This window comes from Labrus mixtus, chromosome 18 (assembly GCF_963584025.1).
Source record: "Labrus mixtus chromosome 18, fLabMix1.1, whole genome shotgun sequence".
Classification (NCBI taxonomy): Eukaryota; Metazoa; Chordata; class Actinopteri; order Labriformes; family Labridae; genus Labrus; species Labrus mixtus.
The window spans coordinates 1700591-1772679 of NC_083629.1; the positions used below are offsets into that span (position 1 = coordinate 1700591).

General features: G+C 39.2%; 1 long non-coding RNA gene and 1 pseudogene across 1 annotated transcript; one reads left to right on the top strand and one right to left on the bottom strand.

The window, feature by feature from the left end:
• Window positions 1-19745: 19745 nt before the first annotated feature.
• Window positions 19746-41741, bottom strand: LOC132993056 (protein NLRC3-like; annotated as a pseudogene).
• Window positions 41742-48283: 6542 nt separating this feature from the next.
• LOC132993383 (uncharacterized) lies at window positions 48284-48540 on the top strand. The gene is made up of 2 exons (XR_009676461.1): window positions 48284-48315; window positions 48441-48540. It is a non-coding gene; the product is annotated as an uncharacterized LOC132993383 (long non-coding RNA).
• The last annotated feature ends 23549 nt before the right edge of the window (window positions 48541-72089 follow it).

The following is a 72089-nucleotide window of genomic DNA, read 5'->3' on the forward strand; positions in this document are numbered from 1 at the left end:
CTATAATTTTAGCATTTTGTATAGGATCTTATCAAATTTTACGGAATCATATCCCACCAAATCATTTATTATTTGAATGAATCATCAATCAGATCACAATCCTAGGGAATTCATTTGTATTGAATCGTCTTGAAAAACAGAGATTTACACCTCTACTCTTGCAAAATCCCTTACTCCTCATCTGTTATATCTTCCACAGTGGCGCTGAAACTTGGCTTCCCTACAATGTGGTTCACAAGGTCCTTTGAGAGGAAATGTGGTGCTGGTCCCCCGTGTACAATTGACACAGCAATCATCTTTCCAGCTAAAAAATACTCATCTTCCCTGACAGCTGATATGCAGAGTATAGAAGTATCATGGTTAATTAACATCCACATCTGTTTATATTAAACAAAAATAACTTCTCTTTTGAAATATATAGAAAAACAAATATTGCAATAACTACCTTGGGGAAAAAAACCTACCTGTCGAATTGTACACAAGGTAACGGCTTTCTGAAGGGCCACCAAAGATAGGACGATGCTTCAGATGATTCATGAGAAGTGTGAGGAATTCTCGTGTCGGGCCACCTGTATCTAACCCTTCTTCAAAGGAGCTGGCATCATCAGTAAATTTAACAAACATGTCATTGTTTACTGAGTATGTGCCACGACGAAATCCTCTGACAGCTCCATCCCATACATTACATCTCGATACATTGAACCTGCTGACACTTTTGTGGTCAATGGCAAGCGCCAAATTTGCAATAATTTCAGCAGCCTGTACACTTGTATGCCTAGAAAAAAAGTGGAAAAGTCCCTTGTCATTAAAAAAAGAAGAGTAAGTCAAAATGGCGTTTCACATGATATAGTGATTTTTTTGTTTGTTTATAGTGACTACTCAGTCTCTGTACAATTTACCGGTACTTCTACATAGAACTGAGTGCTGGTTATTTTTGTACTAATGCTTATATGACTTACACAGGTTCTTCTGCAGACACATAATTTTTTTCTTCAGGAATGAGAACTTCGTCATCATCATCATCGATGACAATAGGCGCAAATAGGTCTGTGTATGTTCTGCAAAATGAAAGCAATATGTGCATACAATTTAACAAATGTAAACACACATATATGAATATACACGCGGAGGATAAATAAAATAACAAACACCTAATATTTCCCAATTGAATGGCTGCCCAGTCCACATCTGGCATAATCTGTCTTGACTTGTGAGACTCAAGACATATTAAAGAATTCTGCAGTTTTTATAACTGATGCAATTGTAGTTCGGACACTTACTATTTGGCCTCTTTGGAACTCATAAGTAGGCCCATGTTGCTTGGAAAACTAAAATATCGAAGTTCTGGAGCACTAAAATAGCTTGTTGGTAAGGTGCACACTACCATACCCTTCAGCTGTCCTGTCAAATATAGGCGAAAAATGCCAAAAATAATAATAATAATTTTATTAAAATATCTAAGTGCCGATTGTCTCTTGTGGCAATGACCCTAATGACTTACCATTGCAGCTGCAATTGTGATGTAGTCACTTCAAAGAAAACCCCCTTTTCATGTAGTGTTTCCTTTATTTTGTCCATCTCTCTATATATAACTATATATATGATAAGACCAAAAAACGCACCTGTAGCAAGCGCTCTTCATTGCAAGAGATTCTGAGGTACTTGGACCATTGCCCTCTTTATCCAAATGTATAACCTAAAAATACAGAAATACAAAAAAGTATTTCATTAAATTATGAAATAATTATGTCAGTAACTCAATTGATTACCGGTACTTAATAGAGGCCTGATGATTAACTATAGACACTAAATGTGATAATAGTTCATTACCTGTTGTACTTCAGTAGTACCAAGTGATGGCCCCCCACCACGATTCCTGACAGGGCATGAAGCATAAATCAGTGTCCAATCACAATATATTGCCGACATCACACAACCTAACAAGCATTTAGATATCATGGGACCAATGCAAGTATGTACTGTACATGTTCCAATAACCACAAATGAGTAAGCTAAGTGTATACCAAATAATAAAATAAGCATGCAAATGTTTAATAAGATGGTCTGTGGTTCATTCATATATATACTTACACCGCTTCTGGCTCTTTTTGTAAAGGACTGCTTTCATACTGAGGTTCAAATGGCTGTAGTAAAATCACAGATTTGATATCAAAATATAACAGTTATTTGCTTAGTAAAAGAGGGCTGATGTTGGGTATTTTGACATAACCACTAACCAGCAATGACGATGCCTGCACTTACAAGGGTAATGAACATTGCTAAGTCAAAACCTAAAATGTGGCTGGACCTTGAAAGAAATTTGAGTGCTTCTTCTTTGAAATGGATACAGAAAGTGGCAGCTTCCAGTCAACTAATGGTGTAACTTCATCACTCTTTAGCAAATAGAGAGATTATGATTTTTATACGTCAACGTTTTTACAAAGTTTATTCTTGAAAAGCCCATACCGGTTGACTTCTACTTAATACCAAATAAAGTATCACCCCAATTTTTTAAATTGCACACCAATGTGTCAGCTAGATCAAACTCTGTTGATCTTTTTATCACAATCTCAGAGTCCGAGTCAGACATGTCTGACAATTTTCCAACTGCAAAACACACAAAAAAATAAAAAATAAAGCTAGTTTTGAATTATAGCTTGTCTGTAGTCAGTCAATGATAAACATTTTTAAAAAGTTTAAAAAAAAAACAATTTTTTCAGCTGTTGCCATGTTGAATCTTAGGCTCCATTGATGTTGGCTTTTTAACTCAGAGTGAGCCTACTCAGAGTTGATTGAACTAATTATAATGTGCTATGCTGGAACTGAAAATTTAGTGTTCCATTTCAGCAAAATCAACTCACAGAGACCTGTCCTTTATGAAACAGGCCCGAGGTTAAACAAATAAATAAGTGTTATAAGAGCAGCGTATGTCTGTCTGTGAATGGCTCAGTGCGCATGTGTGTGGGGGAGTGAGTGAGGAGGGAGAGAGAGAGAGAGAGAACGAGGCGAGTGTGTGCGAGAGGCAGGTGTGTGTGCGAGAGGCACGTTATGATGCCGGGGACCGGAGCAGAATAAGCGAGAGAAATCAGAGTCATGATGTTAAGTGTATGTACAGTTCAAGCTCTGAGAGCGTAATAAACAGTCAGGTACCCCAAAATAACAAGCCAGACTCTCCGTGTCTGTTTACGCCTTGCTGCACCCCAGTGAAGTGACGAGGGTTAGGGCCCTGGAGCAGATAAATAAGTCTCCCCTGTGCGCCTTGACCACGGTTGGAACGCGAAGCAGGAAGGTTAACATAAGCAACAAACAAACAATAAAAAAACAGATATCTCACTGAACCGACATAAACATATACCAGTATAGTACGTCAAAATGGTGTTGCACTGGATACTGACTTACTCTCTTCAAAGTCCTTCTTTGTACAGATGAAAATGGTGATCCGTTGATATGGCTTTCCTAATTCTGCCTTGTATTCTCCAAGAGTTCTTCCTTGCGTTTTGTGCGATGTTTATATATGTATATATATATATATATATATATATTTATTTTTCTTTAGGTCACTAAGCATACATACTTAGCAAGCTAGCAAGCCGGTTAGCTTCCTGTTCTTTCCAACCCTTTGATTTTTCATTCCCTCCATCTGTTAGTCTGTTCCTCCAATCAGATGATTCATTTCACATTAGTTTACAGTTTGTGATGACATAGAATCCGCTCTGAGTTCGGATAATATGAATGTTATTTCATCCGTATGGACTAATGCGTGAGGGATGTGCGTTAATTCCACACGTGTAAATTAGCAAATCAAATAATCTGGCATGATAGGAACTGTCACCAGGAAGCATCGTGTGCAGAGGGAAGGAAAACCTACTTAATATCTTCTGTCATGTGAGTGGGATTATTACGGGGAGCTGTTAGTTCATGTAAACAGATGAAAGGGAAAATTGCATTGTTGTGCGTGTGTGTTAATCTGAAAACAATAACTGATGAAACTCCTGCCATTTCCTTAATCAGTCAAATAATTGAAACAAATCGTTTTTGAGATAACAGCACAAATATAATTTATAAGAATGATGCGCAAACATCCTTCAGTTCTTCAGATTTCTATTAAGATAATGACGATTTGTGTGAGGCTCAGACACATTTCACATGGAGAACACACAAACACACACACCTCCCCTCCCCCACACACACACTTTCACAAATGAAATACCAACACTTGAATTTAGACAGACACAGTCTATGTATGTTTGCTCACCATTCTCTCAATCAAGAACCAAGAAAGCTTCAATAAATAGTAGTTAATGACTGAAATACTGAGCAAAGGGCCCCTCGTATTTCTTATTTAGTTTACTTACTCCCTTTCCTTTCCACCTCAGGGTCAAAGTTCACCCCTATAGTTCACCCTCTTTTCATCACTCTCACTCTTCATTGCTGTTTTATACCATGTCCGTCTTTTACTTCTTTCCGTCTACTCTGTGTCTTGTTGGTTTGTTTCTAACAGTATCATCTTATTCAGCCTTTTATCATCAAGAACCTTGCAATACTTTTTTAAAATGTATGACCATACAGAGCCGGATACACCACCCATGAAATATTTTTTATACACAGTCTGAGTTTCATGAAAAAGACACATGCACAATTCATACGATGCATCTCCATGGAGAAATCAAAGCCTCGTCTCACCGCAGAACATAAAGCTCTTAACACAGCATATATAATAATAACTTTATTTATATAGCACCTTTTAAAAACACAGGTTTACAAAGTTCTTTGACAAACAGCAAAAACAAGAACAAAGCAAACTAAACCAAACACAGAAGAACATAAACAACAGCAAGAACATAACAAATGCAAAATACTAAAAATAATTAAATACAATTCAACAGAAAAGAACCCATAGTGCATGATACCAACAAACATATATAACCCGACCATCACAAGACCCATCATAAGAACCATCATAAGAACCCAGGAAACACAAGAACCCAACAACACGAGCTGAGACCAAGAGGAGCAAAGATTTTAAAAAATGTAAGAAACTAAAAGAGCTCAAAGCAAATCAAAAGAGAACAGCAATAAGAAGGTAAGAGCAGTAAAAGAAATAGAAACCAGTGAATAAATTATCAACAAAAAAACAACAAGTATATATACATATAAAACATAAATAGACAAAGTAAGATAAAAAATTACCAAATTAAAACATAAGAGGAGTTAAGATAAGAGCAGAAATAAAAGGACAGTAAGAAGTGAAAGAAGATAAAAATAGTAAAACCAGTAAGAAAAGACCTCGAAAACGAAATGGTTCATCTCAAGGGGCAATCCATCAAATAAACAGAATTTCTCACATTAAGAAGACGACATCACATAAAAGCAAGTCTGTAAAAGTACGTTTTAAGAAGGGATTTAAAAGAATTGAGGGAATCTGCGAGTCTTATCTCCTCAGGGAGGTCGTCCCACTACACTATTAAGTAGTGGTGGCATGTAATGGGTTGAAATCATGTAAAACCCAACATGTGACACTTCATCAACAGGTTGCTGTTAGGGTCAGTCTTCTTGTGGGAATCGATGTCGTTACAAAAGCAAGTCGTAACACTTAGGTACTATAAACAGCCAACACACACAGAAGATAATGCAGTTGTAGTTATGTTACCTTTCTGATTACTTTTCTGTGAAGCAGTTTATTTTCCTTTTTGCATCTGTTTGGAGGTAATGGAGTAGCGCTACATAAACCATTAGTCACACACATTCATAATTAATGCCGTCACACTCTGCTGTGTGTATGTGCTTGGACACACATATATATAGGTCAGGTATAAGCTGCCTAAAAGAAGTAAAAATAAGAGAATGGGAGAAGAATGTACAATGAGAGATACAATTATAAAGAGGAATATGAAAAATGTTAGTATAGCATTTAACTTGCTGTTAAGCCACATTCAGCCACAATCTACACATCTGTCAGACCACCAACAAACAAACAAACACGACTTCCTGATTTATTTTTCTAACCATCAAAAGTCGCCTCTGGTCTTACATCGTCAAGCAGCACCAAGATCCATATCCTTTGAAAAATTTTAGCCAAACACATTGCATCCATAAAGTAGAGCCGATTAATCAGCCAGTAGATAATATTGGCCGATATTTGCATATCCAGTGACTATCGGTATTGGCTAATTTTAATGCAAATATTCACCGATATTGCTGGATTTATTTACCAGTCAAATAGCATTTAATTTGAGTATTGTTGGATAACACTAGCAGTTATCTTTCTGGTTGTCACCAGCAGATTGTGCTGTATGGATTACAACAGGCATCATCATTCTCTAGGGTGTCAAGCGGTGATGTACTTACATGCACTGTTACGACAATCTTGTATATCTTTTCCAAAAGTGTTTAATAACTGCATTTGAGGAATTAATGCAAAAAAATGTGAATATCTAAGTCTATCTACACAGATTGAACGTAGATATAAGAAAGATATCGGCCAATGTATCAGATTTTTCTCTTTCCCCAATATCGATATCTGCCCCAAAAACCCCATATCAGTCGGGCTCTACCATAGAGATCTACAGACTGATTCAAACTTTCTCTACTCTGCACTAGTTCACTCTGACCTTTCGACTGATTCTTCGTTTGACCATTTAGGACCTTACGTTCACTTCTCCTTGGCTACTTTCGCCACTGAGAGCCTGAAAAGAAACAGAATGTACTTTCTTTCCTCTCTGTGGCTGCATCACACATGATACAGATGTGTCAGCTGAAAAAAAAATATTACAGGCAGCCTCGTCTCTTCAGAGAGTCAGGAGCAAATGAGGTCAGCTGACATTGGCATTGGCTAAAATGAATTCAAGTAACCTAAATAAAGTTCAGTGAAAACCAAATTTAACAGAAGTGAAATGTTTCATTAATAATTTTTAAATCAACATCAATGTTGAAAAATAATTTAGAAATTAACGTTGTTGGTTAACAACTATATATCTGACTATAGGTTATAGTTTGGAGGTTTATTGTCACATTGCCTAATACCCGATTAGTCGCATAGGCTTGTTTTCTGCACCGGTGTAATCTCATAAACAGCTGGTAAATCTGTGTTGAAATATGAGCCAGCCTTCTTTTAAGATTTAATGTTGTGGTTCTGTTGCCCAAGGCATTAAACACCAGCTGCTGCACCGGAGCTGCTAACTGGTCAGAAGGAGAAAACAGGTTGGACTGCAAACCTCATAGATGTGAGTTTGTGTGAATATAAAGCAGGACGTAGAGGGAAAAAGTTCACTTTCCTTTCCCTCAGGTAAAACTGCAAGTTCTATTTAAGTGCTCTCAATATGAATATAAATGGTCTGTAAGGAGCAGCAAGCAGAGGTACAAGAACCACTGAAGAACACTGAATAGCATTTTTCTATTAAAACCAAAGCTTGTCTGACAGAACTCATATACAAAAGGTAAAATAATGATTATGTTCCATTAGTCTGCCCTCAAACGGCAAAGAAACACTGGACCGTTCTGGAAAACAAGCACAGAAGCTGCCTATTCTACAGCCAACCATTTAAGTATCATGAGACACAAGAAAAAGGGACATTCTGTCCACAGCTAAGCATAAGCTTTGACTGTACATAACTGAAAGTGTCACTAATCTAAGTGTCTCCTCTCTGTACATTTTGTAGCTTACATTCAGCTTTTTTTAAGAATATTTTTTGGGCTTTTTGGGGCCTTTATTGGGGGGGACAAGGTCCGTGGATATGTGGAAATTGAGGCGAGAGAAAGTAGGGAATGACATGCAGGAAAGTAGTCACAGGATTCAAACCAAGGCCGCCCCCTTCAAGCTCTGCAGCTATTTATCTCAACAGAAACAGATCTACTTATTTTTAGTGTTATATTAACTGTTAAGATTTCTTTAAAGAGTGAGATGGTGGGCAATCTAACCATCATAGCCAAGTAAGTTCAAGTTTAGTCCAACCAGCATAATTTAATAAAGGTAGGCAAATATAAAATGACTTATAATGCATAACAACGGCCCAGAGATGTTTTGGGGTTTCTTTATATGGATTCATTGATGTGTTGTTTAGCATTCAATATTTATGCTTATTTTTCTATTGTTTTGAATTTTTGTTTATCTTGAAATTGTCGAAGAATCTTTTTACCCGAAGGGGAAAACTTGACTTCAAGAAATTGCAATTTATTCATTCAACACATTTAAAGTTACAAAGTTTTCACAGGAGAGGAAGAGAATAAAAGTTTCATTTGAAAAGTAATTTTTTTTGTACAAATGGAGAAGAATGAAAGACCAGTTTTATGCATGTAAAATATTGGAGTATAAGTAGAACATAGCACACAGTGAAAAACATTGACACATTTCTGATCTGTTAAACCAACCTTTGCAGGGAACCTTTACCTGCTGTAACTCAGTGTATGCCAACCTTTTTTCCTTGGAGCCCCCACTCCTTCTTTCTAAGAAAAGCTGAGCTACCCCCAACCCTCCCCTCCCAGGACCCACAAAGAAAAAAGGTGACAGTATGAAACGATAGGTCTTTCGGGCAAAAGTGTATTTTTATTTCAGCCGCAGCGGAGCAGAGAAGAGAGGAGTGGGAACTACAGAGACCATCATCTTTGCCGCTCTGCTCGCTGCCTCAGTTGAGCGAAAATGGTGGACACCGGCGTTATTGGAGAGGGAGAACAGCGAGAGAATTAAACAATTCTTTGAAGGGACATTGGGCTTCTGACATACTGTAGGTTATTGGTTCCCAACTACTTTTCCTTGGAGCCTACCCTCCTTATATCTAAGAAAAGCTGAGCCCCCCCCCCCCCCCCCCCACCAGAATAAAAGTGATGCATTAACATGAATTACTATAGTTTTCATTGATATCATCCTTTAAGAATATGCATATATGCGTTTTCTTACCAAAAGACCTTTTGTATATATTACCTTTTTTAACATGATTTTGTGCAAATCAAACATTTTGAAAACCTCCGAGCAGACAGAGCCTCACATCCCCCAGGTTGGTAACCAATGCTGTAACTTGTATTTTCTGCAAAAGATTGGCTGGCTCCTTAAACAAAAAATACATCTTCTTTCTATCATCTGTTTAGCTAGGTGTCCATCAGCACCCTTGATACATATTTCCTCAATGTATTCCAAACAAACAGCCACTTTATTCTGTACAAAAGAGAAAATGTGTGAGTCATCTGCTTTCAGACACTTTGAAGGGTTTTCGAGGAATGCATGATACAGTAGGATGGTAGCCACTTTACTCCAAAGAGCAAAAACAATGTGACTCTAGCATGAATGATACTCAATGTTTTGTCTGTTTTTGAATGTGTACTTTCAGTTGTTGTTGAACAAAAAGGCAGTTTGTCCTGCCCTACTCCTAAAGACCCTTATATAGAGAAATGACAGAAACAGTTGTTTATCATTGCACTACAAAGACAGACAAACAAAACAAGCGAAATTAAGTGTGTGTTTTCTTGTTTCGCTACATTATAATGTTGTTTAAAAAGTTAACAAGACTTGTTTAAGTTTAGTGGAGAGAATGGTTAGGAATGACAGAAGCTGAGTTCTGTATTAAGACAAGTTGCATTCATTGTCTCCTAGTGGTCTGTGCTTTCATATTCAGCCATCCTGATATGACGTCTCTATAAGAGGGGTTTTCAAATAGTGGGAAAGTAAGCATGAAAACATCCCCTGTCCCATCCCCAGCAATAAATCTGTTAGACAAGATCAATATATGTGTCTAAAATATGAACATGTTGGGACGCTGGTGGCGCAGTGGTTGCTGCGCATGCCCCTTGTATGGGGGCTGTGGTCCTCCAAGCGGGCGGCCCGGGTTCAAATCCAGCCCGTGGCTCCTCTCCTGCATGTCATTCCCCACTCTCCCTCCCTGATTTCCATCTCTATCCACTGTCCTATCTCTACAATAAAGGCCCAAAAAAAACAAAAATAAATATATATATATAAACATGTTTTATTAAAGTATCCTCTTTTTTCACATCCTGTTTAAGATTTCAATATTTCAAACATCTTTATTTGGGATGTAAAGGTAACATCACAATATCACCAGATCAAAAGTATCTTGACGGAATGAAACGATAAGGTCATCCAGGCGTGTGTAGTTTGGTTTTTGTCGCAGCGGAGTGAAGTGGGAACTACATAGACCATCATCCTTTGCATCGTTGCCTCCGGTCAGCAAAAATGTCGAACACCGGCGTTAGTGGGGAGGGAGAAAGGATAGATAGTTTTGAAATTGTGGATGCTCCAGCGGCTATTAAATCTGACTTGTGGAAGCATTTGGGTTTCCCTGTGTCAAGAAGTGAGGAAGGAGAAAAGGTGACCGACAAACAAAAAAACATGATACAGACACTGCCAGACTGAAGGTCCTACATACAAGAAGCCTCTTGGCAAATAGTCACCATGAAAAAATATCCAAGATGTGAGGAAAAAAATCAAGCCATGCCTAAAGACTCAAAAATGTAAAAAAACAAAACCTAACATTGTAAGTTCCGAGCCTCCTGGTACACCGACTGAAGGAGTAGATCAAAGGGTCTTAAAGAATTCTGGGACTATTTTTCTTAAATGTTGGAATGGGTTGCTTGAGTCTACCTACTTTTATTTTTCCTTTTATTAAGGGGTCTTTTAGCATGTTGAAGATCAACAGTCTTGAAAGATGAGTTTCTTGATAGCGACTCTGCTGCCACTCAGAACTCGGGTGGCTGAACCTTTTTTTTTCTGTGAATCTGAACTTCACACAACTGCCTGTTGAATGTGATCTCTTCAAATTATTCAACAGCAGATTCATTTCAGGACAAAACCTGCACCTGAACCGCAGCGGTGCTCTGTGCCTGAGTGTGTCGCCAGTAATACAAGCAAAACACATACACACACACACGCACTCAAAAAGGAAGCTTTTGGCAGTTGCAGGCTTCACAGAGCAAACAGTCTGATCCAGAGGCCTGAACACTCATTAAACCCCAGCTCAACCTCCCATACACAAACACACAGCAAGAATAACATATACACACTGAAAACTCCATGTTTACTCACAAAAAGTGGACACTGATTCACAGAAACCCCCTCACACAAACACACACACACACACACACACACACACACACACACACACACACACACACACACACACACACACACACACACACACACACACACACACACACACACACACACAAGCTGCTCAAGCTTAGCCCGGTGGTCTTTGAAGCTAGGAGCTGAAGGGGATATTGATCTGATTTGCCGATGTCTCTCACTCTCCCTCTCTATTTTACCTGTGCTTGCTTTCCCCCTCTTTCTCTCTCTCTCTATCTCTCTCTCTACCTCGTTCCTCATTCTCTCTCCCTCGTTCCTCATTCTCTCTCCCTCGTTCCTCATTCTCTCCCTCTCTCTATCTCTCTCTCTTTCTCTCTCTCTGGTTGTCTCTTTTTTCTTTCCTTCCCTGTCTGTACCTGTCTGCCAAACACATTTTCTACTAACGAGAGCCAAGCCATGAGGTGATACCCTGAAATTCTTTGTTCATTATTCAAGACTTTCCCACTCCTGCATATTTTTGACATTCTCCTTGATTTTCTGATACAAATTCCCATCTCATCCCATTTCTTAAAAACATACTTGTGCGTTGCGTTATGTGGAAATAGGCAGTATAGGGAACAACAGTGCGGGCGGTGTATATTTATACTGGTGAAAATGAGAACAACATAGGCTACAATTCCAGTGTCAACATCAGCGTTGGAGAGGTCCTTCTTAAAGCTCAAGCTGATAAAAAATACATTCAGAAACGTATGCAAGGAAGAAAAGCTTTCTGATCACCTCCTCCACCTCGCTATTGAGAAATACCACAAGGAGGTAAACATCAGGATACAGCCCCTCAGGAGATGCTTCTGCAAGGGTGGAAAGAGACATAAGAAGGATGTACGTCGCTTTGGATAAAAGCGTCTGTTAAGTGAATTGTAACATTGTAAGAAGGAAGGACATGAACAGAATGATAAAGTTCTTAATTAAGGACACAAGGGAAGTAAAGGAAGTAAGCTATTAGCAACTATAAAAAAAAACTAATGACTACTAATAGTTTCTCAACCAAACAAGATCAGCATCTTTTTATAGAATTTGTTACTTTATTAAAAGTCACATATTGTACAAAATACACTTAACCATGTTTTTCTAACACGTATATATGTGTCTGTTTCTAGCCAGTCAACAAACCTCACATCTATGAGACGAGTCCATCCTCTCCATATTTTTTTGCCTGCTCCACTTTTCAGAAAATGTGTGCTCAAACAGGCCGTTAGGGGATTTTTCCCTTTATGACATCACAAAGAGCAGTAACCCTTCCCCCAGGTGGGTGATACTCCAACAGCTAGGTGTTTGTTCTGTCCTCTGAATCTGCTTTACCAAAGTTAACAATAGGGCATGGACCAAGTCACCCAAGCCCTTCCAGAGAGGGGACGTGGTCAAACACAACTCATTTACATATTTAAAGCTACAGAAACAGCCTGTTCTGAGCAGGGCTGAAATAGAGGGGTTTATAGACATGTTAAAATTCAGGATCAGAGTGGATATTTGGCAAGACACTTCACCAACATGTTTTGGGGACTTTTGAGAATTATTTAAGCTGGTTAGAAAAGGAGTAAAATATGTTGTCTTTAATCCATTGTTGGGGCTGTGTAGGCGCGTTCACCTACTACAGTGCCCACCTGATGAGCCGTGGACTCTCGTTTCAGTTAGTTGTGCTGACCTTGTAGACAAATTCTACATACTGTTAAGAAATGGCTCATGTAAGTTCTTTGTTTAATTGTCTTGTGTCACTGTCTGAACAACCCTGAGTCATGGAATTGGCTGTAAATACATACGCTTTAATGTTTCCTCAACGGTGACACAAAAGTAGTCAATCCAGATGTATATTATATTGCCCTTTTTTGGGACCCCTGCCCTTCCATAATCCTCTGCATTTCACTGTTTGCCTCCAGTTTACTAACCCACACACTTGATCATAACTGTCTACTTTATATTTCAGTCAAAGTTTCATTGATTGGTAAACTGCTTCATACCTTTGTCTGCTAATGAAACACAAATACATGTAAAATATTTCCACATGAGAAGACTATACAGATACTACAAAATACTACTTAATTTAGTTTAAAATATTTAGGTAATTATATTTAGTGATTATTTCCGGTAACCTATTTTATGTCATGTGCGGAAAATGAAGACAAAAATAACAAGAATTACTGGCTCTTGGTTAAAATATTCCTACAGGCAATCAACAACAGATGGTCTTGTTCCATCTCTTCTTAAGATTTACTATCCCGACAGCATTCTGTGGAAAACTGTTCCAAAAAGAAATACTAATAATAGTCTTTACCAATTGATAAAAAATGCCTCTTTTTCAAAGTGATAGATTTGGCTACTAAAGGAAACAATGTGTGTTGGCCAGTTTCTCTTGGATGATGAGAAGAATGAGGAATTGGATGGAAACAGCCAATCTCTCTTATATATTATAAGCTTAGTATATTTGTTTCTGCTTTGAAATATGACCAGATTTTCAAATAAATGTGCCAATGTTTGAGAGCAAAAAGAAAGACTAAGAAGATTTAAACACTGAAACAACATTGAGTTCAAGTCCTGTAACCAAATACTGGAAAGTTTAGTTGTTATGGGCTGTGGTATGATGTCTCGCCCCTCTTTCTCTGTTGTTTTTTCGTTGTCTACAGATTGGTGCTACGCCCATCTCACAGGTACAGGTTGGTTAATTGGGCTCACCTGGCTGCAGTGTGGCCAGTGTTTTAGTGGGGGGGCATTTGTGTACCGGACCTTGGTGCACAAGAGGGACATTTTTTCTTCTTTAGTGAAAGGAAGTCAAATTGAGATTTGTTTCTACTAGTTCCCAGCAAGAACCCATCAGCTTCTGTGTTCTTTTAGGTTCGTCAGTAAAGGAAGCTCGTTCTCTGTTAGGCATCATTTTTGTTGTCTTCTGGTTAAGAATTGTAGTCTCCACTTTTCACAACTCAGATTCAGTTAGAAGCTATAACTTCCTGATAAATGAATCGGTGACTTAAAAATATAATAAACCATACTTTTAAGCACCTTCAACACTGAGACTAAATACTTTTAGGTTTGTAAATCTTCTGACGGGCCTTTCACTCAGGATCTCATCTCAAACCCATTTATTGTCTATGTGTTGCAGGCAGCCCAGGTTTGCCCTGTGGCTCTTTTTTCCCGTGTGACGATTTCTGACTCTATCCACTGTCCAATCTTAAAAAAAAGACCCAAAATAATCCTTTACAAAAAGCAGCAGAAATGTGAAGTGCTTGTGAAGTGGTCTTTATAGAGCTGTAACTCCAGGACGAGTCTAAATTCCCCCAGAATCATGTGGTGCCCTGAGGATATCATGAACCCACACCCTCTTCTTCTTTGCTTCCCGTCTCCTCCTCAGAAAAGGGCCAGGGCTTTCTTCTGAATTGTGGACGGACAGACAGAGTAACTACTTTCTCCGTTTTTGGATCGCAGAGAGCACATCTGAAAGCCCCTTAAGACATTTGCTTTAGCAAGTTATTGAGCAAAAAATGGATTCAGAGAAAGGAAGAAACAGGATCAACATCTATTAATCATATTGGCTTTGCTTAGATTGAATTAAGAATAAGCCTGTTTAATCAATTTTATATTATATTTATACAAAATTATTTGTGCTGTCTATCGATTAAACATTTAAAAAAAATACAAATTACAGGCCTTGTGATTAATTAATCCCAATTAATCACATATTTGAATAACATGACACTGAGTGCATGTCAGGTATATGTACTGCATAACCTCTAATTTGTTATTTGTTACTTTTTTATGATAAATTAATCCAAATCAATGTGTTCCTATGACAGCATTAAAATGATTAATCTGAATGAGATGCAGGTGAGTTCACTCATGGATGTTTCGTTTGTTTGTTGATTGAAAAAAAGAAATATTGCAATAAGATAACATTTTATTTGATATTTTTGCCATTAATGAAGACAACCTAAATAAACAGTTTTATCAATAAAAACACAATTAAGATATTTAAGCACTAACTGTGCAAGGATACAGCAAATATTGTACATTTTTATCTTGTAGAAAAAAGAGAAAGATCCACACACTGTCCAGCTCCCAATAAGCAACTTTATTATGAACAGGGCAGCGTTCCAATCCAAAGCATCTTCTTCTCTTAGTCTCACATTTCTTTATTACATCATGTATACCACAGGTGGGATTTAATTGATGAATCATTATCTATTATAAATGGATGAGGTAGCATTGTCTAATTAAAAATCTTTTGGTGAACCAAAGAGGAAACGCTGATATAATCGACCCTGAACCAAACTTCTGAAAGTTGCTGTTGTTTTTGAACTCGTCCTGTTTTTTTGTTTCTCTATGTATGCAGGACTCACACACAGCCAGTCAGCAGAACAACAAAGAGCAACAGAAGGGAAGACAAAGAGAGCAACACTAACACTTTGTCCACTGTTTGTCCACAGTCCAGTCCAAAGCTGCTCTGTATGCTATAAAGTTACTAAAGTATGGCCCTCCATCAAGGTTTCCACTTCATTGTTTGCCAGCTCAGTCCTTGAGTCCAGCTCTGTTTCCACGGCAACACATCCTCAGACTCACCACATTTATAAAAAGCAATAGAGGACATACATCAGAAGCAGAAACCTTTAGGAAATATTTTAATTGGACAGAGGCCCTGAAGTCCAGAAAAGAAAGAAAGAAAAAATCTTGTGCACACAAGTAAATATCTTGACGCATAAGATACAACATATTATTAGGAATGATATGGAACTGTAAGGTTCTTCTTCGTCCTTATCTTTTCGTTTTGTAAATGACTTTGGACTGGTTTTCATGGGGGAAAATAGAATGGGTTTAAGCTGAGGGTGCACAGAGTGTGTGCTGTGTCGCCTTTAAATAATGTAATAAGACTCAGGTAAAGCAGCAGCTGAGAAAGGACCTGTAGACGCCGACTTACTTGATACCAGCCATGTATCTTCTTATGTGATCCAACTACAACAAAAACCTAAACTCCTAGAAGAAGCCTGGACTCTTCACTCATCACAACACCGTCAAGTACAACCAAGGCCACCAGCGGCCCGGCAGACCAGCGTGAGCTACAACAAATTAACATTTTTCCAGCTAATTGTTTGATCACCAAAAACCTGCCAAAATAATGACATCCCTTGAGTGTCATTTTACTTTCTTTAGAGAAAAAAAACATGCTCAAATGCTAGCTAACATGGGGAACATGACACCCGCTAAAGATCCTGGCCCTCTTCTGGTTTCCATTTTGTTTTATTTTATATTAATCTTATGTTAAAGGCAGGGTTGGTAATTTTCGAAAACTAGCATGATTTTGCACGCAAATGTCAGCAGGGAGACAGGGAGGCGCGATTGGTTCATCAAATTGGTACCTCATGGCAGACATCTACAGATGACGGATTTTCTTTATTCCTTTTACAGAGCACATGAATTATTTATTTCTGTCAGGACCTGAAGACAATTTCAACCAAAATCTTAAAAAAGTGCATCAGGAGAAAATGACAAACCCTGCAAATATCGGATGTTGATGGTGCTGGTTTCTTACAGTAGGACAAAATGTTATTTTTGTTACTTTGAACAATGATACATCTGTGAAGTAGTTTTCCAAATTAAGCTATGCATTTTTTGACCTCCAACAACACCTACAGCAGGAAGGCAACAGATGTCCAAACAAAGACTAAACTGGAGCTGTTAGAGCAATTGTCCACTTCAGTTTGCACATTAACGGAGCATAGGTCAGCGTAAATTTGCTTGTTAAAGAAAGTGGGATAATGTGGACCAAATAAGTCACTGCCCTTTAGGGCTGTGCTGATAAAAAATAAGGGCTGGTGAACCAAGAATGCCCCTGTGAGCTCCACTGAGCTCAATAAGGCATGTTTTAAAGGTCAGGGTGCAGCAGTTAATCTGGAGAGTCCTGAATCGGAGCCAGGAGGCGGCAAAGGAAGACCTCTTTCTATCTCTCTGTCTCTCTTCTTTTACTCTCACACGCACACAAATAATCTTGTTTTTTTCCCCCATTCCACCCTAAAGGAGATGCCACGTTGTGGTCAGAGTGTTTGTGGAAAGCAAAGGCCCCGATTCCATCTGTGCAGCAGAAAAAGGGCATTGTCTAATTCACTGGCTCGGCTGCAGATACGGTTTGATTCAGTCTGAGAGGGAAAGATAGAACGAATGGAGGAGGGAAGAGGAGATCAGGACAGAGTGGGATTAGACTGTCACTGACAAGTCTAACTAGACACAATGTGAAATATCCCTGACAATCCACATCAAGCACGATCCCGCCTCGTCTGCACCAGAAAAGAACAGACTGAAATGTGAGATGAGCGTATAGTTCTATGCCCCATCATCTTTTCTGAAGGTCGTACCTTTAGGAAAGTCGCAGCATTTCCAGAGATAAAATGTGTCTTGCTGATCTGTTAGTGTCAATCTTGTGAGTCATAAATAAGAAATGCAGGGTTTAATTTTTCTAGTGTTACTTAAAGCTTGTGCATTTAACCAGTTGCAAATATAGTTGTTGATGTGTACAGAGAACATGATTTTACTCATTACCATACAAGGACACTAACTAGGGTCCCTAGGCACCCAAAGAAAAACCTTCAATAAGAAACATTCATCACAGCAAAATGTACAAGCCCCTGTTAAGAGTTTTTAGCTGGTTATGAAACAGACTGAATTTAACACTGATGTCTATTTAAGAGCTATAAAAGCAAAAAAGACCATCAGCAAAAAGGATTATTTATATGTCGTTATTTTTAATGCCACACCTAGCTCCACTCAGCTAATCATCTTGTCTATAAAAGCCTGGGCCCTTTCTGAATGTCCACAGTTATATCCACACATCCAAATTGAACTATCGTGGTCATTCAGTGGTCATGTTTTGTGTCCACCTCAGTATACTGGAGAAAAAGAGGATTTTCTGGCACAAACTTCACCAACTGACAAGGTGCATGAAGAGTGAAAGGCCTAGAAGAGGTCAAAATGCTCCAGCAACACTAGTAGTAAGAAGATCAACTTTATTAACAATTTAGACCACCTCAGTATACGGAACATTTCAGCATACTAAGTCTTTAGACAAAGAAACAAAACTTTCTGACCCAGAAACGGAGGAGTTTGTGAATGAAGTGAAGGATAAAATGGACATATGGGTAGTTTACTGCAGCAGGAGGATCACAAACTGAAGAAAAATCTGAGAATGACACCCCGTCGCTGCTTCATTCACGCTGTCCTCCTACAGCGCCAAAACATCCAGCGTTCATTACACACGAGTATATCTGCAATGTTTATATGTTTACGGGACCCACACTGACTTCTTCATATAATGATGAGTGCTCACGTCAGTCAGCAGTCTGCCTCACTGTATGATATTAGTAATCAAAGGTTTGATCAACGAACAAAAACGTTTGATTGTTGGTCACATTTTATCGTGGTAAACTCGGTCTGCTCTGTGACTCATTATGAGGATATATAGACTTAATGATCATGTCAGAGATGCCCCGACTTAATGTCCACACTTGAATTATTTACAGAATAAATACGTGCAGTTGATGAAGACATGCTGAGTAACGAGAAGGTGAAATGTGTGAAGCCATCGCCGTGTCTCTGTGCGCTCTGTGCGTCTTGACGCAGGCATCTTTATTAAAACTTAAAAACCACACTTGATGATAAATGCACGATATTGAAATATATTAATGAAAACTGGAGGCTCTATGGTCTTTGTTAGTCTAATGTTTAACTGTAATCAGTGATTACATTAGTGTACAAGTCCGGTCCTCTGAGGTCCGTCTGGGATAATGAAGGCGAGATGGCGCTGATGTTTTTTTCATAGATCACAAACTTTGCGTGGGAAAAGGCGTACGCCAGTTTCAGACCCCGTTTTGTGCGTACACAGCGGTAATAAATGAGACCCCAGAACCTTGAAGACCTGGATGTACCAAGAGCTGAGCCTTGCTGATGGGTCTGGTCTACAAACTCAACCTCAGATACCCAAAAGAAGTGATCAGAACGTTTGAGGTATTTCAACTGGATACGCAGGTCGGGCTGCAACAAAGACGGTCTGACCGACCGGGATATTCATCCTCCTTGAATACTGGTGAGGTGGTTTCTTTTTTTCTGCTGCTTTTTCTTTCTGGTAAACCAGCGATCGATTGACTTTTTCGTTGGTTTACTTCGGTTACTTTTTTCTTGGACGAGCTGAGTTTTTTTAGAGGAATGTCGGTGGATTATTTTTTTTTTGTGGATTAAAAAGAGACTTAGACACAATTTAAACTTTCATGGCTCATAATGTAAGTTTGGTTTGTTTGGGACTTTTAGTTTATTTTGGATTTATAAAGCGGTAAATTAAAGGGATATTTGTGTGCTCTGCGTGAAATAAAAGTTTTAATTACAACAAAAATATCCCTAATATCCCCCCTATATGAATCCAAAATAAACTAAATCAGAAGTGAACCAGAGACCGTTAGAACCGGACTCTTGAAGTGATTTGATGATCCAGGATCAGGTGATCCGGCTCACTTTGATCCTGTTTGGATCACCCTGATCCAGGTACAGATCTTTTTTTGTCACTTATTTTTTATTGTTGAGATCAGAACAAAACAGACATTACAGAATGGGGTCCATTGTTTTTCTATAATGTAGAACATTTAACCCCCCCCCCCCATTACCACTCCCACCCCCCATTACCACGCCGCCAACCATGAAACAGAGCAGCTGGACAGAGTGAACAGAGTCAGCTGATCTTCAGTCAGCAGTGTTTCTCAGACCGACACACCACACAGAGACACTGAAGAACCACGAGACCAGAACCTAAACCCAAACCCAAACCCAGGATAGGGAGGTTCAGTGAATGTGGTGTTGAAGGTGTGGAGGTGGATCAATGTGTTAGAGGAGACTCTGTAGAAGGACAGAGAGCCAGCAGGACAGTCCACATACACTGCTACTCTGTGAGAGACAGAGGAGGAGGAGGAGGAGGAGGAGATGTCAGTTTTTCTTTTATTGTGCCTGACATAGTAACCTCCATCAGAGCAGAACAGACTCCAGGACTGATCATTAAATCCAAACAAACATTCCTCACTGCCTCCTCTCCTTCTGATTCCTCTGTAACTCACTGATACATCAACCCCTCCTCTCCACTCGACCTCCCAGTAACAGCGACCAGTCAGACCAGTCCTACACAGCAGCTGAGGCCAATAGTTAAATCTGTCTGGATGATCAGGATATGACTGAAGCTTCTCCACATGTGTCACCTTCCTGTTCTTGTCAGACAGTTTCAGTTCTCTGCTCACTGTGTTTGTGTCCAGTTCCAGCTCACAGGCGTCTGATGGAGAGAACGAGACACAACACAGCTGCAGGTTATCATCTGTTCATTCATCAACAACTTTACTGACACTTACTGAGAGTCAATCAAATTTACAGTTCATATTCAGCACTGAATGATGTTTGACAGCACTGAAATGTAATAATCCACTTCTAATCAAGTTCAAATGGAGTTACCATGCTGTAAACAAATACTAATTTTAAAGTAAATAACTCGACAGTTTAAAAGTATTTTTCTGTTTTTTTAAATAAACTAAACTGTAAGATGACAGACATTATCTGTAACTTAACAACCCCCCTGTTATTTTATTTTTTTATCAAATAAAGTTTATTTCTCTTTTTTTACAGTCAAATTACTCTACAAATGATACGTTATATATTTTCTGTTTTCTAAGATTACATATTTAATAATCTGTAATTAAATATGTAGCTGGTTAATATAAAGGTGTATGTCCATACCAACAATATGATGTGTTTCTCTCATTTTAAGATCAATCTTATTGGTTTTATGTTCATGTGTACCTGACATTCAAACTCTGTCATTCTGGATATGACTTTGATGATGTAAGACTTTAACCACATTTCAGACTTTCAAGAGCTTTATTTTAGATCTTTAAATAACTACTTAGCCATCATGCTGAAGCACTAACACATGTGACATTCAAGTAGCCGACCACATTCCAGAAATGAAATCAAATGAGTGAATGCATGAATCAATGTCCAACATCAGGTATGGCTAATGGCCAACCACTGTAGTCAACACCTGACCCCAAGCTCGGTCGAACAACAGAGAAGATAGGGCCTTGATGGACTGACTCACTACATGCAGTTCAATCAAAGTTTAAATACTAATGTTGTTTTGTTTTTGCTTTGTTTTACACCCTGATAATGGAAGATAAATAATCACTGTAATATTTCCTCACAGTTTAAAAATGATTTAAACTTTGTAATATTTGCACCTTTCAGATATTTGAAGCATTTCCAGCAGCATTATTTTACTTATTAACTTGCTATAGTTAATGTTCTAAAGGCTTTTATTGTCTAAAGTGATCTTATTGGTTAGCTTATTAAATTAATTATTACACTGCATTATCATTTGTCTCACCTGACGTTAAAATATTGTTTTTTGGGCAGAAGTAGCGGACTCAGTTTTGATGTTAGGGCAACAACAATTCATACAATTGACATTGTATGAATTGACAGTTTACAATGAATCTGTTGATATCACATATGTTACTGTAGCTCGCTAGGAAAGACACATAAAACACAAATATGATCCAAACGATATTCTTGGCTGAATTCCTCTAACAACTGGTTTAATCTGCAGCCTGCCACATCTCTCACTCTTGACTCGACTGACCGCCGACAGTTCAATCCAGTTGAAGGTGAGGGGCGGACTAAACCATTCTGCGCATTCAGAAGGGGGGAGAGGGGACTTTGAGACAGACTCCACATTTTTTCCAGAAAGGAATTCTGAATGTTTGTTTATTTATTCAGACAATTTTAGTGATCTTATTTGAAGTTTAGTTTCTAACCCACCTTAAACTAAAAGAGTGAAAATCTTTAGATGTTTCTATTTTGTATTTCTTTAGTATGTTTTCAGTAGAGGATATTTCACAGTAATCTTAAACATTCATTTTTATCAGATTTGAAAAAACATTTCTACTGTTACAGGGTGTCCTAACAAGCGTCAGCGACATAATCAGCCTGATTCTATAGTTTCCTATTGGAGGGTCCTAACTGCCCGTGTGTGATGCAGGGCGTCATTTTCACCCTGATACCCTGTTTCTATTATCCTCTCTGTCGCTCGCATAGACAGATGAAGAACAAGGGAGGACGGGGCTCTACAGGTGTAGAGAGTGGTGCATTAATAAAATCCACATCAGGATTGAGATGTTGAGCTTGTGTCAACAACACAAATGTTGTTTTTATTCCAGCTCACTGCGAGTCGTTTATTGAAGAACAGCTCACCCACACCCGAACACGTGAACACATCACCCCTGTCCTGCAAAATCTCCACTGGCTCCCTGTCCCTTACCGTATCCAATTCAAAATCCTTCTCCTCACACATAAAGCCCTTAACCACCAGGCCCCCTCCTACCTCACGGCTCTCCTTCACCCTCACACTCCTGCACGCAGCCTCCATTCTTCAAAACCTCCTATCTCCCCCTCTTAGAACCAAGCACCGAACCTGGGGGGACAGAGCCTTCTCCATAGCTGCCCCCTCCCTCTGGATCTCACTCCCTACACACATTCAACACTGCACCGACCCTCCAATCACTGATCAAAACTCACCTCTTCAAACAAGCTTTTACAGTTTTTTCCAATTGCTAAAACACAATTTTGCAAACTAGGCTGGTTTTATCAAAATACTTAACACAATTCACAAAACCACACACCCAAACTGCAAAATGCCTCATATATCCTGCAAAATGAAGCACTGCAACCAAAACTACATATGGCATTATCAAAATCTAACTTTTGCACCAAATGGTACAGACTTCATTCATATTACCAGATGTTTGTCTAACCAACTACACACTGTTGGGCAAAATGAAAAGCACTCTCATCTTTAGTATGCTTTGCCATAATACTAAAATACTTTGAATTGTAGAAAATTCTTCAGATTGTTCACATGCACAGAAATATTTGCAGATACACACACATTGAAACATTTATTTTTTTCACCAAACAAGTCAGTGCAACATATACCAGTACAGTAAAACGGCTCAAGTTGGGCTGCACTCTCTGTCCAGCCTCTCGCATTATCAGTCCATGGTTGATGACATGATCAACTAAGGTTGCTCTGATTTCATTTGAAAGTTGTTTTCTTCTTTGGCCATGAACTCCTCTACCAGCTCTACCCCTACCTCTTCCTCTCTCTGCAACCTCTTCCCTTGTTGTTGTAAAAAAAAAAGGTGCTCACTTGTGGTCTTTTCATAGTGCTTACTTCCTGATTGAAGTGATAACAATTAACCATTGAGGTGTTTGGCCAGGTGGCACATACATTGGCCAATTAGCTCATGTAGTGTCATTTTGAATGGCAGTGTTTTGAGACGGCAAACATGTGACTTCATGTCAGATTGTTGCGTCTTATGCAGAGAACCGTGTTCAGTGCATTTAAAAAGTGCCATTTGAATTGCAAAATGTGTGTAAAGCAGAAAATGTGTTTAGACTTTAGGAGACTTGAGAAGAGGTTTTGCTCTGTGTGTCAGTTTAAATAATTGTGCTATGCATGTCATTTTAGTGTGTTAGCAATTGGAAAAAACTGTAATGTATGATTGTGATGTATTTCCTGTTTTCTGTAGTTTTACCTTTATTGTTGTTATCTTTATGATTTGTGTGTAATGTTGCAATGTCTGTTAGTCTGTCCTTACTGTACTTTTCTTTCTGTTTTTTAACTATTGTACAGTGTCTTTGAGTTTTGAAAAGCACTTATAAATAAATTGTATTATTATTATTATTATTATTATTAATAAATACAAAGCACCACACTTCAATTTGTCCACCTTCAAAATAAAATCAGCACACTTCAGTTTGTCCACCTCAAAATAAAAGCACCACACTTCAGTTTGTCCACCTCAAAATAAAAGCACCACACTTCAGTTTGCGCACTTTCAAAATAAAAGCACCAGATGTCATACTAATGTTTAGAAGGGGAAACTGAAATCACAGAGCAGAGAAATACTTAAATTGATGCAGTGAGGACAGCAAACGTGCGATCATGTGCAATGAGACACGATATCTAACGCTCCATGCTGTTAGGACACGGTGTTAATCAGTACAGTAGTTAACACTACTGTGTATAATACTGAATGTATTACAACTTGTAGTGGTTTCTTCGGTCTTCTTCATAAATCTTATGTTCTTAAACTGAGTTCTTTCTTAACCACTCTATAGTGACGACATTACACTGTTTTACGCGTTGAGTTGGCTTCACACATGTTCCCATGTGTCCACGGTAAAACTACCATGTTGCTCCGCCGTCACTCGTTTATTTTACTTAGACAGCGTAACACATAACAATACACTTTACTTCCTGTCTCCTGATCACATGACTACGGAAGTCTTACAGAATCACAACAAACCTTCAAAATAAAATAGGAATAATCTCAGTAAATATTCCCAAGATAAACACAAACATATCGTCTGCTATGCTCTAGCAAATCATAATCCAAACAATAATAATCAAACTTATTAATGCAAAAATGGCGCTTACACAACTGTAATTCTACAATTACTGAATCTTTAAATATTGCAGTTAGATTGTATTTCTGCAGGTCTTTTAAAGAACTTTACATATTTAAACATTACATCCTATCACAACGCTGCAAGTTACAGATGGTTTGAATCTGTTTTATTCAGTATTTCTTTGAGACTTTTGATTTTGTTATTTTACAGTTTTAAACCTGTGTTAACAAACTGTAGGCCTTTTGTTCCGGTTCCGGTGGCATGGAATGACTGAGTCCGACAAACATTTTGAAATAATTTGCTGAAGTAAGACTTATTTGTTATCTTGTGCATTAGGATTGAACAGCTGTTTGGTATGTGCAAAGATACAATTTACGTGCCCTCGAAAAGCATCACAATCATGCCTGCAAAAGGCACTAAACAAACAACATGCAGCGCTGAGTTGGCAGCTACTCTCCGGGATATCATGCGCGAGGAGACTGCCGAAGCGTTTGAAACAAAGTTGCAACCTGTGAATGAGCTGCTTACAACTTTAAAGGCAAGAGTTGATAAATATGAAGTGACCGTAAGATCTTTTGACTCATGCAAATCTGACAAAAGACTCTACACTGGAAAATGACCACAAGGCGCTTCAGAAAGAGAACGCAGTCTTGCGTCTGAAGCTGGATCAGCTCGAGAATCACTCTCGTAAATGTAATGTTTGGGTGCTGGGACTGGAGAACGGCATCGAAGCGGGTAATCCAACAAAGTTTATTAACAACTTTTTCTGTGACCTCCTTGGGAAGGAGAGTGTCGGCCCTTTTCCACCTGCAGTTATTGCCCATCGCACCGGCCCACCGCACAAGACATCACGCTGCATGATTGTGCATCTGTACAGCTCTGAGATTAAAAAGACAATCATCCGTTTAGCAGCGACCCGTGCGCCGCTGATGTACAGGGGTAAAAGAATCAGCATCTATCCAGACTTGAGTGCTGACACCATGAAACTGAGAGACAAGTTCAAGGAATCTGCGTAAATTGGATATAAGAAGTGGCTTCATCTATCCTGCCAAGTTGATCCTGACGCATCAAGATAAAACACATGTTTTTTCGTCTGCACAAAAGGCCCAGGAATTCTATGAGGAACACCTAAAAACCAGCTTGGATGACGAATATGATGCTCATTCACAAAACGATCAGTGAAGCAAATTACTGCGATGTTCCTTTAAATGATGTATTCCACACACCGGAATATAACGTCATAAATGGACAAGTCCTCGTTGGACTAAACAGAGATGGATGAAGCAGCTGAGTAAGCCATGACTAAAAGTTTTTATTATTTACCATTTTGGTTTATTATTCTGAGATACATACAGCTTCTTTCCCTCCACTAGGTCACAGTATAGTGACTATTATTTGCTTTACATTTAAATACTACCCTTAAAATGTATTTCCTAATACATGTTTGAATAAGTCTAATATTTATGGAGGATGTAGATATGTCAGGAGGGATTACCCACCATGCTACAACCCTGCTGTGTTAGAGTAGGGTGTGGAGGACTGGAGGAGGGTGGGACAGGGGAGGGAGGGAAGGTGGGGTTGAGAGAAAGTGGGTTAGTATTAAGAGGGGTGGAGGGGTGGGCATGGATATTGGGTCTGATCAGTTGTATTATGTGTTGTGCAACAGTAAGTTTGGATGAAATATGTCTGTTTAGGTCCTTCTTTCTACTTTTATTTTCTGTTATCTTCAGTAAAAATATTTTTAATTACATAAGTGCAAAGTGGAAAGAAATCTTATGGCTAGTTTGAAGATTTTTTCTTGTAATGTACAGGGCCTTAACAGTCCCAATAAAAGAGCAGCCTTCTTAGATTTGTTAGCAAGAAATCAAGTGGATATAGCTATGCTTCAGGAAACTCATCTGTTAAGGGAGGATGTAAATAAGTTAGAGAATGATCGCTACAGGGTATCTGCTATCTCCTCTGCTTTAAATAAAACAAAAGGGGTAATAACGTTAACACGTAACACATTCCCGATCTCCATTATTGGTGAAGGAGGAGATGAAGAGGGTAGAGTTGCCGTTGTTAAATGTATATGTCAAGGGCGGAAAGTGTCCTTTATTAACATATATGCACCAAATAATTATGACAACCTTTTTTTTGAGCGGCTAAATAAAGTTCTGGCTGGTTTATCTGAATTTGAACAGATAATTGGATCTGATATGAACACTATACTGGACCCAAAACTGGATAAATCAAGTAAAACACATTCCAATCTTCTTGCTACTAAGATATTAAAACATTTACTTTCAGATTTTAATCTTATTGATGTGTGGAGGGTACACAATCCCACATCTAAAGAATTTACTTTTTACTCAAATAGGCATAAAACCTTTTCAAGGATAGACTTCGTATTCATATCAGCATCCCTTGTTTCTTGGTTTCAAAACATAGAGATAAAGCATATGAGTCTGACAGACCATCAAGCATATAAATGTAAGTTATTAATCTCCTCGTTACCCCAAAGAGCCACTAGGTGGCGATTTAATTTAACTTACAAAATCAAGATTTCTGTGAACAATTTGAATTGGAACTATTCGAATTTTTAAAGGCCAATAGACAATCAGTTAATGATGCTCGGTTCCTCTGGGATGCATTCAAGGGTTTTATTAGAAATAATGCAATTTCATTTGCTTCAAAATTGAATAAGGAGCAGTTAAAGAAGATACATGATTTAGAAACATCACTCTCCATTCAAGAGCATAATCAGCAAGTAAATTACTCTGAAGAAACTGCAAAAACTTTAACAGAGGTAAAGCTAGAGTTAAATTCTTTACTAACACAAAGAGCTGAATTTATCATACATAGATCTAGAGTTAATCATCTTTTTTATGGCAATCGTCCTAGTCGCCTGTTGGCTAATAAATTTAAAACAGGAAATCAATTTACAAATATAGCAGCAATAACATTAGAGAATGGGATCAAATCAAATGACTCTAAGTTGATTAATCAAAGATTTTGTGACTACTACAGGCAGCTGTATACATCAGATCACAACTCTTCATCGTTGGCTAGAGATAATTATCTCAAGACACTTAAGCTGACTTCTCTTTCTTCAGAGGAATCCTGCGTGTTAGATTCTTTGTTGTCTCTGGATGAACTTAAACAATCTTTAGCCAAAATGAATAAGGCTAGATCACCAGGAATTGATGGCATTCATCCTGAGGTATACTTGAAATTCTGGAGTATCTTAGGTCCCCTATTGCTTGAAATGTTTAATACTTCGATCCAGAAAGGATCTTTTGGAAGAGATATAAATGCAGCCCTAGTAACACTACTCTTAAAAAAAGACAAGGATCCCAGTAACTGTGCCAGCTACCGCCCTCTGTCTTTATTAAATGCAGATGTGAAACTATTTTCTAAGGTGCTCTCAACTCGTCTTGAGAAATACTTGCCTAAATTGATACATCCTGACCAAAGCGGATTCGTCAAAAAGCGTCTATCGGCTGACAACATACAGCGTCTATTACATATTCTAGAGCATTCTGATCATCTTTTATCTTCAGCCATATTGTCAGTCGATGCAGAAAAAGTTTTTGACCATCTTGAATGGCCCTTTTTATGGTGTGTACTAAATCATATGGGTTTTGGCTTTAATTTTATCAACATGGTTAAAACAATATATGCAAACCCCTCTGCAAGTGTAGTCACTGGCAATATTTGTTCTTCTCCATTCAAAATAAGTCGAAGCAGTCGTCAAGGTGATCCAGTCTCTTAAATGTTGTTTATTTTGTCACTCGAGCCACTGGCACAGTCTATTAGGATATCACAAAACATCACACCAATAATACTTAAATCTACCAAGCATCATATATCACTCTTTGCTGATGACATCCTTTTATTTTTCTCTGATATAAAGAATTCACTTCCGCATATACTTAGTATCTTCGAACAGTATAGTTGTGTCTCTAGTTTTAAAATAAACTGGACCAAGTCTGCGCTTCTACCTATAAATCAAACAAGTAGAGACGAATGTGCACATTTCAATATACCAGTGGTCTCTCAGTTTAAATACTTAGGAATAAATGTATTTCCATGCCTTAAAACTGTTCATAAGAATTATGCCAGCACTCAGAACATGCTTAAAAATGATATGGAGAGATGGCATAACTTACCTATATTTCTCTCAGGCAGAATCTCAATAATTAAGATGAATGTACTTCCTAGGTTACATTTCTGTAGTTACATGTTACCCCTAACACCTCCTCCAAAGTATTGGGATAAAATACACAGCATCATCACAAGATTTTTATGGAAAGGAAGACGTCCTAAAATAAAACTTGCTAATTTACAAAGAAAGAAGGAGTTAGGAGGACTTTCAGTTCCTAACTTTAAATTGTATTTTCACTCACTCTCCCTTCGTCCCATTATAAATTGGTTTAATGACAATATTTCCATACTATGGATTAAAATTGAGAGGGACCTGGTAGCTCCAGCTGCGTTGAGAGACATTTTGTTTACTCAGCTCTCAATTAGTAAATGCAAAAGTAAGTATGGTGAAATAATAAATAAATAAATAATATAAGTGGAAAACTAAATGGCATGGTCAGCACGCCATTATTCTATAACAGCTCTCTGAGGTCTGGAGGATCACATTTTTTTTCCAAATCAGTGGTCTGAGTCAGGAATACATTGTCTGGGTGACATCATGGGTACATCTGGATTAAGAAGCTTTCAGGATTTAAAAGAAACGTATAAATTGTCAACCAATACTTTCTTTTTGTTTTTACAACTACGTTCTGCCATACGGGCTGCTAATATTCCAGTTGACCAGCCACCTGTTGTTTATCCAGTCATGATACTTATTAAGAAACTTTTACTTCTACCTAAAGGACATGTCTCCCTGATTTATAATACCTTATTGGAAAAAATACAAACTCCCTTAGCAATTGTATCAAAATGGAACAAAGACTGCTCTGAGTCATCTATAAACTGGGCAAATGTTTGGAGAAATATATCGCATTCATCACAAAATCTAAATTATAAATTAACAAACTTGTATTTCATTTATCTAACCTATTTAACACCTATACGGCGTTACAGAATGCATATTGATAGTTCCCCCCACTGCTCCTTATGTGAGTTAAACCAAATAGGGACATTCCTACATATTATGTGGGAGTGTCCACCTGTTCAAAAGTTTTGGGTGCAAATTTTGCCAATTACCTGCTCTCCTGAAATTATGCTTTTGAATGATGACTCCGGGCAGAATTTTAACAAAATTCAAAGACTGCTGTGGCTTTCAGCATGCACTGCTGCCAAAAAGATGCTGGCAGGAAGATGGAAGCCCCCTCACACTCTTTCTATAAATCAGTGGATCAGCTATGAAAACTCCAGGTTTGCAGGGTTGTGTTGTCATCCTCTTCTTTTTAAATTTTTGCATTGTAATTATGACAATGAAATGGATGTATGAATTACTACCTAATGAATTTATTGGATGATATACACCTGTAAAGGCTGTCAAAATAAATAAAAAGTTGGTCAAAAAAACCAAAAAAAACTGTATTGAATGTGTTTGATCGTAGTCATCTGAATGGAATGAGGTTCTTTTACTTTCATTTTGAGCTGCCAGTCATTTGGCCGTTTTTTAGGTTTAATGGAAATGTTTGTAATAATTTAGGAAATAAATGTTTTTTTCTGCAGAACTTTTGGCGTTGTCACTTTATTGAAGGTGTGTTTATGAAAATGAACATCAAATCAAAAATGATTTCTGCTGTTTTTAAAGTTGAAGAGCTCCACAAGCTCGGACAGGACATTAAAACCATAAATGTCAAAGTCACAAAAACTGCATGTTGTAAACGATACATTTCTGTTGGATGAGATGAATGGTGATTTTCTAATCACTGGATTATCACTTTTATTTCAGTTTACATTATTCATTGTCATTTTCAATATTTCCACTCAAACGAGTTTCCATCACCCTCACTTTCATCATCACTTTGTGTTACTTTCAGCCCTCATCCATGTGCTGCTATGTTCTAGGGCTGTCAAAGAATATTCAAAATTCAAATATATAATCAAACTTAAAAATTAAAAGAACATTCTGATGTAGAAATTAATATTTGGGGGAAAATAGAGCACTTGGACAAATGCAATCCTATCCTCATAAGTACACATATTTAATTACAACAGGTACAGGAGATTCTTAAACATTTAAAGTGACCACAGAAGCGCTGTAATACCTTTAAAACACGTTCTGCTCTCTGACAAGCAAACACCAAATGAACCACATACGGTGACAGAGATGAAGAAACATCTCTGATCTGGAGCAGCGGTGTAAAATATATATGGTGCTAAACAAAGCAAGTTATCTGGATCTGTACTTTCATCACCTTGTTCATTTAAAAGAGGGACAACAACGGGAGCTGAAGGTGGCTGTACTGGAGGAGATGATGAAGTAAAGTGTGGCAGTACACAGCGAGTGAGTGACACTGCCCGGTGCTGAACAAGATCAGCAAACTGCTGGAAACACGCTCTAATGGCTATGGGTGGACGGAATATCATAATCACAGGCTATATGAGAGAATTATATGCAGAACAAGTTCAGTTGTTTTTCTTTTTTTATGATCCAGAGAGCATGCGCTCTCAGTTTGAAGACAAAGCACGGAGCAGAGAGAGTATGGTGTTATATTTGTGCCTCATTCCTGAACGATCAATGAGCACTTTGAACACATAAACATATATTTTGCAAAAGGTTTGAATCATATTTTGTATAAAAGTTATATACAAAAGAAAAATCATATAGTTTGAACAAACAAAAATCCATACAGTGTTCATTAAATCAGTTTGAGTGCTTGCAACAATCCATACAAGTGTGCTTTAACAACCTCTCTCACTCAGTTTTCCTCGTGTGCTCTCTCTCAAAGTCTCTCTCTGTGCGCTGGTAGGCCGCCGCCCACTCGCTCACTGTTCTTCTCTCTCTCGACCCTGCTCACTCCGTGTGCGCTCAACTTTGCACGCTGTTACAAATGTGCCACAAAATCAACCAATCAGGAGTCAGGAAACGATAAACTATACACAATACAAGCACAAACTAACATGAAAATACCAACATAAAATGGCAAAGTCAAATTGAAATACTTACAAACATGTGTTTTAATACTATTGAGGATAATGCACTCTTCTGTCAGTAACATGGATAGACACGTTATCAGTCAGTAATCAGTCAAACAATGATTCAGGGATTATGTAAATATTATAGCAGTGACCTAATTGGAGAAGAAGCAGCGATCGAATTGGAGAAGAAGGAGCCAATCAGAATTGAGCTTTCCTGACTCCTGATTGGTTGAGCGCACACGGAGTGAGCAGGTAGAGAGAGAGAGAGAGAGAGAGAGAGATGAAAAGTGAGCGAGTGAGAGTGGCTTACAAGCACACTGAGAGATACTCAGTGACTTTTATTCAAAATATGATTTAAACCTCTCACAAAATATGTTTTTGTGCTCTAAAGTGCCCATTGAGCACTCAGGAATGAGACACAAATCACCATGAGAACCATATGACCATAACACCATCACCATAAGAAAGATTGGTGGTATTTAATTAAGGTTTTATGCTACAATACAGTCTATTCATTTATTTTGTTGTGTAAGTAAAAATAAATGAAATAAATATACCCTTACCTAATTACTTGCGTGGTTTTGTTGCTTTGCTCTCTTGTGCACATAATGTATAAAAATATAAATTCAAACGGTTCAAACTAACGTGTTTTTTTAAGAATGAATATTCAAAAGACCTTTTTGGCCATTTTTGACAGAAACTACTGTGTTCTGATGAATAGAAATGAAAACACACTCACACTTCCTCAGACCAGGATCCAGTCTGTGCAGTCCACCATGGTCCAACCTGGAGAAAGAAACCAGATCAGAATCTACTTTATCTTCATCTAAATCCAGCATCAGACAAGAAGCAGAGTTTATCATTCAGAAACAGTGAGACAGCTTCTGTGTGTGTGTGTCTGTACCTCAGTGTCTCCAGTCTGCAGTGTGGATCCTCCAGTCCAGCAGACAGCAGCTTATCTCCTCGTTCTCCTTGATGATTGTAGCTCAGGTTCAGCTCTCTCAGGGGGGAGGAGCTTAGAGCTGAGGCCAGAGACGCACAACCTTCTTCTGTGATCAGACACAATGACAGACTACACACACACACACACACACACACACACACACACACACACACACACACACACAAACGCAAACACAGACACACACACACACACACACACACACACACACACACACACACACACACAAACACACACACAGGTTAGACAGAGCGTGAGATCAACACACAGACAGCTTTGACATCAGATGTGGAAACAGTTCTGAACTGTTTCATCTGAAGAAAAGCTTCTTCATTACTTGATGTTTAACCATTATCCATGGTTTCTTTATTTCTTCGTTTGTGGGGATTCTTCTCTTCAGCCCACCCTGTTTGAGTCCACATCCTCCTGAAGGACTTTCCTACCACAGTGTTTGTTTGGAAGTCACGTTTCTAACTGTGGACCAACACATCAAACTGGTGACAAGCCTCTGAAACAGCTTCACTTTCAGAGAGGTCCTTTTATAATACAGGATCATAAAAAGACTAAAAAGAACTTAATATTTAACTTCCTTTATTCCAGTCCAGCTTCCTCAGACTAAAAGACTGGGAGTTATAGAACGAGCCAAGAGCTTTACAGCTTTAATGTGGTAACATACAGTAACTAAAACTTTAAACCACCACCAAGGCCCATTTAATAAATGATTCATCAAGAAACATGATCTTAGAGGAATAATCTGGATCCGCTGCACACTAACCTGAGAGTGTCCAGTTTACAGAGTGGACTCTTTAGCCCAGCAGACAGCAGCTTCACTCCTGAATCCTGCAGGTTGTTGTTGCTCAGGTCCAGCTCTCTCAGACTAGAGGACTGGGAGCTGAGGACTGAGGACAGAGCTTCACAGCTTCTCCCTGAGAGGTTACAGACACTCAGCCTGAAGATGATTCAGAAGAACACAAATGAAATCAATTACAAACAATAGTTGTTATTTCTGAATAAAGAGAACGACATTTAACTGTATAGTTATGTTAGCACGTACAGAGCTTTGTTTGAAGCCTCAGAAGAGCCTACTCTGAAGCAGAGTATTTCTTCAGGTCAAACACATCCAGATCTTTTTCTGATGACAGTAAGATGAAGACCAGAGCTGACCACTGAGCAGGAGATAGTTTATCTGTGGAGCGACGTCCTGATCTCAGGGACTGTTGGATCTCCTCCACTAGAGAACGATCATTGAGTTCATTCAGACAGTGGAACAGATTGATGCTTTTCTCTGCAGACAGATCCTCACTGATCTTCTTCTTGATGTACTCGACTCTTTCCTGATGTTTCCTGGTCTGTGAGCCACTTCCTGTCTGTGTCAGCAGACCTCGTATGTGATTCTGATTGGTCTCTAGAGAAAGGCCGAGGAGGAAGCGGAGGAACAAGTCCAGGTGTCCATTAGGACTCTGGAAGGCCTGGTCCACAGCACTCCGATATAAAAGTGTTGGGTCAGGTTTTTCTCTGAATACTTTAGACCTGGATGTTGTTTGTTCTTCTGACATCAGATTGACTCCAGAGTTGATGAAGGTCAGATGGACATGAAGAGCAGCCAGAAACTCCTGAACACTAAGATGGATGAAGCAGAACACCTTGTCCTGGTACAGTCCTCTCTCCTCTTTAAAGATCTGTGTGAACACTCCTGAGTACACTGAGGCTGCTCTGATATCGATGCCACACTCTGTCAGGTCTGAGTCATAGAAGATCAGGTTTCCTTTCTGCAGCTGCTCAAAGTTTTCCCAGAGACTCAATCATCTTCCTGCTCTCTGGACTCCAGTGTGGATCTGTCTCAGCTCCTCCATCATACTTGATGTTCTTCAGTTTGGACTGAACCACCAGGAAGTGGATGTACATCTCAGTCAGGGTCTTGGGCAGCTCTCCTTTCTTGGTGGTCTTCAGCACATCCTCCAGAACTGTAGCAGTGATCCAGCAGAAGACTGGGATGTGGCACATGATGTGGAGGCTTCTGGATGTCTTGATGTGGGAGATGATTCTGTAGGCCTGCTCCTTATCTCTGAAGCTCTTCCTGAAGTACTCCTCCTTCTGTGGGTCAGTGAACCCTCTCACTTCTGTCACCATGTCAACACACTCAGGAGGGATCTGATTGGCTGCTGCAGGTCGTGTGGTTATCCAGAGGCAAGCAGAGGGAAGCAGTTTCCCCCTGATGAGGTTAGTCAGCAGCACATCCACTGAGGTGGACTCTGTGACATCAGTTAGGGTCTCGTTGTTTTTAAAGTCCAGAGAAAGTCGACACTCATCCAGACCGTCAAAGATGAACACAACCTGGAACTCTTCAAACCTGCAGATTCTTGTTTCTTTGGTTTCAGAAAAGAAGTGATGAACAAGTTCCACCAAGCTGAACTTTTTCTCTTTCAGCACATTCAGCTCTCTGAAAGGGAATGGAAATGTGAACTGTATGTCCTAGTTGGCTTTGGCTTCAGCCCAGTCCAGAGTGAACTTCTGTGTTAAGACTGTTTTCCCGATGCCAGCCACTCCCTTTGTCAACACTCTTCTGATTGGTTCATCTCTTCCAGGTGAGGCTTTAAAGATGTCTTCTTGTCTGATGGTTGTTTCTGGTCTGTCTGGTTTCCTGGATGCTGTTTCAATCTGTCTGACCTCGTGTTCATCATTGACCTCTCCAGTCCCTCCCTCTGTGATGTAGAGCTCTGTGTAGATCTGGTTCAGAAGGGTTGGGTTTCCTGCTTTAGCAATCCCCTCAAACACACACTGGAACTTCTCCTTCAGGTGAGATTTGAGTTTTTGTTGGCACTCTGCAGCGACTGTTCCTGAATAAAGAAAGAACTGAAATCAATAAACAGATCTTGATATAGATCACATGACTATCTGAGTTTGGAACTTTAAACGTCTTTGTCCTTTTTCTAAAATACTAAATCTGTTAAAATGTTCTTACTGCTCTGCAGACAGTCAGCCAGCTCCTCCTGCTTCATTCTCCTCAGGAAGTGGAGAGTTATCTTCATAAAATCCTCTTTACAGCTTCTCCCCTGCTCTTCATCCTCACTCTGACTCTCTAAGCATTCTGGGTAATCTGGACTCAGAACCCTCTGGACTCTCTTCAGCTCGTTCTTCACAAAGGTGACAATGTTCTCCTCCAGCAGCTGGAACAGAAGGAGACACTGGATATTTAATATAAACTGGTACAACTCAACATGTGATTCATCTGTCAGTCTGAAGGTCAACAGAACAATAACTTAGCATTTAGTTATTGTAATGGTAGTATATGAAATAACAGTGTGTTGAACACACCATAAAGATGGAGTCCAGGTCTGTTGGATTCTGCTGGTCTGATTGATCTCTGTGAACCTCGGAGCTCTGCTGTTGAACTCTGTGACAGGAAATATTACACAAGAAAACAACGGGTCATATATTATGAAGCTCTGAGCCACGATATGAGTCTTTAAACAACAGAGACAGAACATTTACTTCATTTTTAATTCTTACCTTCCATCAGCAGGACGTCCATCTTTAAAGGTAATAAAACGACCTACAGATCCGTCACTCTTCATGGACACACAGCTGGGTCAAGGAGAGTCTGGTCTCTGTTCCTGCATCCTGATACAAACAAACAGCTGGTTAATGAAAGCATTTAGAACAAACATAATTTTAATCAGATTGTTCCAGTTCAAACTAGCAGATGGATAATCAGTAATCAGGAGGCAGAGCTGAAGTTCTCCACAGTTCTCTCTGTTTCTATTAGAACAGTATCTCACTCAGAATACAGACAACACTGTGTCTGTCCTCAAATTCTTTAGACTGATGAAATCAAAGTTAACAGAAGACGACTCAAACATAAACACAGCTCAGAAAGATGCCACCAGGAACAATAAAAGTTAGAAGTCCAACCTGCTTTTTCAGTGAGAAAGAACTCAGGCTAGCTACAGACAGATGTTCATGAAGATACTACCAGTGGCCACCAGGGGGGGCAGACGGACAACCTCAACATGATGAGCCACAGGACAAAGATTTATAAAAGAATGAATGATTACAGATCAAATGAATCCTCAATAAAGCCGACAACTGTGGCTCAGAACGTAGAGTAAGATGTCCACTAATATCATGAATACAGACCTTACTGTAAGTCCACAATCTGCCCTAAACTACTATTAGGATACAGAACAGATCCAGATCCAGGACTTGTCCATAACAACTTCAGTGACCTCAGCCTAGAACTCACTTCTGGGACAAAGTCTTCAGACTGACACCACTTCAGATGGGAGTAACTGCTGCTTGCACCATCACAGTAGTTTTTATCTTGTGATGATGTTCTTCAAGACAGCAGAGTCCAGGATCTGGATCCAACAGGGTTTGTAAAAAACTCTCAAGAGCTTTGAAGATCTTTGTCTGCAGTCTTCATGATACATCTGCTCACCAGTTTCCTCCAACGATCACTGGACCAAATGTTCAGTAAACCACCATGACATCATCCCTGATGGACTCAAAGTACCTCAGCTGGACTCAGGTACCATTCACTAAAACAAGGACCAAGTCTTAGGGCGGGTCACACTGGTCATCTGTACCGTGCTGTTCCCAAGCACGATTGCCCCCCCGCAGCGCCATTCCCACGCTGGCCGCGGTCACCCTACACAGGACTATCCGTGCCTAAGCACGATTACCTCGTACATAACGTCGTAATACAACACATGCACGCTTTATGTTATTATGAAGCGTGCTCAGTTTACAAACAGGCGGACGAGAGAGAGAGAAAGAAAGAGATGCGCAGTCGAGTCCGCGTCTGCACATCAGAGAAAAACACAGAGCATGACAGCTACTTTTCTGACTTTACAGCTTATTTTAAGCCATTTTAATCAGACACAGCAATAAATTAATTAATTGTTCTCTGATGTGCGGGCGTGCGCGCGGACTCGCGCGGACACCTGCGCATCGGAGAACAACACAGAGAACATGACAGCTACTTTGTGTCTTATATTGTGTCATTTTAGTCAGATACAGCCATGAAACTCTGGATTTCTCCATCATGAAGGCTGTCAGCGCTGTTTACCCGCGTGCTTGTGCTCGTGCATGAAGTGTACCGTGCTGAAGCACACCTCTCGGAAGTGTGCCAAAGCCAAGGAAGTGTACCGTGCCTGAGCACGATACGGAGTGTTCACACTGGTCAAACGAACTGGACTTTAGCGTTGAAGCGTGCTTGGGCGCGTACGGATGGCCAGTGTGACCGTGCCCTTAAACTATGTAGTCCAGGAGAAAGTGTAGTCAGATATTAGTACAATGGTCAACTGGATCAGCAGGAGGTATGGACCAGGTAGGTTAGTGAACTTAACCTGAACCTTTCAAGGCCCAACATCTCACCAGCAGAACCTCATCAGGTTCAGGTGTGGTGTTTCATTTATAACTCTTGCATACGCACAAAACAGGGCCTGAAACTGGCGTACGCCATTTACCACGCAAAGTCTGTGATCTCTAAAAACAAACGTGACAGTAAAATGTGTGCACCGGTAAGCAAACTGTGACCCAGGCGTACGTACATTTTAGAGGCATGGGAAATTGGTGACACAGACAGTGAAGTGGTGAATTGAAGCCAGCAGAATGTAAACGTATATTGATATCTCTCACACATTTTATTTCACTAAATATCAAACTTTACTGACAGATCCACGTCATCAGAATCATTCAAACCGGCTATTTTAATTAGGCTCTACGAGCGCATGCACTGAGCTGTTTTCAATAAATAACTTTCAATATGACAATATATAACTGAAATAAATAGATAACTGAAATAAATACATAAATAAATAAATAAATAAATGAATAAATACATACATACATAAATAAAAGTCCGTCACATACATATTTCATCAGTGCTGTCTCACCTTCCAGACAGACCTCAGAGGACCGGACTGTACACTAATGTAATCACTGATGAGGAAATCAGAATTAAACTAACACTAAAACCAAAGTGCCTCCAGTTTTTATTAATATCATTCAATATCCTTCATTTATCATCAAGTGTGTAATTTAGTTTGAATAAAGATGACTGCGTCAAGACGCACAGAGACATGGCGTTTCACCTTCTCGTTACTCAGCACGTCTTCATCAGCTGCACGTATTTATTCTGCAAATAATTCAAGTGTGGACATTAAGTCAGGTCATCTCTGAAACCATCATTAGGCCTATACGTATATCCTCATATTGAGTCACAGAGCAGACAGAGTTTACCACGATATAATGTGACCAACAATTAAACGTTTTTTTGATCAAACCTTTGATGAATAATATGATAGAGTGAGGCAGACTGCTGACTGACATGAGCACTCTGACAATATGAAGAAGTCAGTGTGGGTCCTGTAAACATGTAAACATTGCAGATATACTCGTGCGTAATGATGAACGCTGGATGTTTTGGCGCTGTAGGAGGACAGGGTGAATGCAGCAGCGACGTGGTGTCACTCTCTGATTTTTCTTCAGTTTGTGATCCTCCTGCTGTAGTAAACTACCGATATGTCCATTTTATCCTTCACTACATTCACAAACTCCTCCGTTTCTGAATCAGAAAGTTTATTTTCTTCGTCTAAACTTCCTGTTTTCACAGCGATCCAGCGCTGGAAACCTTTGCTCCGCCCCCTCGTTTGTATGCTTCTTCATTCACGAGCTGCTTTGCGTTGAGTGTTTATGGTTGATTGTGGGCGTGTAGAGGGCCGAACATGGGGCTAAAGTACGTGCGCACATTTCCAGGTGGATCGTGATTTATAAAGGGAACATTGTACGCAGGTGTGCGTACGAACAGTTTCATAAATCTGAATTATTTAGTGCGCATGCCATTTCCGGGTTTTTGGCGCACTTACATTTTTAGTATGGATTCTACGCACTCTTTTATAAATGAGACCCTTGGTCTGTGGACAAAGTCAGAACATCCAACATCCACCTGTGATACCTTTAGGATGGGATCAGATGGTTCTTCATGTTCACAGTTCATTCATTTGTTCACTCACTTTTGAATCCTAAACTCTCCAACATGATGACCTCTGATCAGCAGGTTCTGTCTTTGTCAGCTGCTGCTCTCATTACTGGATGTGATGTTGTCAAAGACTCACAAACACACTGACATGGTTTATCATGTTGACTTCAGTCACTGAATTCTTTGACAGGTGACTGTTGTACAGGTGAACAATGGGCTGCCACCTCCACCATTATATACTGATGACACTACAAAGTGCTGGACCACGACATGAGTCTTAAAACAAAGAAAATAAACTTCAGTTTTCAGATCTCACCTTCCATCAGCAGGAAGTCCATCTTTAAAGTCAACAGGAAGACCTTTAGACCGGTCACTCTTCATGGACACACAGCTGGGTCCAGGAGAGTCTGGTCTCTGTTCCTGCATCCTGATACAAACAAACAACATTATTAGTTACTGTGAGCAGCAGATGATACAGTGATGATGATGATGATGATGATGATGATGATGATGATGATGGAGTGATGAAGGTGGAGTGAGTGCTGAGCTGTGACATGGAGAAGAGTCATGGACAGTTAGAGATCCTCACCTCAGAGCTTCATGTTCCTCACACAGGGAGGTTTTAGAGGGAGGGACTCCCTCCTCTGTGTCCTCACACTGATTCATAGCAGAGCGCCCCCTGCTGGAAGAGCTGCACTCTGTCACTACAACAACACTGATGGAGTTCAGCTGATGAAGTCACATCCAGTCAAAGATCTTCAGCTGTGGAGGAAACAAAGAGAGGAAGCTGCTGATTCACCTTCATCATCATCATCATCATCATCATCATCATCATCATCATCACCTCACTGTCAGTCTACAACATCACATCTACCTGGTTCACCTTCATCATCATCATCACCTCACTGTCAGTCTACAAACATCACATCTACCTGGTTCACCTTCATCATCATCATCATCATCATCATCACCTCACTGTCAGTGTACAAACATCACATCTACCTGGTTCATCTTCATCATCATCATCATCATCATCACCTCACTGTCAGTCTACAACATCACATCTACCTGGTTCACCTTCATCATCATCATCACCTCACCGTCAGTGTACAAACATCACATCTACCTGGTTCACCTTCATCATCATCATCATCATCATCACTGTCAGTCTACAAACATCACATCTACCTGGCTCACCTTCTTCATCATCATCATCATCATCACTGTCAGTCTACAAACATCACATCTACCTGGTTCACCTTCATCATCATCATTATCATCATCATCACCTCACTGTCAGTCTACAAACATCACATCTACCTGGTTCATCTTCATCATCATCATCATCACTGTCAGTCTACAAACATCACATCTACCTGCATGGACAGATTACACACTCAAATATTACACACAAACTGCTTCTGCCCTCCACAAGCATACAGAGTTTGTCTTCAGAATAACAGAGGCCAACCCACAACCACACAGCATGTATTCCTTTTACATTCTGTTATCCTTTAATAATCCTATAACCAAGTCTGGGTTCTTTACAGAAAAAAACTAAATGATCAAACGTTAACTTCCTGTTGTGCATTGTGGTCCATGCACAATCTTATCAGGTAAAACAATAAAAACATGTGGAGCTTATCAGGAGGAGGCGTTACTGCAGGACTTTGAATCATAAAACAATAACAAGTCAAACCCAACAAGTCATTGATTAACCAAGAACACAGTCAGCTGATTGAGAAAGTTACGACAACTTCTTATGGATTTGTTAAGAATGAGTTTCACTGTAAATAAAAACTTCAAGTAAGAAAAATGTTAAAATCAAAATGATGTTCATAACAACACTTAAATATTTCAATCAGAAGATAAAGTGATGAAGTCAATGAAAGAAACTTCCAGAGCGGGCTCGTTTTCAATCCACCTGTTAGCATGGTTAGCATGTTAGCATAGTGACTGAGGATCATTGTGTCTCCTTCACTTCTACTGTAGTCAGAGCAGCTAATGAACCCGGTGGCTAACTGTTAGGAGTTTTCTTTTTACATTTAAATTAAATTAGTCTTTCAAGCAGTAAAAAAAAGTGTCTCTTACCTTCAACACGGAGAACAGTTCTGTGTCACAACAGGACAACGTCAAAGTCAAGTATCCTGACACCACGAAATACCTAGTCTAAAGTCTAAGAATCGCCATAATAACAGGGTATCAAAGGTCACAGCTTTATAACGTTTATGTTTATTGTGTCAGATGATCTAGATAGATCCTTTACTGCTTTGATATCAGAGATATTGTGTGGTGATAGAAGTTGATTCAAGTGTTTGAGGCAGTCTGTTGTCCTGCAGTGGTCTGTAAAAAAAGAAGAGCTGCTGTATGGGATCAACTGCCTGTCAATAAGATTTTAAACTTCTAGAACTTGTACTTACTATACTTACTATATTTTGTGCACACAGGTAAAGTGTCAATTTAAATTCAAAAGTTAAAATACAAAATTAAAGAGGTAGAGATGGACAGTGATCAGACTAACAGATGTAAACAGACGTGAACAGAACTATATGCAGTAAACGGGAAATATATATATAGTTATATGTATAGTATAGTTATACGAATGCAGGAACATTATTGTTGAAGACACACTTCTTGATTTGGATCAGCAGCCTTCAAAGATGGCAGATTCACGTAAGCTGTTTCTTGATCTCCAGAAACTTTCACAAAAAGAGCTGAAGTTTAATTTACATATTGTCACTGGAGGAAGCACATGATTCCAAGAGGACTTAGACTGAACAAATGACCTTCATTTCGCTATGAGAATGATGATTTCAAAAACAAATGGGAAGCAATTCTCAACAACTGCTCCCTAGATTTGATCCTATCACTTATTGAGCAAGCCAGAAAACAGAAATTGGCCTTTCAAACACAGATTGAAGAACTCGAAGCCCAGCTGTCTGAGATGGAATCGAAGGATCACAGATTACCCTTTGAGAATAAAATGAAAGAAGACCTGGACAAGCTATCAGCAAAATTAAAACAGGCAAACATTTCTAAATTCAAACAAGATCTCAATGATTACAGCACAGGTTCCATTTATGACTGGGGCAAAAAACAAAACCACAGACGCAGGAAAGTGTCTTTCAATCTCCCAAGCTGAAGATGATGATGTCAAGAACACTGAGAGCACAAATAACCATCATCAAACTACGGAGACCCTTGGCACTCATGATTTTTTAAATTTCATCCTAGGCCTTACAACCAACTGTACAGAAGAGGAAGAGAAAAACGTGGAGGGGCAGGAGGGGGCCGGCGTCCCTTTCGACGTCCAACCACGTCTCAACGCACCATGATAGACATTGTCCAGAGGTTTTAGGCACTTTGGCCTTCGACAATTCAATAGAAAGAGCTGCACAGTGTTCCCTATTGTCCAAGGACTCAACAAAATCGCTGACTACTTTTAATGACTATTGACTGAGACAAAATCCACGATTTCCATCCTTTTTATATCCTCCCAAAAGTCTACAAAATCTTGGATAATACACCAGGTAGACCAATTATTAGTGGAAATGACTCTATTACAGAACCTGCCTTTAAATTCATTGACTACTTTATTAAGCCATTTGTTGAAAAATTGCTTTCTTACATTCAAGACAGCACTCATGTCCTAAAAGAAGTAGCAGAAAAACAGAATATTGGCTCCTGCATAATGGCCACCATGGATGTTGAGTCCATTTACAGCAACATTGTGCATGATGAAGGCCTGGAGGCCTTGAGACACTATCTGAGGTCAAGACCTAATGACCTTAAGCCCCCTAGTTAAAAACAATGTCTTCTTATTCCAAGATAAATGGTAATCCTAATTTCTAATACGAAAACTGCCTGTTTGTAAACTAACTGCATATGTTTTACATAAAAATGTAGGCAACATATTTTCAAATTCTTGTAAACTCAGACACTGGCTGAGACGTTTCATCGACCATCTGGGAGAAGATGTGAGTGTCTTGATCAAGGACATTGAGGTTAGTAAACAGGTGTGTGTGCGTGCATGCGTGTGTGTTTTATATGTGTGTGTGTGTGTGTGTGTTCATTCTGAAGTTATATCATGTGTCCCACAAATTCAATGTTATGTAAATAAAAAGGCTGGTGGGGTGCTTTAAAGTTCTATTTATTATTTTTGGGCTATTTGCCTTTATTTGATAGGATATTAGATAGAGTTGGAAATCAGGAGAGAGAGTGAAATGCAGGAAAGGAGCCGCAGGTTGTTCTTAAACCCGGTCCGCCTGCTTGGAGGACTATAACCTCTTTGAGGAGTGCGACCTTACCACAAGGCCTTCTGTTTTGCAGCAGGTTCTTTGAGTCCTGTAGGTTGTGATATGGAGACAAAGGGGCAGAGGCATGATTAAATACAGAGAGGCACTCCTCAAGGTCTTTATGCATTTAGACCTTGATGTCCTGTGTATTTGCAGAACACATGTCTGAAAGTACTTCAAGATGTTTTGGTTCTTCAGAATCACTGTTGCTACCACTGTCTTTACAGTGGATTTAACCAGCTTATATACAGATGTGTAGCATGTATTATGGTTTTAAATAATGTTGTTAAATGTGTGAAGTGAATGTTTTAAATAAATGTGACGTGAAATGTGTACGTGTACAGTGGGTTTGTTTTCATTAGTCTGATAACCAAGTGAAGTATTTGGTAAATATAGTTAAAAAAAAAAAAGAAAAAAAGACAACTTATGGTAACAGTTATTTTTGATAAATCTGTAATATACAGATAATTTATTGATTTGTTAAACAAAAGCTTGTTTTTTAGTTCAATCTACTTAATATTTCACTTGTTTCTACTAAATATTTCCACTGGTTTTGTCTGATGATTTCTGTTGCATTGACTTAGGATTTCAATCATTTCTACTCAATTTTATTTAGTTAGTTCTACTTATATTATTTACACATTTATTCAATTATTGTAAATAAAGGCACTTTTTAGATCAAATAAAACAGTGATAAAGTCATAAGTTCAGATTTATTTGAAAAATATAAAGAATCTAAAATGTTTTAAATGATTATTTAAATAAAATGTTAGTCTGAGGCTTCATACTGGTCTGTGGTGGTCTCTGAAGGTCTGTGGTGGTCTCTGAAGGTCTATGGGGGTTTCTAAGGGTCTGTGGAGGTATCTGTAGGTCTGTGGTGGTCTCTGAGGGTCTGTGGAGGTCCCTGAAGGTCTGTAGATGTCTCTGAAGGTCTGTAGTGGTTCAGGGTTCAGACAGTGTAATCCTGGTAGTCTCCGGCGTTGGGTGGTGCTGTGGATCCTCAGGGCCAACCAGTCCTGCTCGGCAGAACCTAGAGCTGCACTGAGACCACATAAACAAAGACACTGTTAGGCCGTGTTCACACTTGACTTCTTTTTTCACCTGCCAGCGCCTTTTATTACATACAAGCCTATGGAAAAAGTATGAGCCTTTTTAAAAAGCGGACGCCTTTTTCAGTTGAATTATTTCAACTTTTCAGAAAAGCGCTGGGTGACGTCAAGCGCCTGTCTGACAGCTGACCAATCAGGACGAGTAGTAACCTACATCCCTAGTTACCGGTGCTCTAAAAGATGTCATGCACTCAAAAACGGCTAACTTCCACCAGATATGTGTGCATTGCGTGTCCGCTCCGGTCTGTTATGGGTCCGTGCATCCTCATCCGTCAACATCCACCGGCTGCGTTCTCAGTCTACAGCACAGCCGGAGTATGAAGACAAAGGAAATTCCATGGTAATTTAACAGATTCACTCACGACAGCACGAGATAATATGATGTTCGTGGTATAAAACTCAGTAAAAACCTAATAAACAAACACAAACGGTGGTTTTTCTGAACCGTCAAAACGGAGGGTGTTATTCTGAAAATAAACCGGATGTTTTATCAGTGTCTGACTTCCCGTCCCGCTTGTTCTTTTTTGTGCTAAATTGATGCGTTGTGTTCCGGCACGGTTGCACCGCAGACTAGATCCCGTTGTTAAGGTTACAGAACACTCACACATAAGCGCTCCAAAGGCACTGAAAGCAGCGTTTTTTTCTGAAAAAATAAGTCAAGAGTGAACACGGCCTTAGTGTGCAGATCAAACCAGTTCAATCAGGAGAGACAAGTAAATGATTGAAAGATGAAAGGTTTATTTTACATATGTGACATAAAATGACTGTCAGAATATTTTGCGCTTGAACTCTACAGGGAGACAGGTTGATTGAAGATGTCTGCCCTGAGCGGCAACAAGATCTATCCCCCCCAAAAGAAAGGGCACAAGCCCTGCTGAAAGCACAGCTTTATATTTCCCTCAGAAAGAAGTGTTTGCTTACCGAACTGGGTCGACACATTCAACGAATAAATTATCAAAAATGGCATATCGGTTAAACACAACAAATAAATTGTGCATGATAGCAAAACGGCGTGAACCTAATCGAATAGAAACATTCCCTTTCCAGAAACGCCACTAGATCTTTTTGATATGAATAGCTTTGAAATTATGCTTTACATGACACTGAACTTATAACGAGAAGGAGGTTGATTGAATCGGTCCACTTTTAACTACTTTCAGTTTGAAATAGATCAGTATCCACTTAAACACAGCCTTATAACCCCCCAAAACAAAAGTTACTTACCAGTAGGAGTAAAATGTTAATGACAATACACTGCTAAGAGAGAAAGCACATAGTTCTAGGCATGACGCTGATTAGTGATTAACGAGAACTGTGTGAACAAGAGAATATAAAATGCATCCTACCATGTGACAGAACAAACCATGATGACCTGATTAGCCAGCAATGGTAGAGGCAGCTATGTGTGATGCTTGCAGACAGCAATGGACAGTAATGCCCTGCATGGGATGAGAAATGCTTAGGCCTGCAATGGCAAGATGACAGATGTGATAAAACCAGAAACGACAATGATAAGAGCTGCATAGCTAGTCCTTTTGAAGGGTGTAACAAGACCACAAGTAACTGAACTCAAAAGCACAACTCACAAAAAACAGTCTTCACTTCTAAAGCAGACAGTATCCAAAAAAGTGATCCAAGTGGAAACAAAGGGCTTGTACGCTTCTCACAGGGGACAAAGACGAACTGGCACTGAAGAAAGGGAAGCCACAGACTAAATACTAAGGTGAGGGGGAAGACAACGAGTTGCAGCTGGGAACAATCAGGGCGGGGCAGACAATCACACAGGTGGGAAACACAGGAGGGCAGGAAGTGAAGGATCTGAAATGAGAGGAGAGGTTAGTGACCCAAAACAGAAAATAATACAAGTGGAAATTAAAACATAACCTAAGACACAGAGCTGGACATGACAAAGGGTAGTTTTCTAAACTCAATTGATGTGCCGATTTGAGTCTCTTGATTTACCAACGGACCAAACCAGCTGAATGCCGGACTTATGATAAGGAACTGAGAATGGTAAGATAATGCAGTTACGTTTAAACGCCATGCTATTAAAACCAAATTATACTCAACTACTGGGATGCTAAAACCACATACCACCACAAGTTATATGCAATAATTAGTAAACAATGTGCTGACAATATAATTCTGAGATGAAAATGTATGTTAGCATAAGATAGAGTAGATATTTTTTTTAAGTATGACAATGATGAAATAATGTTGATTTGCCAACTGATGTCTCCATAAACATTCGACATTGGCCCGAAGGAAATTAAAAGTCACGAGACCAAACAAACGGCATGAATTCTGAGCAAAGAACATTAGCATGGCAAAGAATGAAACGTGTAGCCATTAGTGACTGCTGATTGATAAGATTGAACAGATTTCAAAATGTGCTGTAACAATGAATGAGTTTTGGGTGTATCACTCAATTCATGAGTATCCATGTTAATGGTCTGCAGGGACTGGTTATGTGAGCTATTCCCGGAAATGATCAAGTCAGAGTGAACCCTGTAATGAATTAAATCTGAAAAGAAAAAATCATGTGTAAGGCAAAAATAACGAGGATACGCCAAATGCTTTGCTGACAAATGAATACATGAAAAGCACACATATGAACCATTTAACCATATCAGAAGAACATAATTTGATTGATGTTAAAATGTAAAAATTACCAGGACTTGGCCGCTGGATAGTTTATATTTGCCAGATCTGAAATCACGAGAACTGCATCCCTCCGATGGAACGGCCTACGGGGTCAGGATGTTTCCCTGCCATAGACTGAATTTCCCTACCAGAGAGAGGCTGTGCCGCGGAGGCTGATGCCTTGTTTTTTTGATTGATTGTATTGAGTTAGCCACAGAGTATCAGGTGGAGATCGGCGTTGAGACTGCAGCTGAGGGTCCCCGAGATTGAAACGGTAACGTAAACATCTGACCTCGCATCTGATGGGTTGAAGTTGCTCGTAACAATGGCATGAATGAACTAGTGGAAGAGAAAGCCATTTTTAAAAGAGACAGCAACAATGTGATAGGCTAACAATGAGGGAGTGGAGCAGTGCTATTGGATAGATGTGACCAGGTGATGATTACGAGAAGTAATGAGTGAGCATGCGTGGAGGAGTGATTTGACATGGTATGAGAATAAACAATAAAACAAGTGTGCAAAATATAGTCTCCCTGTCTGAACTTTCGCTAGAGCTACATATAAACCAGATCAAACCAGATCAAAACAGATAAACCAGAGCAAACCAGATACACCAGATCAAACTAGATAAACCAGATCAATCCAGATCAATCCAGATAAACCAGATCAAACCAGTTCAAACCAGATCAAACCAGATAAACTGGATTCCCCAGATCCAAACAGATCAGACCAGATAAACCAGATCAAACCAGATAAACCGGATTCCCCAGATCTGAACAGATCAAACATGATCCATTAGATCAAACTAGATCAAACCAGATCAAACAGGATCCATTAGATCAAACCAGATCAAACAGGATCCATTAGATCAAACCAGATAAACCACATCAAACAGGATCCATAAGATCAAACCAGATCAAACGGGATCCATTAGATCAAACTAGATCAAACAGTATCCATCTTCCATCAGTATCTTTTGGCCAGTCTGCTTTCTCTGCAAAGGGGGCAAAACTTTGGAACTCTCTGCCCACTGGCATAAAATTAGAGAGCAACAGTAATGCTTTTAACAGAGGACTCAAACAATGGTAAAATCAAAACAACAGTGCTCACATGAATAGCTTCTGACTGGTTTATTGTTTGATCATGCTGCCTTTGCTCTACGGTTCTATTTATTTATTCTCCCATTATTGTTTTCTCTGTTTATCGCTTTTCTCCCTATCTTAATTGTTTTCTTTTCAAAAGCCTCCTGTGGACAGGTGTTGAGAACTAGCATGCTTGCTAAAACACTTAAACAATGCATCTGGTTCGTCCAATGTATCTGTGATGTCCATGCCAAATGAAGTCTATTATTATTATTATGTGGCGGACTGTTATTTTTTATTTTTATTTTATGTTTACATATAGTCATGATGAAAGTTACTTATCGGAAACGGCTCACTACATGCGCGATTATAGCCTAAATAAAATCGTCGGTTTGAATGATTATGATGACATGGATCTGTCAGTAAAGTTTGATATTTAGTTATATAAAATGTGGAAGAGACATCAATATACCTTCTGCAGGCCTCAATTCACCACTTCACCGTCTGTATCGCCAATTTCCCATGCCTCCAAAATTAACGTACGCCTGGGTCAGAGTTTGCTTACCGGTGCACACATTTTACCGTCAGGTTTGTTTTTATAGATCACAAACGTTGCGTGGGAAAAGGCATACGCCAGTTTCAGACCCGTTTTGTGCGTACGCAACGGTTATAAATGAGACCCCTGGTCTTCACTCCACTACTCTGCCAGATAATTCCGTCTTGTTCGGTAGTGTCTCCAAGTGACCATTTCTGTGACTTATTGAGCTGCTTATTTTCGCAGTGTATTTTTGTGCTCTGGATGTTTTTGTTCTTACCTGTGTTTTCTTGTGCTCCGGTGTGCCTCGCTGTTCTCCAGTTACTTCGCCTGAGTTTCCTGCGTCACCTTGTGGATTATTTTTCTGGCCAGCCAGCTCCCTGCCTTCACTGCCTGCTCTTTTGAACATTAAACAGGTTTTTTTACATTGTATACCTGCGTCAGTCTCTGCTTTGGGGTTTAATTTAAACTGAAAACTTAACACTGGCTTCTTTATTTAACCCTTCACATTCCAACATAAACTGATGAGGCAGGTTTTAAGGGTTTCATTTTCTCAGAAACTTTTTTTCAATGTTGATTGCTAAATTATGATTTGAAAAAAATATTTCAAATATAATATATAATAATATAATATTTTGGAACAGATTACGTTTTATAATTTTTTAATAACACACAGGCCCTCTCTGAAGCCCTATAATGCCCTGACAGATCTCCTCTGGATAGAAAGGTATTGGGCTACTTTATCAACTGGAGACACAAAATCTGGCACACACAGGAGCTTTAAATTATTTCTTCTCAAAGCGGTTTATTTTTTTCATCAAATTCATTCTGTGTTCCTTGTTGCTGTTTTAGTTGTTGCAAACGTATTGGAAATCAGTTTCTGTCTAAGAAGGGTGACTGTCTGCTTTCCAACTTGTGTAAGAGTGCCCTTGACTCTTTTTGTATGGTACTTTGCTTTGTCATCAGAACTGAATCAGTCCATCCTTTAAATCTCTTTAAAAACCCATTTTTATAGTCTTATTAACCCATATTATTTATTTTACTATTTAATTTTAGTTCTCCTAAATAATCAATTAATGGTAATGCTCTTTTGGTTTTTATTCATTATTTCATTGTTCATATTTAGGTGATTACTCTCTTTATATTGAGTGCAGTTCCTTTTACTGCTTTTATATTTTCACTGACTTCTACCTATTAATGCTTCAGCTGTTTTTATTGTTCACTTCAATTTATAGCCGATACCCCCTCTTCATATTTTGCTCTCTTATTTTCTTTTTATTATTGTTATTTAATTATTCTCTCTGTGTGGAATTTTTCATGTTCTCCCTGTTCATATGTGGGTTCTCCTTGGGTTCTCCGGCTTCCTCCCACAGTCCAAAGACATGCTCGTTAGGTTCACTGGTGATTCTAAGTTGCCCGTAGGTGTGAGTGTGGCTGGTTGTCCCTCTATATGTCAGCCCTGTTATTGACGGGCAAACAGTCAATTTACAAAAGCGATAAAGATAATGGATGGATGGATGGAATTATTTATTTAGTTTTTACTTTTTTGTCATATAGCCATTTTTTTATTGTTTTTATCTCTTCTTTTTATTGCTTTCCTTTAATCACTAATTTATCTTCTTACAGACTTTAATTCTTGTGATGGATGGGTTCAGATGATGGTTGGGTTCAAATGATGGTTAACTTCAGATGATGGATGGGTTTTTATTTGGGTTCTTTTACTGTTGGGGTTTTGTTGTCGTTGGTTGGGTGTCTCATCTGTATGGAGGACGAGATCTGACAAAAGTATAAATAAATAAATGTATAAATAAATACTGGAATAAATGAATAAAAGAATGAATAAATAAATAATTAAGTGTGTGAATAAATAAATAAAAACTGGTAAATAAATGGGACATAAATAATTAAATGTCTTAAATTTATTTCTACATTTATTTATTTCCACATTTACTCATTTCTACATTTATTTATTTCTACATTTCTGTGTCCGTATGCTAATGAGGTAGGAGGGACTAACATCAGTCTCATTCAGGATTGGTCAACTGAGCGATCCAGCCAGATCTATTCCTAGCGAGACTTCCTGTTGACATTAAGCAGACTAGCATGGCTCCAACCGGGAGACCGCTGGCAGACCTTCTGCGGGAAGTTGCTGACTATGGAAGCGATTAGTGATCAAAATTCAAATGATAAATTAATTTTCAGAATATAGGTGCATTATTTGACCTATATTTAAAATTAATATTCAGTCATCCAGTTTGCATTATAATTTTACTCTCTATGTATGCATATTGTATGACATCATTCAAATGAAAACTAAAAGGTCTTTGGCTTTTCGTTTTTCAAACTTGCCGTGCTAAAAAGTGATCATAATTCAAACCAACTCGAAAACGAAATGGCAAAGTGGACGGCGCAGGAAAGTGACGTCAGACTCCAGCTCCCAGGCAGGCGAGTGTAATATTTACCTGCAATTCACACATACTCCGTGCGCGCCGCGGTCCGTCAGCGGCACGGGTTTGCTCCGTCGGACGGCTCGTGCCCATTCACACTGGATCCGTTTCTGGGATGTCAGCGCAGCCGAGCGCAGCGGAGCGCACCCATGACATATCACAGGAGAACTACAAGATCCCACGGGAATAAAGAGAAAAACATGCTAACAACATGTTACTTTGTCTTTCTGAGGATGCATTGTTGTTAATTCGGATCCTGTTTTGACGTAATGTTGGTAAGTGATGAAAAATACGATCGCAAGTCCGTATATTGTGTTTTATTTTGAAATTGACCGGATGCTCTGTGCGTTTCCTTGTCTGACTTCTTGTCCGGGCTGTCATATTCTGTCCAGCTTGACGCGGTCCTGCGGCATACTCCGGCGAAAAATAGACTCGCTGCGTATTTGAAACGGAGCAGAGCGCAGTGCTGTCGGTGGTACGCGCCGGAGACGGACCGCAGCGCGCCCTGTGTGAGCACAATGATTGACTAGAGTGGAAGCTAAGTACCACGTAGTGCTCGGCGCTGACGGACCGTGGCGCGCACGGAGTATGTGTGAATTAGGCTTTACAGTCTATGAGGCGAGCGGGCAGAACGTGCGGTACGATGGGTGACGGTGTGAATCACTAGGGCAGACTTTAGTTCACACTGTGATACAGGTGACGATCGGAGTGTTTTTTTCAGTGCACACTGAACTTTCAGCGAGCATGATGCAGCAGCTTTATAACCCGAGCTGCCAAGTCTCACGCATGACACCATGCCCACTATCTCTGACCGTGAGAGTCACTCAATTAAGCTGCACGCCGTGAAATTCACACAGACGTGTCCTAAGACCGGTTTATTGATAGATTATAGATCACTCTATTCTCTGCTTAAGTTACATTATATGTTATATGTAGTAAGTTACATTAAAAAACATTATCGATTGAATTTTCTGTTTCAAATAATCTCTCCAGCTCTGTACACAAAGTTTCAATGTCTCTCATCCTCTGTGCGTAATGGCTCACACTCTCCCTGTCGACCGACTGTATGAGCTCTCTCTCCCTTTCAGAGATTGTTTTGTAGTTATTAAAAGAATAATCAACTACAACGCCAAAATTGAATCAAAATCAGGGCAACAACTAGTTTGGAGCTTGTACCAGCGTTAAAGATTCACCCTGCCACCCATCGTACTGTGCTTTCTGCCCGCTCGCCTCATAGACTTATAATAAATAATAATAATAATAAATATTATGTTCACCTGCCTGGGAGCTGGAGTCTGACGTCACTTTCCTGCGCCGTCCACTTTGCCATTTCGTTTTCGAGTTGGTTTGAATTATGATCACTTTTTAGCACGGCAAGTTTGAATTATGTCATACAAAATGCATACATAGAGAGTAAAAGTATAATGCAAACTGGATGACTGAATATTAATTTTAAATATAGGTCAAATAATGCACCTATATTCTGAAAATTAAAACGTGTTTCTTTTACTGTATTTTCATTGTCGCTCAGTTGACAAATCCTGAATGAGACTGACGTTAGTCCCTCCTACCTCATTAGCATACAGACACAGAAATGTAGAAATAAATAAATGTAGAAATGAGTAAATGTGGAAATAAATAAATGTAGATATAAATAAATATGGAAATAAATAAATGTTGAAATGAATAAATGTGGAAACAAATACATGTAGAAATAAACAAATGTGGAAATAAATAAATGTAGAAATACATTTAAGACATTTAATTATTTATGTCCCATTTACCAGTTTTTATTTATTTATTCACACCTTTAATTATTTATTTATTTATTCATTCTTTTATTTATTTATTCCAGTATTTATTTATACATTTATTTATTTATTTATACTTTTGTCAGATCTCGTCCTCCATACATCAGTGGGTTGCGTTGTTTTTAGTTATTTGGTTTCTTATGCTTTGTTGTTATGTTTGCTTCTTTGTGTGTCAAAGCACTTTGTAAACCCTTGGTTTAAAAAGTGCTATACACATAAAGTTATTATAATCATTATTATGTTCATTATGAACTAAAAAAATTGTTGTATCAATTAAAAAGCAGGTAGAATCAGGTAATAAGGTATCTCAAATGCTATATTATTGTTATATATATAAAACGACAAAAAACAAAGATGTGAAGTTATTGGGGACAAATTGATTGAAGTGATGATTGAAAGCCACTTAAGAGCTATATCAGAAAATAAAGTCAACTCTGGAGTCTGTATATTTTTCATACTGAGCTTGTTACCTGATTCACAAACCTGAAATAACATCACCCCCAACTCAGCTCAAAGTCTGCAACAGAGTGTGGGACATAAATCAGGCTGACTTACAGAACCGAAGAGAAAATAACAGAATTTCCAATAAAACATTTTTGGTGCTGATGTTGAACTATTCCCAATTTGTGACAAACTTCCCCTATAAACACTTGAACAGTGCATCACCTAAACAGCTGACAGATTCATGCCGCATTACCCGGTAGAATGAAAACAGAGAAATCTATCTAAAAGCTTGTCCAAATTGTTCTTCGGAGTCGGTGTAGAGCAATTTGGAGCATTTTTGTGCAATTGTGCTCCAGAACTGTTTTCAGAGGTTGGGTCCCAACAGAAGAAGCCTGTAAGTGCCTTTTGTAAACTGCTGAAGGCTACAAATGTATGTTGGGAGAATTCCCAAACAGCTTCTTCTTTTCTTTCAAGTACTTTATCTAAAATTATATATCAGTGCTCTCATTGGAGCCACTTGAAATAAGCTCCTTTTCCACATTTGGAGTTCACAGACGTCTGTCACTTGTCCTCTGACGGGAGGGAGGGCAGAGGAGAAAAAAAGCTGAGCTGGAGTAAGACACACAGAAACAGAAGAGGACATACCGAAATTGGCCAAGTCCAACAGCGCAAAGAAATAATTTTTTTTTTTTTTTTTTCATATTTCCTGTATGGATTTTTCTGTTCTGGTTGTGACAAGAAGACAAAACGATGGAGGGGGAGTGTGAATAAGATAACACAATGGACAGAAAAGTAATATTAGTGAGAGTATTCTTCTCTGTCTACAAACAGGTTGGGCTTTAGCGCTGTCCAGTCTGTGCCACAAGGAGGGAAATTAACAATCTGTCTATTCATTTAGTGACTCTTCGGTTCCAGACGCCTCGCAGCACCTTCAAGGAATATTAACAAGGGGCAGACATGGCAGCGAGAGACAGGGTGACAATAGGGAACAGAAAGAGAGAGAGAAAGGGGAAAGAAATCAATTGGAAATGGGCAAAAGTGGTGACACAAGTGTCTACTTAAATTCCCTATCGATCAAAAAGGGAATTGTTTGAGTTCTACAGATGAGCCCCAATGGCTCCACCATCAATGGGCTTCCAAAGTCTGCTTCAGAAACCAATAGGGGACATCAATTAGACAACGTCTTTGCTTTCTACTGTCTGTATTTCTATGTAGCTGTTTTTAGTGATGTAATAAAGTCTTTTTTTCTTAGCTGTAAACTAGTGTTGCCATTATGTTATATATCCTACATGGTAGCTGTTTAATGCCTTATGTGTGTTTAGAGACCCAATGATTCGGGACCTTCAGTACTAAACCCCCACACTCTTGTCACAGTATACCCATGGTTCTTGTCAGGCCAACCAGGACAGAAAACTCTATGCTTATAACTTCTAACCTACATTTACTGTTTTTCTTTTGGCCTTTTATGAGCTCTCTTAGAGCACCTTACCTTCAAATCCAGGACATAGACATTCATGTGAGGTTGTGCAGGTCCAATATCCTCTCTAGTTTCAGTTCTTTATTGGTCTCTACCAACTCATGACAGAAATGTCTAGCCTTTAGCTAGGGTTGACAAAGTTTTAGTAGGGACAATATATTTAGTTTGGAGCTCAGTGCCACACTACAGTGGACTAGGTATGATGTTTGAGTGGAGTGTAAAAGTAAGAAATGTGTATTTGATATGTAGTTTTACTAAATATGTATTAATATCTATATATTCATAAACCTTTTTTTAGGACCCTAAACTGACAAATGATACCACAGACCTTCATCTGAGGATGTGAATGAAGCCGTGACCAAAAGTGTCACATCCTGTCATTGAGCTCCGTAAGGATAAAGTGAGGCTTTTATTATTGTGAAAATCAATTATTTCACTCTTAACTTGGGATCTCTTAAAGCCCCCTTATTGACCTCTGACAGTCCATGGTCGTTGATTTAAGAACCCCTCTAATAGACTTTAAAAAAATAATAATCACAAGATAAATCCCTGGTTGGAGCCTTAGAATTAAAAAAAGCAGAAAATGGTTTTAAAATCCAAAAGAGAGGCATGACTCACTAAGTTCCCTTTTCATGGCTGTCACAGAAAATGCACTGATATACATTGCACTGTTTGCTAGTCTGGCCTTTGTTTGCATCTCTGCAGCAGCATGCTGTTTAAGGCTCACCTCCATCTCCTATTTTTCTCAACAGCATAAAGTGCTTAACCCACGTCTTCTTTGCTTCCTATTATATGTATATGTATCCATATTTTTATCCACGCTTGCGTACCACAAGCAACTGAACAACTCCGTCCATAAACAAAACTAATTTGAGAGCTTCTGATGCTTTATGTATATCAGACACACAGGAGATGGTTAGGGTTATGATCAGTGCGTGATGAGCTACTGGAGGTGTCTGATGATCTGATAGGATCATTAAATTGTCATCTATTAAAAACAATTAAATAGAAAAGTCCAAAATATGACATTGAGCAAAAAATAAATAAATTAAAATAAATAACCTCAAGCTTGTAATGGTGATGTTATCTGTTGTGCACGCCTTTCAATGTTATGTTGTTCTGAAGTCCCCGAGTTCAGAGTCGTATCTTCCCGAAAGACACAGATTCACTTGTCAAATCAAGATTGATTTAGGCTCCAAGTTTGCTCCATCTGTGTTCGGGCCCAACCCTAAGGCACCGTGGGAACCCCACCCAGGGCTGCTGTGGTGTTGAAAACATTACAAATAACAATTTGGCCTTATTGATATTGTAGTAATTGATAATAGCCTCAAGCTCCACAATATGATCATATGACACAGCTACTCTACAGGATGAGCACATGGAGGTGTTAATAATGTGTTGTCCACCTCTGCACTTCAGTCATCTAGAGTCATTCACCTCCTGTATGATGACTCATGCAAGATAAGATGCACAACTCGTGTTTCTGAGAAGGCTTTTTCAACTTCAAGGCTTGAATGTAAATGTTTGCCCCGCACTTAAGCCCTCATTTACAGGCAAATAAAAACACTACGGGAAGCCTGAAGGAAGATGAAACTGTGTCAAAGAGAAGCTGAACTGCAGCTGGAGACAGAGTTTTATCACATTCTCACAGTAAAACAACTGGCACAGAGGAGACTTTGGAAATGGACAGGGCACTGCCACAAAGTAAACACCTGTCAACACAAACAGGCTTCTAAGATACCTTAAAGCATGGACATACTTACTAAACTATACTGAATACTATACTGAAACAAGAAATATAAAGGACCAACAGGGTACCCCATACACTAACTGTTCACACCTCAAACTTGAAAACTAAAGGAGATCAAGCATTTGTAGCTCGGGCTGCTCGGCTGTGGAACGACCTACCTGAGGATCTCAGACTAGCTACATCAGTATCTTCTTTTAAAAACACATTTTTATCGTAAGGCCTTCTTATAATCCTTGTTTCATCCATGATGTTTTATATGTTTTACTGTTAACTTTAGCCAATCTTTGTCTCGGTTGTTTCTCTTTTCTCTGTTCATTGGATGATTGCTGTACTGTTGTTTTTTTTTACATGTTTTTTTATTAGGATTTTATTGTTGTGTATTTGACTGTTGGGATTTTTCTTTTTTCTGTAAAGCACTTTGTGACGTTGGTTTTGATAAGTGCTGAAAAACTTTATTATTATTATTATTTTCTCAGGTGTCGGTTGGTTGCAGGAACATATAATGAAACTCCGCCCCTTTAACTTCCTCAGGTTGGAATCTGAAGAAATGACAGCCCAAACTTGTTGTTTGCTCACAATAAAGTGACAGGAAAGTAGTTTGCAGTGGTGCCTGGTTTCTATATCTTTTCTAGAACTAAAGGTTTGTACGGAAGAGGATTAGGGCCACTGAAAAAAAAATCTTGGTTCTGACTTTTTTTCTAGAATTCTGACTTTAATCTTAGAATTCTGAAATTAAAGTCAGAATCTTAAAAAGAAAAAGTCAGAACCAAAAAAAAAAAGTTTTCAGTGGCCCTAATCCTCTTCCCTAGGTTTGAGTAGTATAGCAATGTTGTACGAATGTTATTGCTGCATTTTATAGCACCTTCCTAGTATCTGACCACTCAGTGCATTTTTACACTGAATGTTGATGCCACGTTCAAACACTGATGGTAGATCCTGCAAGGCAACAATCAGTGCTAACCAATACCATTCATATGTAACAAATTCAATTTCAATTTATAAAGCTTTATTGGCATGAATGTTACATGATCAATGTTGCTAAAGCACCAATACAATACAAAACAATAATCAATGATATTGCAAATAATAATATCAAAGTAAAAGAAAACAACAATCTATTGACTGATATCAGTCCTCATCAAATATTTGCAAAGCAATTTGTTGGATTTTATTATTTAATCCATTTTCTTTGCAGCACAATATTACACATAAACCATGTTAAACGGCACATATTCAGTCTAAACAACTCCTAATGGAAGAAAAGTCCCGGAGGTCCTGGCATGTATTGTGTTACCTTCAGACAGCTACTGTACACACACTGCACCAAGCTGACATCTCAACAATCCCCTTTGTGAACTTCTCTGGGCCTCTAGACATTTCTAAAACCTCCTCAACTGGACAAAATGATTGACAGGCAGAAAATACAGAGTATCCAGAGCCCTGATTCCTAACCTCTACTCCAAATGTGGCTCACATACAAGACGGGAAGCCCAGACAGAACACAGAGATATATTTTTTAAGAATGTGTTGCATAGAACAAAACTTTATAGCATTTTAAACTGAAACATTCAGCACTTCTTTTATTTTTTATTTTTTATTTTTTAGCCTGAAGCACTCATTCACACTGAGACATATTGATCAGTTTTGAACTCGGTCTCATTGTTGCATTCCTGACTCGGACGAGAAAAAGTTGATTGCTTTCTGCTGTGGCCATTTTTTTTTTTGGCACCAAGCAGTCTTCTTATCTTTGCTTTTTTTTTGTAATTTAGGAAAAAGCATTGCTGCTACAGTTGTACCACTGAATCTTTCACAGCTGAATAAATGACTGAAACCTCCCTTTGTGATTACATGGTCGTGCTGAGAATGCTGTAATCAGCACTCAAAGTGAAGAGCGTCGCAACAAAATGTACACTGTCGCTCTGTCTCGTGTCATGAGGAGATATTCTGGTGTAGTAGAATTAACCTGTTTCAGGGATTTCCTCTAATGGGGTTAAGGACCACCTCTTCTGGGCGGCTGTGGCTCAGTTGGCAGAGTCGGTCGTCTCCTGATCAGAAGGTCGGGGGGTTCGATCCCCAGCTCCTGCAGTCACATGTCTGATGTGCCCTTGGGCAAGACACTTAACCCTAAGTTGCTCCTGCTGCTTCGCTGCTGCTTCTTAATGATTATGAAAATGATGAGTTAATTCTGATGTCCCCTAAAATAGCAACCTCTGCCATCAGTGTGTGAATGGGTAGGTGTGACCTGCAGTGTAAAACCGCTATACAAGCTCAAGTCCATTTACCAATGAACAGGTGCCATTGGTCTGTTGCAACACCTCCAGAAGACCTTGAAGTTGATTTAATTACCCATGTATATTCTCAGCTACACTATTTATTAGGGGTGTAAAGGTACACGTACTTGGACCGGACCGTTTCGGTACAGGGCTTTCGGTCCAGTCCGCACGCGGACCGATCCGAGTACGTGCGGAACAGAAGTTCTTTAATCTGTGTTCCCACACGGAGCGCAAAGCGGAAGCACACCTCGATGTGGAGGAAGGTCTCGGCCGCTGGTATGGGACACAGTTAGTTAGTAACTTGTAAAAAAGTTCAAACATAAACTGTGCAGATTATTAGTTCCTCGAGCCCTGTCGGTTTGGACAGTTGCATATAACCGAGTTCCTTTTAATCTTAAGTTTCGTTTTCATTTTCAGCGATGATCCCGCTACAACAGCGCTACGGCGCAAAAAGGGAGGGGGAGACGCGTCTGTGTGGGAGCATAACCTGCAGCATGATAGAATGAACACCCCCCCTCCCCAACAGACAGCCTTTTGCTAGTAATTCTGAACGGGCCAAAGCCATAACAAATGGCATTAAAGTTCTTAGATCGACAGAGGGAAATATTAATAGTTCTGCGATGAAACTGTTATGGTTCACCCTTAGCAGCCCCTCCCTTCCTCATGTTTGTTGTTAGTTTTCCTCTGTCTGTCTCAACCCTCTGTTTCTCCTCCCCTGTGTGTCAGGTGTGCATGGCTGTGTGTGTGAGTGCTGGTGGGTGTGGTTTTCTACCCAGGCAGCCCAGGTGCAGACAATCAACCTCATCAACAACAGTTTATCTACTCCGATCCTTTCACCACTCGTCGCCTGAGTATACAATATCTCTCTGTGGTATTATCCTTGTTTTGGCTCACATCTCTGATTATAGTTCTGTGTGAACTACTCTCGTGTGTTGCTCGCCTACTCGTGGACGTCTCTCCCTTGTGGATTTTTTGGTTTCTCGCTGCCAATGCCCTTTTGGCATTGTGTTTTTTGTTGTTGCACAATTAGAGAACTGTTTGGATTGTGCCTCTGTGTCCGGAGTCGTGCTTTTGGGTCTGGACTCTCGTGCCGAGTCTTAACAGAAACTCTACTGTCCCAGATGTGATTAGGTTTAGTATGTGCTCAAAGGCCATTCAAAAAAGTGTTGCCTTAATAAACTAAAAGGTGTCAGTGTAATTTAAAATAAATATTTTTACATATAGGCTATATTAATAACTAATTTCATTCATATCTTTTATTTATTGGAGACTCTTTGGTTGAAGGATGCAGCATAAGTTTATTTTATGTTTTTTTTTTTTACAATGTTTAATTTAAAATGTTATTTAAAAGTAACCTGAGCAGGTGTACAAGTCTGAACTGTCGATGCTGCACTTGTGTAAATGTGGGAAATTCTAAATGTTCCTAATAAAGAAAAAAAAGTGTTGCATCAGGTCCCTTTACTGTACCGAACTGAAGCTTCAAAACTGAGAACCGTACCGAACGGAAATTTTTGTGTACCGTTACACCCCTACTATTTATGCATTATGTGTGGTATATTGGCATTCATGTGTTGATGCTGTTATATGTCATACTAATAGTGAGGTGGCATTATTATTTTTTTTTAAAGTGTTGTTACTGAACACAACAGGTGAAAATGTTAGCATTGCTTGCAGACCTGAAGGTGTCATATTACTACAAGATACCTGCATCAATGCCCTGGGATGTTTTTAGAATGAATCCGTCTTTAACTTTTGCATTTGTTTTCAATCTAAGCCCACAGAACTTTCCAAGTTTTGTCTGTTCCTCTGTGTTTTACTGATGCCCAACATCCCCCTCCACCCATTGTCGGGTGGCCCCCTTGGCATTTAACCAATTTCCACATGGCTAGTCCATCACCGGATCTTACTAGAAACCGATGCACAAAGGTGTGAGGAAAAGGATGTTAGGATTGCTCAGCCATGATACAACTACCAAGTTTCAGGAAGGGTTTGATCTCACAGTTTTAAATGGAATGACCTTTCATTGGATGAATTGCTTTTTTTAGGTTAAATTGACCGAGAGACCGATCTGTTTTAATCTCATTCGCTTCCCTGGAAGTTTTTTTTTTTTTTTTTTTTTTTTTTTTTTGCATCTTTCAAGTTTTTAATAAAAATGCATTCTGAATAAGACCGAACATTAATCTCAAGGTAAGAAGGGGTAAAACCAAAACATGATTTTTCATGTCAGCTGTAAATATGAGTCAATACATCATCCTGGGCTGTATTAGTTTCCTGTGCAGTGTTTGGCTCCAGAGTTCTCACAAACTTTGAGGAAAAGCTGCATGAACAAAGAAGAGGTGAGCATTGTGGGAGACATGATTAAATGCTTTGGACTTTAACTGCTGGTTGGATGACAGCTTGGTGTAGGAACAGGGAGACAAATACACTCACAGGCTTTGAAAGTTTGTGTGTGTGTGTGTGTGTGTGTGTGTGTGTGTGTGTGTGTGTGTGTGTGTGTGTGTGTGTGTGTGTGTGTGTGTGTGTGTGTGTGTGTGTGTGTGTGTGTGTGTGTGTGTGTGTGTGTGTGTGTGTGTGTGTGTGTGTGTGTGTGTGTGTGTGTGTGTGTGTTCCACTATTATTGAGATGCACAATAACACAGTTTACTGATGCAGTTAAGAAATGATTAATGAATGGATTCATGATGATGAATTCCTGATTAAACTCTTAATGATGCTTACCCAAAATAGAATCATTAATGTTTTTTCTTCTTTAATTTAAGTCACCACATCTATAAATGAAATGTTATCACAAGCTGATTGTTTGTTGACTTTTGTGGTTATTAAATGTTTGTGTCAAGGTCACAAGTTTGCCCTTTTTTCCTTTTTTTAAATTTTCATACGACAGTGTTCCCCCCTCCCTTGTCTTTCTTGTTGTCTCTCTGTTTGTCTCCGGGTGTGGTCATCCTCTGTCCTCCTCACCTGATCGACCTCCTGATTGCTTCGACCAGCTCACCTGTCTTTAATCAAGTCATCAGCATGCAGTCCATAAATGCCCCGGTTCTTCAGTCATTAGTCAGCAGTTTGTCTAGTCTTCGTCTCTGGTACAACGGTAAGGCCAGCTTGTATCTTTTGTGCAAATACAAAATTTATTTCCCTGTGTGCAGTCACCCAGATCTGAAATCTTAATGCTCAGGTTCATCTCTGTCACAATTCAGCCACTCTCTGTCTGACCACATCTCATTAATGCACTCAAAATGATCATCTGTAACTATTATTCATTAAATTAATTCAACATGTTACACAACAGCGGTTCTGCATTTTGAGTCAAGGAAAAGGGACAACAACTTTAATTGTGATAACTTCAACTGCTTGCAGAGGTTTCTGAAACAATTGATATACCCTTCAAGTTACCCCAGCATATACAGCATGAGCAGCCTAGATATGTGTATATTGTTCTGTAAACAGATAAATAGGCTAAATGTGACATAGCAAGTGTAACTCAGGTTAATTGAATTTGATTTAGCCCTCTATTTTTTTTATTTGAGAGGGGAGTGACCTCAGTGAACCTCCATAAATTATGATTAATAATTTTTCATTTTATTTTCTATTTATTTATATATTTTTCTTAACATTCCATAATCTCACCTGAACTCCGCTAAAATCTATCAACCAATCAGAGCTCATCCCACTTATCATAAACATCCGGTTCACGAGGTCACTTCCTCTCATCTCATGCTTGCGCAGCACGACAGAATTGTTTGGTTGCCCAAGACGGGACAACGGGTACATGGATTTGTACACAGCGATCAGGTTTTTTGTATGAAACTACTCCGTGAAGATGGCGAGCTAACCACAGAGATCTACTTCACCCCCTGCTACAAGTTGGTAAGATTTAGAAAAAAGACATTCTGGTATACGGGAAAAGACATTGACTTTTTTTTTAATGGACCCAAGGAGAGCCTTTCCGATTAGGAAAGAGGACATTTATCTTGTTTGTGTTTGAACTTTTGTTATATTGAAAGTATTTTTGTGAAATACAATTATTATTTAAAGTTACCTGTGTTTGGATTTTGATATGCACACAATATACCTTATTTCTTCCTTAGTTAAATTTGGCTTAAATGCACATTTAAAATTAGCCCACATGCTACACAAGCCTGTTTTCCCTGACCTTAATTTGTACTCGCAGATTTTACAAAAAAAAGGAGATGCTGATGTCCGCCATTTTTCGCTTAACTGAAAGAGTGTACTGAGCGCAAAGGATGATTGTATCTGAACTCCACTGCGGCTGAAGAATACACATTTTGCCTAAAAGACCTATGGTTTCACAGGTCCATGACGGTATCCAGATACTTTTTTTCTCTCGTGATATCCCAAACTTGTTGTTTTGATTCAGCCTGAATGTCTCTGTTAACTAAATGAAAAGGAGAGATCACTGACACATCTATGCAAAGGAACATTTCAGTGAATGTAATATTGCTTGTGATATGCAATGATCAAAATATGCAATTTTAACTTATGTACCAATTAAATAATGTTTCATACTGCAATGTTAAGTTTATTGTGCTGATGGTGTTAATAGACTAGCAACATAGTGGAATCCTCTCTTGACTAGGAACTGATTTTCTGCTGTATAGTGGAGATTTATTTGCAAGGCCAACTGATTTATTCCACAGAGGACTCGTGAGTCATTGTAGCTGATGAATGCCTGTGATATTTCTAACCTGAGGTGGAGAGTACCTGCACATGTGGAGGTACTGAGTTAGACCGTCTGGCATGGCTCCTTGGAGCTGACTCAGAGCTATCACACAGCTCTATTAAGACAGCCCTTGGTAGCCCAAAGCCCCCTTAGAGGTAGATGTCACTCTGAGCAAATAAATCAACATGGTCGGAGAAGAAACCTTCTCTCCACGGGGTAAGATCTGCAGCATCTTGTAGTAGCAGTAAATATGCCATTCTTTCAAGAAGGCCTAGGGTGCGGAGCAAGGCCTGAAAATAGAATGATCAATCACTTCAAGAACTGATGGGAATTGAAGTGTTCGTCTTGTGTTTAGTTATTTATTTTAAAAGGACACCATGCTGTTAAAAAAAACGGAACATTTGTTTAAAAAAAATAGACGCGGTTGGGGCTCAGTTTGGGAGAGTCCGTCGTCTCTCGACCGGAAAGATTTTTTTTTTTTTTCTGGCTAGTCCAAAGTTTGAATCTCAAGCTTCACCCTTTAAAGTCTTTATGGGATTTTTCACTCTTAAATGTAATAGAAATCAAGTATATCCTCTGAAAATAACTCTGTGAGTCATGACTGTAATACCCGAGTCCTGCTGTCTGTAATGCTTTCTGAGTTTTCAGAGTACATGATCTTATATAGCGCTTTTCTAGTCTTCCAACTACTCAAAGTGCTTTTACACCACATGTCACACCCACCCTTTCACACACTGATGATCACTATGTAGTATCATCCATCAGTAACTAATCCCATTCATACACCACCACTGAAGCAGCGGGAGCAATTCGGGGTTAAGTGTTATGCCCAAGGACACATCGGACATGTTGCCCAGCTGGGAATCGAACCCTCGACCTTCGGGTTGAGAGGCGACGACTCTACCAACTGAGCCACAGCCAAGTCCGATCTTCAGTTTGTTTACATCGCCAGGACAGCCGGCTGACTCCTCCCCTCGTGTATAAAAGTTGTTTAATTGAGGGACTAGAGAAAAGAAGAATAACATACTGTACTCACTGCTTAACTGTGTTTCTAGATCACGCTCATTTCAGGTAAATTTACATGCAGTGTGAAGATACGAGCATAATAAAGATCGCTAGCATTAGCATGCTAACACAACAATGTGCAAGTTGTTTTGGTTTCATGCAGGTGCTCAAGGGCGACATCTGCTGGATCAAAAAACCACATAAAAAGCCTTTAAGGTAACTTCTGGCAACCCAGTGACACAGCTGACCAACTGAAAAAAAGGTCTGAATAGCCTTTGACAAAATCACTAAAATAGTACTCAAGAATGTCTGTTATTTTGTAATGTTCAGGGTAACATCCTCTCAGGATAGTGAAGTGAGATGCAAGGATACCAAAAATATCCATGACACATAAATTAGCAAAAGCAGAGCTCAAAATGTATTTAACTAATTGTTTTGTTAAAGGAGCAATATGGAACTCTTAACACCTAGTGTTTAAAATTGGTACTACAGTCCATATTGAAAACATTGGACAGAGCTGTCTCCCCCCAGCGCTGGCTGTTGTTGGCTATTGTTATCAGAGAAGCCAGCACTTCCCCAAAAGCATGTTTCCATGAGGTCCGATGAGATAGTAAGGTCATTTAATGATTTAGTTAAGTAGACATCTTACATAATGGTCCTTTAAATAAACCAAATTAAAGAGTTATTGTGATTTTGTTATGTCAGAATTTGCTTTCATATCTTTAGAGGGAGTAGTACTCATCTGTGGTCTGAAATGTTTCAAGTAGCCGTCAGTTTTCACATCATGCTCGGCTTTACCTCTTTCCCAAATTTTGTAGCCATGCTATGTTCTGCCCTAAAAAATGAAAGAGAAAGTTGAAGGGAGCAATTGGGTGTTAGTTAAGATCAATGAACCTTACACAAAGCTCCTTAAAGAATAACATGTATACCCATTCTTCTCTCTCATCATTTTTTGTGTGATTTTTTTATGGAGCAGTTAGGACTGTTTCATAAACTAAATCCACACACACGTTATAATTATATCTGTATCAGGTTTGACATTTAGCTGAAGAACGCTCCAACTCATTTAAAGTAACTTTTCTTTCTAAAAGTTTGACATTTCACTACAACTGAACTGTCGACACCTAGCAGAGGAAGATCTGAAATAACACCCTGTCCTAGACATACACCACCTCCTACTACAAGACCCACGGATGTGAAGACTGCAGTTCTCTACAGAGTGAAAAGGTTAACAGACAGTGTGGAAGTTCAACGTGTTCTTGAAGATACACTAATGTATTCCCTTGTTAGAAAATAGACAAAAGAGTTATGCTCAATTTAGGACGTACACTCACAATTACTGACTAGTTTAGTTATGCCGCTGTAGAGGGCCATCTTACCTTAAAAAGTTTGATGCTAAAATGGTTTAAATTGAATGGTCAACATTTACCCCTTGCCGGTTTAAAGTAAGTTAATGTCCAAGAGGCTGAACTTTCCAACCACTATTATCAAATGCCGTCTCTGTTTTAGTGGTAAGATTGCTTACTTTGACATACTATATCTGGATTTTATTCATTTTTTTTATTCAGATTTTTTTTTTAAAACATCCAGACTGATATGATAACATTTTTAAAATGTGCTTAAATGTGGAAATTCAGTAATTAATCACGATTGATCACATTTGTAATAGTTTGAAATTCTATTATTTTGCATTTCAAATCCTTGTTATTTTTTTACAGTTTTATTTTGTATTTTGGTTCTGTCTTAAGCTACCTTTTTGGATACAAACCTGCTTTTATTTTGAAAGGAAATAAGGAGCTTGTGAAAGACCTAAGCTTATAGCATGAACTCCACTGAAAAAAGGAACTTGCTATGGATTGAAAAGTAAATGGAAACAGCCAAAGAGGACGGTAAAAAAGTAAAATGTTGGATTTCCAAGGTTTACTTTTGACTTGTCAACTGAGCCGTCTAGGAGTTAAAAAAAAATTAGCCATTCAAAAGTGTAGAGTTCTTCTTTTCCATCAATGTGCCTACAGGGCAACGATGCTGTCTGTACGGTATCTTAGCAACGCCGCAACTAAAGGGACAAAAATAGCACTCCATAAATGCGATTAAGAAATATGAATCCATTCACTTTAGACCTTAATTGCAGGGGTATTAACGCGTTAACTCTGACAGCCCTTAAATCAATTGAATCTTGAATTAGACATTTGTTAAGGAACCCCATGGCTCACAGCCTGCTCTCTACCTGTTTGTACTCTCTATTGAACGTTTTGTCAGTCCCAACTTCTATTAGTTCTCTGCTGAAAGAGAGGAAGCAGAAATGTCAACTCCTTAAATTTCAACATAACGATGACAGTTATTTCCCCTCTATCCTTGTTCAGTCCTCATACTTGGATAGAGAAACATTCAGAGAAGTGAAAATGTTTTAGCAAAGTGAAATATTGCTTCAAGCCTCAGAGAAAGAAAAAGAGACAGGCAAAAAAGTAGCGCTGTGTACACTGGTATCTACATGAAAGCAGTGAAAGTTAAGAGTTCGATAAGACAGGAGATAGTGAGTTAGCTGTTAGCTGCTAAAAACATTGACTCTCTTGACAACTGCTGCAAAACAGAGATGCAAAATGCATAAATTAAATTTGATTCAGCAGCACTACTTGGCAGAGATAACTTCAATGATTGCAGGCTGTGTGTGGGTGTGTGTCTGTTAGGGTGATTGGATAGTTTTTTTGTGTTTTGTGGGGACAATTGGATGAACTGTGATGTTATAATGAGACCATTGTGAAAGTTCATTAAAAAAAAAATATATTTCACTAGGTATAGCTTTCTGCATAAACACCGCCTGCACATGCTTATTCAGAATCTCCTGCTCTGTAGTCAAGTTGTAATAAGGCTGAGACAGGTGCAATTTAAAAGTGCGACTGCCTTTGAGTGTCCAGCTGTCTCCTCTGTCTCCTCGGCCATTGTAACTTCTCTGCTCCCCATGGTGCTCAGATCTTGCAGCTCCCCTTTCCCAATCCAAGGAGTCTGAACAGTACTGTCTTCCTCCATCCTTCACCCCATGGTGCTACTTTTCTCTTTTTGGTTAATGAAAGAGTTGAGAAAAGACAGGAGCGCAGTTCTGTCACTTTTTCCTCCCTCCCTCCCATCAGAGCTGTTGGTGGTCCCAACCCAAATCCCTGCAGACTGAGCTAGTGCCGCCCCAAGACTGAACTACAGCTGCTGCCAAACTCAGAAGAATCTGTCTATTGGGTATGATGTGTCAGTCGCAAAAGAGCCAGCTCTATGTGAACGATTGGAGTCCCACACTGATCAGCCACAGGTGCACCTATAACATTAACATTTAATAGCGTTACTCTGGGATTTATACAGTTAGTATAATTACAATGAATAACTTTAATAACATGCATATCAATCATATAGGACAAAACATTGGTGAATTTGGCCAATTTAACAAAGCCAAAATGGTACCAAATGAAGAGCCAGTTGGGAACCAAAAGAGACGACTTATAACTGAGTTGAGCCAAATTATCTTTATTACTGAAAGAGACGAAATTCCAATCACTACATTTTAGGACTTTGTTATTTTCTTCAGTATATGTGCAATCCTCAGAGGGCCAATCTATCTTTGGGATGTTTCAGCTGACAGTGATTATAACAAAAGGATGAGATTTTTGAGCAAACTTTAAATTGTCATAGCCAAGCAGCAACCTCCGGTCTTAAAAAATAAAGCCAATGTGTAAATGCAAAACCCTGCAGTTAGTCGAGTGTCCGCTTGAGGCTGGCACAGATATGCGCCGATATTACCTGATTTAATGACCAGTCAAATACCGATTTATTTGAGTATCGTTGAATTACCATCTTGTCTACGTCGTACTGTATAACTTTTTCCACAAGTGTTTGATTACTGCATATGTGGGAACCACTCAATAAATGTTTATATCTTTATCTATCTATCTCTACAGATCAAAAAGAAATCTTAGACAGATATCGGCCGATTTATTGGTATCAGATTTTTTTGATATCGGTATCAGCCCTACATCAGTCGGTCATTAGCCTCTTTGTAAATGTGTATGAAGAAAACAATCCAATCTTATACATATGACGGCTGAGGTTCACCTTGTTACACCCCTCTTGGCTCACAAAAGAACATAAAAAGTTTTCCAAATTGGATCTTGTTTTTTTTTTCTCAACTAGATCAACCAGATTCTGCAGAACAGAGGATAAAGGCTGTGAAGGTGTAGCTCCTCTGGGATGTATTCCCTGTTGTGCTCTCAAAGGGTGGTAATTGGACAGATATCGAGAGATTTGCTGACACATGACTTGTTCTAGCTGGGAGGGTTAGATTCTGCCTTTCTTTCATTCCTTCATTTCAGTCATGTCCACTGGGCAGAGGAGCTGAGACAGCAGCCCCCCCTCTCTAGCTGATCCCACATCACCACCCTCTGGCTCAATCTTCTCTCCATTTACTGCACTCCTAAGGTTTTTAGGACAGACAGCTACACACTGTGATGAAATATGATAATATGACAACGTGGTTTCATTTACTCAAAAGCAACAGGAAACACTGAATCTGGCAAAATAATCATTTATAGAAGTGAAAGACGTGATAGAAAATCTCAGTGCAACCTGCCACATGTTTAGGTGTTATTACTTACAGTATTAGCACTCAACTGTACTGAAACTGAATCCATTCATTTTGGACCTTAATTGCAAGGGTATTAACACGTTAACTCTGACAACCCTTAAATCAACTGAATCTTGAATTAGACATTGGTTAAGGAACCCCATGGCTCACGTCCATTTTGTTTTGAAACTGAAAGGCAATTAAGTGAGGAAGCTAACTGCTAACACTGTTTCATAACAATGAACATTACAAGAAATGTCAGTCTCCTAGTAAAGCTACTGTGCTTGTAAGTAAAGGAACACTGATACATTATTAATCCATAATGATGTCTCTTTCAGTCTTTAAAGATATTAAGGAAAAACATATGAGTTGTCCAAGTCAAAGCATTAATGCATGTGATTAGTCTAGAGGAGGATGTTAGCAAAGCTGACATCCATCATGGACGACCCCTCTCACCCCCTGCATGCCACTGTGGGGGCTCTGAGCAGAGAAAAGATACAAGGAGGGGCCGCTCAAAGAAGAAAGAAAGGTTCAGAACAACATGATTTAGGAGACATGGGCAGAAACAAATGTCAGCTGGAGGTAAATGGTAAATGGACTTGAGCTTATATAGCGCTTTTCTAGTCTTCCGGCTACTCAAAGCGCTTTTACACCACCTGTCACACCCACCCATTCATACCCTTTCACACACTGATGGTAGTGATCGCTATGTATCCATCAGAAGTAACTAATCCCATTCATACACCACCACTGAAGCAGTGGGAGCAATTCAGGATTAAGTGTCTTGCCCAAGGACACATCAGACATGTTGCTCAGCTGGGGATCGAACCCTCAACCTTCCGGTTGAGAGGTGACAACTCTACCAACTGAGCCACAGCCTTGAGGGTCTGCAGCCTTTTCCTGCCAATGTTTGTGCCGGCACAATCAGGAAAAAAGCCCTGATGTTAGGGAATGGGCTCGTGAATCTGCTCTCACTGTGCGGTCGTTTGACCAAAATTTCAAACATGCATTTGAATGGTTGGATGCAGCTTGATTGGGCGTGGTCTGCTGCCTTGCCCCCCAAGTACCATGCACGACTAACGATGATCAATCCGGCTGAAATTGTCTTGACTTCAGTCAATCAGTCGTGCGCTTCAAAAATAGGGTCTAAATCTGCCCGATATCATACAGGTTACTCCGGTCTTAAGAGGTTCATTGTCTTTGATTCTCATGCAGTGTTGGTCAGCTAATCATTAGCTTATGTGCTAAAGACATGAAATATTCAGACCATGAATTGGTTTTTGAACCAGGCTGTACATAGGTTTATTTCTGCTGTCAAAAAAGGTGGACACTCGAGGAACTGCAGTTGTTTTGCTCTTCTGCCACTGGAGGGTCGCAGCTTGCTTTAAAGTTTAAACTTTGTAGTAAAGATTAAATCTATAATACAAGATGTGATCAAGGGCAGTTAATGTAACTATCTTCTTTCTCTCTATGACACTCTGAATGTGTCACCATCCAGACTTTGATCTCCCCCACAGCATGCCAGGAATGTCTTACAATGAGCTCAATGCATGTCCCGGCAGTATACAACCTCCTTTCTCCTCTGACCTTTACACTACCTGACTTAACCTTTGTTCTCTTATTCTACATCTACCAGTTAATATATCTTTCCAACAGGTTTTTATTTCTCTGATACTCGATTATATGTATCCATATACCTTGTTTCGTCAATCTTTTTTTATGGTGTTTTAAAGGCATTTTGCGATTGATCTTTTTTTTCTTCTGGGCAGCCATTCAATAGGCAGGAAGTAGACTACAGAGACGATCACTGTGCTGACCTTCAATAGGCAGGAAGTAGACTACAGAGACGATCACCACGCTGACATCCAATAGGCCGGAACCAGAGTAGAGACAGGAGAACATTCAGAAAATGGCCCGAGACCAGAAGAAACCCTTGATCATCGTGGTTAAGATAGAAGTGGTAAGCAGGTCGGCAGATTCTTTCCTCCCTGATCCTTGAGTGTCTTCTTCTACATCTGATGCTATCACACATGGAGACATTCAGCTCATGTTCTTATTTGTTGGAGCTGCAATGCAAGACATGAAATATATTGCTATATTCCTGAGATATTTATCCATCTCTTTTTCCTTAATAATTTTACCCATGTCAAACTATCTCTCTCTCTGCCCTCTCAGTAAACCCTGTCTCGCCGTCTGTCTGATTCAGTTCAGTGTCAGTGTCTGTCCTCTCTCCTCTACAGCCTAGAGGCAAGCATCAAATCTTTCCATTCTCCATTCCTTCCTCCTCCTTGCCTCTCTGCCTCACTTGTTTCCTCTGCTGTAGGGATGCAAAGGTCAAAACCAG